The following is a 69,634-nucleotide window of genomic DNA, read 5'->3' on the forward strand; positions in this document are numbered from 1 at the left end:
TGACCAAGAGTGGTCTTGAGAGGCAGGGAGTTGCCCCCCCACTTGTGATCATCACTGGTATTTTCGGAATTTTCTACACCCTCCCTGCCCATTTCGGATCACTGGGCTGTGGTTTCTTTCCTTAAAAACTCCTCCCAGCCCCTCGGGGTCGAACTCTTCCCCTGCATGGGTTATGAGTCTCGGCCCCAGTTTACTGGTTCCAGTCATATCTCATCATTAAAACCTCGTGTGATTGCAGCAAGGACGGTCTCTCGTGAGTTACTGGGGGGGGGGGGAACGGTCGTGTTATTCTGAGACTTGAGTGAGAGTCTCCCCACACTGAGGGTCTTTCACCTAGATTTCTTTTCTCTCTCTCTCTCTCTCTCTCTCTCTCTCTCTCTCTCTCTCTCTCTCTCTCTCTCTCTCTCTCTGCTTTGCAGCACAGCACTTACTTGATAACTGGGTTTCTACAGAACCTGTTTGGTTGACCCTAGCTTATTCCTTTATTAATTTGCCCACTTACAACATTATCATGTTGCAATTAACATCTCTTCTTGGGAGCAAAAGGCTACATACAATAAGGCAGCCATATTTGATAACTAGCTTTGGCCTGGATTATTCATTTAACACATATTTATTGCTAACCTACTATGTTTCAGGTCCTGGTCAACTATGAAAGACAAAATAAACAAGACAGTGTCCATTTTTTTCCATGACGATTATGATGACATCAAACAAAAGAATTTCATGAGCATTCAGCTCCATTTTGAGAACACAAAAGGAGAGAGAACTCCTGACATGTCTGGCAAACAGTTAAAGCTAAGTACTAAACCAAATTTAATGGAATAAAGTATAAAGTTTAAGTGTCAGTACCTTAGTAGATAGGAAATTGCCTAGAAGGCTGCTCAGTTAAGAATTCCTGAAAGAGGCGCTGCATCTAAGGATGGATATGATAGGGAAAAGGGACTTTGGGGACTGTGAAACTTTCCCCCAGCACACATACAAGAATGGGAGGGGTAATTATGTATAGTTTCATTTTCTCTGTCAAGCTGTCCTGCTCAGTTACTGCCCTAGTTCCGTCCTCGAGTGAACTATGCAAGAATACAGCTTTTACACTTGTATACACAGAATCAGGGTTCAGCTACTATGAACAACTTCACTTATAAAAATTACAATTTATTTATTATTTATTTATTTTGTGTGTGTGCATATATGCCAGTGGGAACATGTGGTCAGAGGACAGGCTTGTGGAGTCAGGTCTATCCTTCCATCCTTCCACCATGTTTGGAGGAGGCCCTGGGGTTTGGGGGCAAGTGCCTTTACCTGCTGAGCCACCTCATTGTCTCATTGGTCCCTCAACTTCACAGTTTCATAGGTTTTTTTTTCCCCTTTTTTCTGGTTATTGTTTTCCTTAGTTTTGGAATTAATTTCCTGAGTCCAAACAGTACTTTCTGATTTTAGCTAATTCTAACTTCTGTGCAAACACAATTCAATTTGATCGAGTAGAAGTTTCTCAATCATCGTAAACAGTTTCTCTATGAAAGTTCAATGGAAATTCCCCTCCCCAAACTGATTCTATGAATGACTGTGATATAAACCCCATTGTTGCATGTTCACGGTGTGCCAGAATCCCTACTTAATCACTCCTGGTAAGAACTCAAACTTTTGGAGCCCTAGTGCGCCACCACAAGGTAGGTTCCCTGGGTGAAAAGAGCAAAAAAACACAGGAGGCCGACTACTCAGGAGGACTGCATCTTCATTGGAAGGACCGCAGGGAGCCTGTCCACGTAGGAACCGGTACCCCTTGAGGTGGGGAGTGGTTCGTCCCAGAATAACCAACAGGCTTCACAAATATCCCAGCAAAGTGCGAGAACCACCGGGCTGCTGACTGCTTTCGAAACCCCACACCGTGTTTTCCTACCTCAGTTGGTAGGATTTTGTCTGACAGGAAATTAGATCCCCTGCACGCCTAGAATTTCAAACTGCTCGAAGTCCCGCCTCCCGGAACCAGAAGCACTGCGACTAGCTACTGGACGGCCATTTATAAGAGACGGGGCCTCAGCGAAAACTATAACCCCCAGAATGCAGCGCGGAGCTTCCGGTTTCCGGCAAGAGGGCCAGAGTGAGTGTTTACACCGGCGGCTCTCTGCGGCCGGGTTCCTTCCGCGGGACGGGTGAGGGCGCTGGGCCCCCCTGGGCGCGCGGGGCTCTCGAGGGTCTGGAGTAGCTAACTGGCCCCACGGGAGAGGTGGGGTTGCCAACAGTGTCCCTACTCACGACTAGGTATCTGTGACCTTGGGCCACGTGACTTGAGCTGACTCTTGATTGCTGATCTGTAAAATGTGGATGACAATACCTGCCCCAGGGGACAGCTATGAGGACCGAGATCGCTAAACAAAAAACCCCCCTCGACTCCTTCCTCGCTTTAAATCGAAAGTAGACAGTATCTTGAGGTCTGCTGGGTAGAATCACAGCTTTTTCCTAGCTTTGTCTATACCTCAGTAGGCGTCTTTGGAACTAGTGTCTATAACAAGGATTTGTCTTGCGTTTCAAGGCTTTTGCACTCGTTGAGTTTTTCGATTTAATTCGTGGATATTCATATATGTCAGGCTTGGGGACAGTGAATTAGAAAAGCTCTAGTCTTGGCTTCCCAGGTATTCAAGATGGGGGGGGCGCACAGATCTAGGGGAGGGGTGAGAAATTGAGAAGTAAGTCTTACAAGTAAAAAAGCAAAGAGAAAATACTTTTTTAGGCTGGCATCTGATAATGAAGCTGGCTGACTAGCCGCTTATCCTCAAATCTATTGATTTGTGTTGCTCTTTTGCCTTGAGGGAACAGGGAATGTGTGATCAAGAGAAGAAAAAAAGAGGGCATGGAAATGATGTATTTGTGTGGGTCTTGGTAGGAGTTTGCTAAGAGGCCAAAAAGGGAAGAGAACTTACTTGCAAAGACAGGAGGTGAGCAGAGGTATACGTGGGGACAATTTTGTTATGGAGGAGACTTACTGTTGTTATACTGGGGCAGGGCTGGGGCTGTTGAAGAAAGCAAGTAGGAGTCAGAATTAATGGGTCCTTACTGCAGGCTGTGGCCTTCACACCTGTTCACAAAGGTGCTTTGTGGTTAAGGAAGGCTTTCAAAGCAGTTATTTGCCAGACCTGTGTTTTAAATAAGATGGTGGGAGGTGCCATGGATCTTTGATGGGGAAGCAAGAAAGGCAAGGACTTGTTAAAGATGTTATAATAGCAAAATCAAAAATTGAAGAAGAAAACCAGAAATCAATGTGTAAAAGGGATGCTGGGTGATGATGCTTGAACCTCACAACATTCTTGTCAGAATGGCCTTTTAAGTCCATTTTAAAGGTGAAGAAACTGAGACACACTCTGTAGGAGGAATAAAAGGGGGACACGAGGTGCTAGTTCTAACTTCCTAATGCTATGCCTAGTGCTCTATAGCACTATTGCACAGAAATTATCTTTCATTTATCCTGGCTGCAGGTAGGAGAGGAGTAGGGTGGTTGTTTGGCCGTTAGCTTTTAATGCCTTATTCTTTTCCAGGGAGAAAGAGAGCACGCGAAAGAGAGAGGATGTCTCTCTCAGACTTTCATCTGGCAGTGAAGCTGGCTGACCAGCCGCTCGCCCCCAAATCAATTCTTCAGTTGCCAGAGACAGAACTGGGAGAATATTCGCTAGGGGGCTACAGCATTTCGTTTCTAAAGCAGCTAATTGCTGGCAAGCTCCAGGAATCTGTTCCAGACCCGGAGCTGATTGGTGAGTCTTGGAGCTGGGTTGCTGCTCTGGCCTCCTAGGGAGAAGCGTTTAAAGAGTAAATTAAGGAGCCAGGTGGTGGTGGTGCACGCCTTTAACCCCAGCACTTGGGAGGCAGAGGCAGGTGTATCTTTGTGAGTTCGAGGCCAGCCTGGTCTACAAGAGTTAGTTCTAGGACAGGCTCCAAATGCTAAAGAGAAACAACAACAACAACAAAAAAAGAGTAAATTAAGGGCTTGTGATTTGTTGCCTCCTAATGGTGACACTCCAGACTAAGTTTTCTATGAGCAGAAACGCAAAACCTATGACAAAACTATTGTTTGTCACTTAGTCAGGTGTTACACTGAACTCCTTTGTTCTGACTCTTAACTATGATATTGTCGAGGTCTTTTCTCTGAGAAAACAAAATTAGGGGTAGGTTGAGCACAGAGTTGCTGATGAGACAAGACTCCTCAATCTGTCACTTAAGACTTAAGGGATAACTAGAAGGATTTTTGTCTGTCTTAATGGAAGATTGAAGGGAAGGCAGCCAATTAGGAATGATGTTGGCAAGGCATTTCTAGTGGAGGAAGGAGGGATTTAAGTATAGTTTAGTCAAATTAGATTATAAGTGTGATTTATGATAGTCAAGGGTTCCAACTGGTGAAAAACATATTTCTTATCACAGGTAAATTAGATTCATCCCTTTTGGTTACTAATTTTTTTCCCATTTATGTAGATTAAGTACTTTCTACAGTACTGAGTCCTAGAGCTTTTTTCTGTGTATCTAGTTCCTAAGTAAGCATTTGTACTTAATAACAGTTGTTAAAAATGTTGGGTTTTACTTGTTTGTTTGTTTTTGAGATAGGGTCTTACTTTGTACTCCTGAGGGGCCCGGAACTCACTATAGACCAGACTGGCCCAAACTCACTGCTTGCCTGTTTCCTCTGATGAGATAAAAGGCATGGCATGCAACAAATGTGTTTTCTTGATATCCCTGCAACACGCACAGGTGCTGACTTTTGCATCCCGGGCCTTGTATATGCTAGGGAAGCAGTCTGCCACTGAGCTGTATCCAAAGCCTGTTTCTATGATTTTTTTTTTTAATGTCTTAAAGCAAGATCTTGCTAAGTTGCCTAAGCTGGCCTCAAATTTGCTTCAGCTTCTCAAGTTACAGTGTGTGTCACGCACCTGAGAGAGTATCTTCTTTTGTATGTGTGTGGTGCATGTATCTGTGTGTAGAGCATGCACTCATGAATGTGTCTGAAGAGACCACAGCAGGACATCAGGTGTTCTCCTCTCGCTCCACTTACAGCCTTGAGACAAGATCTCACACCGACCCTGAGGCTTGTAGTGTGAGTTAGGCTAGATGACCAGCAGTTTCTTGGTTTCAGCCTGCCTCTACCCTCAGCTGCTGGGGTTACCGGCACATGCAGCCCTGCCTGGCTTTTTGTGTGGGTACTGGGGATTTGAACTGAGGTCCTCATGCTTGCAGAGCAAGTGCTCTTACCCACTGAACTATTTCCTTAGACCCTGAGAGCTGTCTAATTAAAATAAGATTCTCAGAGGACAGAAACCAAATTGCTTTGAGAAACAAAGTATAAAAGGGCAGTTTGGGTTTTGGGGTTTTGTTTGTTTGTTTGTTTTGTTTTTGTAGATCTGATCTATTGTGGCCGGAAACTAAAAGATGACCAGACCCTTGACTTCTATGGTATTCAGCCTGGGTCCACAGTCCATGTTCTCCGCAAATCTTGGCCTGAGCCTGATCAGAAACCTGGTAAGTGAGGGTTTGTCTTCTTAGATAAGCAGAGCTTCCTGATGTCACCAAGGGAAGAGCCTGTGTATTCTTTTTTGGGGGGATGAGGGGAGAGTGTAAGGGGTTGAGACAGGGTTTCTCTGTAGCTTTGGAGCCAGTCCTGGAACATAGCTCTTGTAGACCAGGCTGGCCTTGGACTCACAGACATCAGCCTGTCTCTTCCTCCCTAGTACTGGGATTAAAACGTGTGTGCCATTACCCAGAGATTTGCTTTGTTAAACTAGCAGTTTGACATACTTTTTATCTTGTTTGTGTCTGCTATGAGTAGTTATCAGTTTGAAAGTTATCTTTTTTAATTTTAAATGTTAAGGACAAAAGCATCTTTGTATCCATATGGGAAGTGAGAGAGAAGCAGCCCGACTTCCCAGGATAAGACTGACACAGCCCGGCTTTGAGGTCCCACTGTTACAGGGCTCACCATTATCAGACAAGGACATTCTGAGACCATCGTGGATCGAGTGGAAAATAAGATCCTTACCGTTTCTAGACACACAAGAAATTACATATCCCTTCACCCTGGCTGATGGGAGTGACTGCTGCCTCTGCCGTTACAGCTTTCACCTTGCTCTGGTTTCTTTCTTCTCAAATAAAGCTATTAAGAGCCTAATCATAAAATTGACCCCAGAGCAAAACTGTGTTTTCCTCAGAATCATCCATCAAAGCCCAGATTCTCTGACTTTTCTAATATCCTCAGATTGAAATGCCCTGCAGTTCTTGGGGTATGTATTCTCCTCTTATGTTCTGAGTGAGCATTGAACCCAGCTTGTTCATTTACAGGTCTGTCCCTCTGCTCTTCAGCTAGAGGGCATTGACTGAAGAAAATGAGTGGTTATGGTTCTGCAAGCTAGTTTTTGTTTTTGTTCAGTATCTTACTTAATCACATTCTAGCATTTTGTATGTGGGGGGGGGGAAGATGGGAAGGATAGTTATTCAAGGTCACCTAATTAAAACGAGTTAGATTATTCTGGTTTAGAAGCCTTTGTGTTTTCTTCTGGCCTGGCTGCCTCTTTCCCAAAGGATATTACAGAGACACCCATTACCCTTAGGAGATAGTGCTTAGGATATTTAGAACCTTTTCTTCCCTATGTTATCTGCAGGTTTATTTTTGAAACAAATGGAGTTTTTATTGGGAGGTGAATTTAAATTTGGTTCTGAAAAGAAGTTTTTAAAATAAGTATTTTAGATATTTTCTCCTGCAGCATTCTTCTTCCAAAAGTGGGTCGATTTGATGATCTGATTCTGTGGTCACAGAATAACAGGCTGAGGGAGAAGGGTTGCTCACTGAAGGCCAGCCTGGTCTAAATAGTAAGACTCTGTGTCAGGCAATAGAAATAAAATAGCAGCACCCTACCCCAGAGTTGGCACTGTAGGAGGAAAACCCGCCAGCCTCTTTCTTCTGGCTGAATCACTTTGGGGTCTCCATTGCAGGCTGCTGTTTCCTAAGGCTCTCACTTTATTTTATTTGTATGTGTTGAACCAGTGCTTTGATTTTCTCGTCTAGAACTTGTAGTCTCTCCTTTGCTCCCAAAGGCCGGGATTAGAAGTATATGCCACCATACTGAGCTTTATTTTTTATTTCTTGGTAGTGCTGGAGATCAAGAACCACTTCTTATTCTCCCATACATTTCTGTATATTTTCACTTAGACGTCAAAGCCGTCTTTCCAGTAAACATGTACTCTGCCTTAAGTTCCCCTCTTGGATGGTTTCCCAGGAGGCAAATTGGGCCCTAGTCTTACTTGTAGTGATGGCTAGCGCCTTTACTGGCATTCTGTATCTCTCCCAGGACCTTAAAATGACATTTTATAATTGTATGTTTGTGTGTTGAATTTAGTTTCATAGTTTCATTCTCCTACTGCCCCAAGAATTCCTAATGGGAGGGACTCATTTTTTTTTCTTTTTTGCCTTCTTGTGACTTGCCCAAAGCTAGATACAAGATAAATGCTTGTTTTGTTCAGTTTATTGAATAAGTTAGATAATTTATGTGTGATATCTATTTTCCAAAGGAGACAGCCCTCATGCTCACAATATAGTGGCTATGCTAAACTCCAGGCACACAGAGTAGTTTATATAAAGTCTGATTATGTAGCCTAGATTATCCTAAGGATACCATATTACAGTGTGACCCAAGATGAACTTCCTACCTGCTCCTGTCCCTCAGATTCCTCCCCTGTAAAATGGTTATGATAGTCAGGTGACCAAATGCAGCATGACTACTGCTAGACTTTGCTGGATGTGTAGATCACAGCGTCCAGAAATCAAAAAAGTTGCTATTTGAAGCATGATAAAAGTTTGTTCGGTGCTTTCAAGTGTCTTGTGCTTCCTTAGTCTTTACTGAAATTCTTTTAATTGTGGCTTCTTTTTATTTATTTGTCTTATTTGTGGTGCTTAGGTTCACAAAAGGACTTAACACAAGTTGTCAGGTACATGCTTTACGTAGCCCAATTTCTCTGTCTTTTTATGAATTAAAATAGTCTTATGGGGCTGGAGAGATGGCCCAAAGGTTAATAGTACTTTCTGCTCTTCTGGAGGACCCTGGTTCAATTTCTAACATCTGCATGTAGTTCACAATCAAATGTAACTCCAGTTTCAGGGAATCTGGTGGCTGTGCACTCAGATGGTACACAGACATACATGTAGGCAAAACACTCATACACATAATAATCAAAAGATAAGTAAATAAAAAATAATAAAGACCCCTAAAAAGAAATAGAGAAGGGCTGGAGAAGATGGCTCAGAGGTTAAGAGCATTGCCTGCTCTTCCGAAGGTCCTGAGTTCAATTCCCAGCAACCACATGGTGGCTCACAACCATTTGTAATGGGGTCTGGTGCCCTCTTCTGGCCTTCAGGCATATACACAGACAGAATATTGTGTACATGAGAGAGAGAGAGAGAGAGAGAGAGAGAGAGAGAGAGAGAGAGAGAGAGAGAGAGAGAGAGAGAGAAATTTGAAAAAAAAAATAACAAAGGAGAAAGAATTACCCATGGGCTTATCCCTCTTAGAAAATGTTATTCTTTATCCTGCTCCTTCCAGCCTTGGACCATATGCAGACTGACATATTTTGCATAGTTTTACCAGAGAATGCACATCCAACTTTGTGTTCTATTTCTTCCTCTTAACATATTGTGTCAGCCTAGTGCTATCTCGTTAAGATGGCTTGGAGTGAACTTATTTTAAGTCCCTACGTAAGAGTCCACTGAGTTGATTATACATTCTTCCTTGTCAAATGTAAGAAGTCTAGAATCCTTGGCCTCTTTCATGTGGTAAGATCCCCCTCTGCTGGAACTTTGTTTTATGTACCAAAGATAATTTATTGACTATACAAACTTCATACTTGTGGCACAAATGGGTTTTTCTGAGGTGGTGCTCACAATTTTGGAGGATGATGAGGGAAGGGACTCTGTAGAGCAAGTGTCTCCACGTCTGTAGTAATTACAGTGTCCGGGCGATTGGATAACTACATCTTCTCCTCTAGAACCTGTGGACAAAGCGACTGCCCTGAGGGAGTTCCGGGTGCTGCACTCCGCCCTGCACAGCAGCTCCTCCTACAGGGAGGCGGTGAGTTCCAGCCAAAACTGCGGGAGCTGGTGCTGTCACTGGTCAGTGTTCAGCTTGGGAGCTGACAGCACATCGCCACGACAGCCAAGAGTTCCTTTGAGAGTTCTTGCCATGTCTGTGAGCCTCAGTAGAATCCTGTCTTCCTTAAAGAGCCTGTCTCAGTCAGGCATTGGTTGTTGATTCCTTATGCTGCTTAGACAACCTCTCCTCAGGCTAGTCTTATGGACTGAGTATGGTACTGCTACAGAATCCCTATCCCTTTACTGATGGGTCTTGATCTTTGACTTTTGGTGAATTGCCTATCACCTCTTAAGTATGGATTTACCAATGGAGAAATGAGCTGTTGACAGGCAGAATTAATGCAGCTGTGAACATCCTTCCTAATATTTACCAGTGTAAAATAGTCATTGTATGGAGCATGGATCTGGAGAAATTGTTATTGGTCTTGTCTTAGAAGTATAGGGATGGTGGTGGGGAACTGTAGAGACTGTTCTCTTGTGGTGATATGTATACAAGCATTCTATACAAACATTCAGAGGGAGGAAGTCAAGAAGAGTGTGGGTACTTGGTGACTGTATGGCACTAGGTAGAATTCTAAGCCATCCCTGTTTCTTCTGCAGGTCTTTAAGATGCTCAGCAATAAAGAATCTCTAGATCAGATCATTGTGGCCACCCCAGGCCTCAGCAGTGACCCCATTGCCCTAGGTAAGTACAAGAAAAGATTTGAAGAAATGTAAGGAAAAGGAGAAAACTAGGAACAAAAGAGGGCTCTGACCATCTTTTGAAGAAGCACTGCTGTTGAGGGACGAGGGAACATGATCAAAGTTCATTCCACAAACCTAGCCCCTAAGGACTCTCAGACCTCCACTGTCGCAGCTCTGTGTGCTAATTGCAGGAGAATGTGAGGACAGGGAGCATTCCCACTGGAATAAGATGCCCTCGACTTCATTTCTTCCTTTCTCAGGAGGGTTGGTTTGGGGTCCCATTGAGTTGCTTGCTTTGAGACTTAATGCTGCCTCTTCCTTCTAGATATGGCCAGATTTCCACCGTCTAAGAGAAATCTTGCTCTTTTCCAGGGGTTCTCCAGGACAAGGACCTCTTCTCTGTCTTTGCTGATCCCAACATGCTGGATACGTAAGCATAACCATCGTTTTGTAAAGTACCATTCCTCGTGCGGTCAGTTAGAAACCTGGTTGTTGCCCTGGGATCTCTTCTTAGAGCCAGTTAAATCTGTCACCAGGTCTGCTTTCTAAATGTGTCGAGATGGAAGGAGCAGCAAGGACTGCTTAAGAAATAGAAAAGCCCAAGGGTAGGGGCATGTGAAGTGTGTCCTGATGAAGTAGTGTAGGGAGGGAGGCAGGGAGGGAGGGAGAGGGAGAGAGGGGTGAGGAAGTTGTGTGCCAGGTGAATATCATGAGTAATGTCAGGGATGGTAAGCTGGGAAAGTCGACTTAGGTATAGGACAATGAAATGTTAGAGCTAGAAGGACAGGAATGGCCGTGTGTCCTTATTTTGCAAGTGAAGAAGTAAACCCTGCTCTAGGAAGAGAAAGGAGTCATCAGTGATTGCCATTGTATAGGAGGTGGTATCTGCACCCAGTTTGGAACCCTGAGCCTATTAAACTGTTGGTTTCTATTTCCCATCATGCCTTGCCTTTTGATCCTTTCTGACACTGCTAAGAGCAGATCAGCAGAAGATGCTGAAGAGTGAGCTAAATGTGGGGCATGGACTTGTAATCACAGAACTCTGGAGGCAGAGGCACTAACCATAAATTTGAGGCTAGCTTGGCCTAGCGAGGAAGTTCTAGGCCAGTCATAGGTATAGAGTGAGGTCCTATCTGAAAGCCAAAACCCAAACTAAAACAAAACAAAATCATGCTGAAGACTAGGGATTAAGGGCAGGCTCTGCTTTAGCAGTCACCCATGCTTCATGGGAAAGAATGTTCTTTCCTTAATCGTTCTTTTTCTACCACTCCTAGATTGGTGCCTGCTCACCCAGCCCTAGTCAATGCCATCATCCTGGTTCTGCACTCAGTAGCAGGCAGCACCCCAATGCCAGGAGCTGACTCCTCTTCCCGAAGCATGCCCTCCAGCTCGTACCGAGATATGCCAGGTGAGGCCCTTCAGGAGCTGGTAGTGGCCCAGGGATTTGCTTTACTCAGCAGCTATGTATAGTGTTGGCATAGGGCATGAGTCAGGAAGTGCATCTGTCCTGTAATTTTCCAAGGGGAGAGATGAAATATGAATTTGGAGCGTAGCTTGAGCTGAGATCTGGAGCTGCGCCGGTGCCTTTCTGTTCTTCCTCCTGGAATCTGTGCTCTCTCCTCCAGGTGGCTTCCTGTTTGACGGGCTCTCGGATGATGAGGACGACTTTCACCCAGTGAGTGGCATGGCGGTCTGCCCCTTGGGGGAGATGGTCCTGGGATCCAGCTTCTCCTTAGGATCTGTTATTCCCAAGGCTAGGAAGTGGTCACAGGGACCTCTGGGGGCCAAGACCATGTGATATTCTTTCTGAAAGATGGGACCTTAGGAAGTCTTCCTGGGACCTGGGGATGGGTGTGCTTCCTTTATCCTGATTCTGGATGCCTCTTTTCCAGAGCACCACCACCCGGTCTACGCCCTCTAGCAGTACACCCAGCTCCCGCCCGGCCTCTCTGGGGTACAGTGGAGCTGCTGGGCCCCGCCCCATCACCCAGAGTGAGCTGGCCACTGCCCTGGCCCTGGCCAGTACTCCAGAGAGCAGCTCTCACACACCAACTCCTGGCACCCAGGTATGGAGAAGAGAGTTGGGAACGTTAAGGCCAGGCTGCCCTCCGCAAACTCCCTGCGGTTGACTAGGTTTGCCTTTGCTACCCTGGTGCTAGGTCTCCTTGCACTGAGTCCTGGGGCCCTGTAGGGATTTCTCAACTGTGGTTCAGGTGACTCCCCTTTTCATTTATTTGCCTTTAGAAGTCCAGTTTTAGCACAGGCCTTGGTGTTTTCTCTTTCTTAGCCCTAACAGGGACTACATATCGCTGGAGTAAGGTTCCTGATGGTGATTTGCTGTCTTCAAAGCTACCTCTCAATACTGGGATTCTAGATTGGGCCTGGGGTCTCCAAGTCCTTTTCCTTGGAGTCAAAGAGCATGGAACCTTTTATGTCCACATAGATTGCTTTTAGGTACCCTATAATATAGTGTGGTTGTCTCATAACAGACTCCTGTTGGGAGGCAGGAGTTAGGTACCCCAGTTAGGTACCCCAAGAGTAGTATGGGGTCATGTGGCAACACTGATTCTCTGCTGTGAGACCGAGATGGCTCTGGAGCAATGCTGACTATTTACTTGAATCTAGGGTCATTCTTCAGGCACCTCGCCAATGTCTTCTGGTGTCCAGTCAGGGACACCCATCACCAATGATCTTTTCAGCCAAGCCCTCCAGCATGCCCTGCAGGCCTCTGGGCAGCCCAGCCTTCAGGTGAGTCTCCCCACTTTGAGGTTTCGTGTAGTCTCCTACTTTGGCACACTGAGCCTTTTTTCTGCACACTGGAGGTCTTTCCCTCTAGGAACACCACGGGCAAATGATTGGCAGTGTGACAGGTGAGCCTTCCCAGAAAAGGCAGTTAGTTGTTCTTGTAGCTTCTCCTTGCCTGATTCCTGTGATCATGAGGAAGTTTTAGTTAATCATTGATTTAGTGGGCATTGACTGAGCAGTGAGCACACTTTTATCAGGACTAGGCTGAGCTGGTGAGCTCAAAGTGAGCCCATCCTTGTCCCTGCCTTGGAAGGGCACCGTGTAGAAACACATTTGAGAAACATCTTGGTGAGAAGTTCAGCTGCTTAGAGTGAGGGCCTGGGTCCAGCAGAAGTGAGAGAGGTTTAAGCTGATTGATTGACAGAGCTAAGTTTTGTAAGCTAGGTAGGGGAAGGGTTGTTTGTGATGGGAAGGAAATGATTTCTAGACAGAGGCAACTGCTTGAGAGAACAGATGCATATAGGTGTTTGTAATGTACTCAAAACTATATAGTTAGAAATCCGTGTTGGCATAGAACATCCTGAGGTGGGATCAAAGAAAGAGGGTAGAAGTCTGGGTGTAAGAGGCCACGGAGGTTAGGTTTAATCTGGTAGTTATTGGAGTCTTAGAAGCTTTAAAGAAAAGAAGGTTGCCCTAGCAACTGAGTGGAACATTGAAGTGTCAGCATTGTATTTTTCACCTTCAAGTGTGAGCTGTTTGCTTAACGCCTGATTCGCATGGACTCTGTGCGGGAAGCGTCATTCTGAAAACAGAGCACAAACCTGTGTGATTTTCATGACTGCGTGTGGTGCTCATGGGCAGTGCAAGTGAATTGGACAGCCCGTGTTTGCTTCAATGTCATCTCTAGCCAGATGCCTGTTCGTTCACTGGGCTCCAAAGCTCCCAGCTCTCACTGACTGCCTGGCGTAAAGCAAAGCTGAGTGGCACGTTGCGTTTCTCTGCCTTCCATAGCCTTACCTTTATTTGCCTCTGCGCTCCTTCCCCACTGCCTTCTCCTGACATGGGAAGTTTTCCATAAGTTGTACATTTCCTTTCTGGGAAGAGGTGGGCAGTAATGAAACTATGAAAGGAAAATCTTTTTCAGTCCTTATAGCAAGGAAAACTCATGGGTGAAATTCAGAATCCAGGAGCCATTATATACAGTCATTCTAAATTTTGAGTTGTCAAAGTGAAAATTCATTCCTGGAAAACCAAAGCCGAAAAATCAACAGCAAAACCAAGCAAAGTCTTAAGGCTGACAGTTGTAATCCTATCAGACAAGTGGCACATCCTCCTAAAATAGAGCAACTTAAGACCCACCACTTCCTAGAAAACTGGGAAAGGCTATGAATAGACTAGTCACTGAGAAGGAAGTGTGGCTGTATGCACACAGGGTTCCCAGCAGTTCTGTTTCTCAGAAGCTGTCCTGGAGATGTTTGTGTATATGGAAAATGACAGTCTGACAATGCTGAAAGAGTCACATTGTTTGTAATGGCAGAAAATTGTAAACAGCCAACCGGGAACTAGAATATTATTTGCTTACTAAATAGTTTTTATTAAGGCGTGGTGGTACACTGTGATCTCAACATTTAAAAGGTTGAGGTAGGAATACTATGAGTTGGTGACTAGCCTGTGTTATATATACACAGGGAAGCTCTTTAAAACAAAAACAAATTTGTGTGTGTGTGTATGTGCTGGCTAGTTTTTATGTCAACTTGACACAGGCTGGAGTCATCTGAAAGGAGGGGACCTCAATTGAGAAATTCCTTCCATAAGATCTGGCTATACACAAGCCTGTGGGGTATTTTCTTAATTAGTGATTGATGGGGAGTGGCAGCCTACTGTGAGTAGTGCCACCCCTGGGCTGGTGGTCCTAAGTTTATAAGAAAGCAGGCAGAGCAAGGCATGGGGAGCAAGCCAGTAAATAGCATATCTCCATGGCCACCTGCCTCCAGGTTCCTGGTCTTGTTGAGTTCCTGCCCTGGGTTTCCTCAGTGATGGACTTAAAAGCTGTTAAGATGAAATATACCCTCTTCTCCCCAAGTTACTTTTGGTCATAATATTGTATCTCAGCAGCAGAAACCCTGACTAATACAGTGTGCCAACATAGAAGGATCACTTTCCACTACTCTCATAGTAAACAAAACTCTTAACCAGGGTGTGATGAGATGTACTTGTAATCTCAGCACTCAGAAGGTGAAAGCAAAGAGTTGGGGAGTTTAAGGGCATCCTTGACTTATATAATGAGTTTGAGACTAGCCTGGGCTAGATGAGACCCTTGATCAAATATCCAAAAGAAAAGAAAAACTTTAAAAAACCAGCTTATTTTTGTTGATTTGTTCTTTGACAGATTCACGCACGTCTTGTATATAACATACTCTGATTGCTCTCCTCGCACCCTCCTATGTCCCACTCTCACCCCATCAAGTCCCAACACCACTACTAGTCTTTCCCAGACTCAGGACTTTGGGTTTTGTTTGTGTCTCATTAGTTTGACTAGGTCTTCTCTGTAAGCATTGCTTTGGAACTGTCCACTGGAGCCTGGGGTCACCAGTGGACACACAACTGAAGGCAATCACTCCCCCTCTCCTTGACTCTATCAATAGTAAATAGTTCAGCCTTGAGAGATGCCCCCCAGTCCTCCCTCCACCTCTGCCTGACTATTGGTAGGCCCATTGTTTTGCTTTTGTTTTTATATTATTTAACTTAATATTCATTCATTTGTGTGTGTGTCTGTGTGCGTGTCTTGCACCATTATGTGGGCTCCAGGGATTGGACTCAGATCATGTGGTTCGCAAGGCCAGCACTTTTATCCACCGAGCCATCTTACCAGTCTTCATGAGCCTTTCTGTGCAGGCTCAGTCAGTGCAGGCACCAAAGCTGCTTTGAGTTCATTACTGCAATGGTTATGTCTTGAGCCTAGAGGATGATATTTTGTAGTCTTTCCAGTGCTTTCATTTCTTTCCACCCCCTTCTGAAGTGTTCTCTGAGCCTTAGAGGGATGCTGCAAGTGTCTAGTTTTAGGGATGAGCACTAGAGCACCTTGCACAGCCGTGACTCTTCATGTACCACCATGCCCTCAAAGGAGAGGCTTCTCTAGTTGAACGTTTGTCTGTGTGTAGAAGCATAAATGTGTAGGAGGCAGTTAGTGCATTGTCAGTCTGTCTGGACAGCATTCATTCCCCTTCCCTTGGGGCTTATGATTTTCCAAGCGTGCAGTTTTTGGTCAGGTTTTACCATACCAGACATAGACTCTCTCCTATAAAGCAGGCCTAAGAGCCAGTCATAGAGCAGTTGTTTTACCCCGTTACAGCAATGCCACTGTTGTTCAGGTGGGGCATATCTTACCTGACAAATGGTCTCCTAGTTTGTAGGGTTGACAGACGGGTAAAACCATTGATGCCTTTTACCTTCAGCAGCCTGCATAGTGCCTTCTGGAACTTTGAAAGCTATCCGGTAGGAAGGGAGCTTCCGGCTCAGTCCCAGCATTATTTCTCTGTATCGTGCTACCAAAGTGTGTGACGTTCGCAGCAATAGGGTCTTACTATCTAGTTCTGGTTGGTAACCAAGAGGGATGGCAAGAACCTGAGTTATTTTGGGGAGCTCTGGGGCCTCCCTGACCAATAATTCCCTAGTCAGTATCCCACCTTTGGCATTGGTATTTTGTTTAATAACCAATAGCTTCTAGGAGCAGCTTTTCCCAGCCTTGAAAAGTATGCTTACTAGGTCTCCATGTGACTTTTCATACCCTCTTTGTTCTGGTTAATCAGCTTCCTCCTCTGTCTCAGCACCTCTTCCTTGTTTAAACTTTTCCATCCCAGCGTGTCCCATCTCTGGTTTCATAGTACCTGCCTTCTGCTTTACTCCTGTCTTAGGACAGCCTCCTCTCTATAGTTTCATGACTTCTACAGCTACTTTTTTTTTAAAGGCTCACTGGGCTTGAATTAGGGATGCCCTACCTTTACCTCACCTCTGACTTGAAGCTAATTTCAAAACTTATTCCTCATTTTGTGTGTGTGTGTAGATAATAAGTTTTTGGAATTTAGATATGAGTAGTCTGTGCTTTTTTTGTTTTGTTTTTTCAAGACAGGGTTTCTCTGTGGCTTTGGAGCCTGTCCTGGAACTAGCTCCTGTAGATCAGGCTGGCCTTGAACTCACAGAGATCCACCTGCCTCTGCCTCCCAAGTGCTGGGATTAAAGGTGTGCGCCACCACCGCGCTTTTTCTTCATTTGTTCTCTTTACCTTTCAGTATGTCTTCAGTCTTCCTGAAGCACCTATGGTACCGTCCTGAGTGTCAGTAGTTTCTCCGTGGGTCTCTTCTCTTCTTTCTATCCTGAAAACAACCTAAGTTTAACTGTTCCATTGGGAGCCCAGTTAACGCCTCTACCTTCCCTCTCTTTCCACAGAGCCAGTGGCAGCCTCAGCTGCAGCAGTTGCGTGACATGGGCATCCAGGATGACGAGTTGAGCCTCCGCGCCCTTCAGGCCACTGGAGGGGATATCCAAGCAGCCCTGGAGCTGATCTTTGCTGGAGGAGCCCCATGAACTTTTTGTACTCAAGTGCCTAGCAAGTTGCAGAGGCGATTCCTAGAAAGAGGCAGTTGTGAAGTTGCCTCCAGCTCCCTCACCCTCCAATATACCTGATGGTCTACTCACCTTCTGTGTCCAGTGCTTGACCTTCCTATTGATCTCAACTGGTGGGAGCAGCTGGGCAAGCAAGATGTATGGTTTGGGTGCTGTGACATCAGGGATCAGGTTGACCCCCCACATTTGGTTTGGGCCCTGGTTAGGAAGTTTCAGACCAGTGTCATGGGGGTAGTGTATACCCATGTATACCTTAGAGACAAGTCCCTAGTAGTAGCACCCATGTGCTTTGGTGTTTAGAGTCTAAGGCTGGAGCTAGGCTACAACCCAGTTTCGTAGTAGCTGCTGAGTTTCAGATAAGGCCAGAAGAGACTACCACCTGTGGCTAAAGTCTAGGGAGTGACCAGGTGGATTCTGGGTGTGGCAGCAGAGAATATTTGTCAAATGATTCCATGTCCCTACACTGGTAGTGTTTTAGCAATCCTCTGATATATGCGCTGTAATTCAGGATTCAGCCTGCCACAAGGTGTGTCCCTTTCCTGTGTCCTAAAGGCATAAAGATGAGCAGTTAAAAGCAATACTACCAACAGCAGTACAAACAGCTGAGCCTTAATACTGAAGTGGGCACCAGCTCCCAGCTGCTGCTCATCTGTCTGTACCCTCCTTCCCCGTGACTGTTCCCTGGGGCATTTCCTGCAGCATCATAGACATGTCCAAGTTGACAAGTGGGCTTCGTGTGCTTCACAACTGTTTGGGGAAAATGTCTTTACTGTTCGTGCTTGGGCTCATTCGGAACTGATGTGGGTGGGCTGGAGCTCAGAGGTCTGGCCCTGCCTTGGCCTCGGCACACATTCCCTTCACACCATCTCCACTCAGCCATTTGGCTCCTGCTTGTCTCCTCTTGGGGCAGAAAGTCCTCCATGAATGTATCTCTAATCTTTTCTACCACAAGGAGCCACATGGAACTGGTCTTGGCCATTTTCTCCGCCAGTACAGTCTTAGTGCTTGCTCATCCCATGTGTCCCTTTGAACTACCCTCCCGATTTTGGTCCCCAGCACATCCTGTTCCATATGACCTTTATATTAGTGATAGTCATAAGGGGAGGTGCTCAAAAGGGCACACTACTGGAGAGACGCCCTCAGCAGCCCGTTGTTCTTTACCTACTCTGAAAATGTTGGATGTTTCCACATTGCCTTCACGGTCCCGGATTGATGTTGAGAGGTATTTGCATTGGCAGAAAAGACTCAGAACTCTGCAGGCTTCTGGGTGCCAAGAAGCCTTTTGAGCCTCATAATCTGCCTGGAGCCCTGCCTTGTGAGTGGCAATGAAGACCTAGAAGCTCTGTTTGAACCCAATATCTCTTGCTCTGTGGTAGAAAAAAGGGCCTAGGTCCAGTGGTGGTCCAGTGTGGCTAAGACAGCCGCTCTGGTCGGTCCACTTGCTGAAGCTTGCCTAGAGCTGTGTCTGTTCTGTGAAAGCCGCCTCTGCCTGTGGCTCACTCGTCCCATTCTGCTGGATATCATTTGGATGTCCTTGCTCTCTCTGGAACAACTCTTGCTACCTGTTACCCAGCTTCCCAGAATTGAGCCGAACAGTTTCCCCTGTTTGTCAGGTCTTTCCTCCAAGGGCTTGGCACATGAACTTTGCTTCCTGTGGTCATATTTTAAACAGTGCATGTTGAGCCTGATAAGTGCCCCTCTGTGCCTGGGGCTTTCCGTGGACTGAGGATGCCTTCCTCGCCCTTGTGCTTTTCACTCTTCCAACAAACAGTAGCTTGTGTTGGGTAAACATGGTGGCCTCCTTGCTCGTGAAGAACTGTGCTATATTGGTAAGACAGGCAGACCTTGCCCATTGAACCCTGATGAGAGCTGGGCCAGGAAAGTCCAAGGTTGGGGTGGACAGCTCATGGGGAAGGAAGCTCACTTAGATTAGGAGTGTGTGTGTCAAGCGAAACTGCCTGGAGAAGGTGGTGTTGGAGCTAGATTGGAAAGGTAAGGAAGAAGGGGCAGCAGGCAAGGAAACTTACATGCTGAGTGGTTAGGAGTGGTGAGGATGTCACCCAGGTGGGCCTTTGGATGTGGAGAGAAAGTTGGGGACCACAGGAAATGAAAAGTTTAACAGGGGAAGCAGATTTGCATTTTAGAAAGGTCATTCTGGCATCTGGGTTGGTGACTCAATTGATGATAGACAAGGTTGAGGTAGTAGGTTACTTTGATTGACCTGGGGTCTGGCCTGGCAGTAAAAAAGAGAGACTGGGGGATAGTTGCCATGATTAAAACTGACTCCCGTCTTTGGGAGAGTGTATTGTTAGCATTGTCATTAAGCAGACAGAGACAATGAGGTTCAGAGGGGAAATCCTGTCAACGATCCCACGGTTAGGAAATAGACAGCTAGAACTATGTCTGTGTCCCTCCACAGCTGTGTTCTTTCTTCGCTGTGGTCTCTGAGATGGGTGGAGTAGGCGGTGAGTGCCGCAGCGGGCTGAGGAGCATTGGTTTTCTCCTCGGGGTAAAGGGTGCTCAGAGGAACCCACTATTCAGAAGACCCACTCTGACAATGTTTGACCTTCCTACATTTCCTTGATGGTCCTGGGGTTGATGCTGAGAGAGGTATTTGCACTGACAGAAAAGACTCAGGACTCTGCAGGCTTCTGGGTGCCTCATAATCTGCCTGGAGCCCTGCCTTGTGGAATATCTTTATGCAGGACAGTGGGGTGGGGGCGGGGGACCAGATTTGTATGTGAGATAATCTGACAGCTGTGTGGAGGTTGGATTTGTGGGAAGTGAGACTTCGGATAGGCAGCCACTGAGAAGGTTCGTTATCTCCAGATGGGACGTTGTAGGGCCTGCAACCAAAGTTGCGGCAGAGGAGCTCAGTGGAGGGAGGGAGGGATGGGAGGTGTGAAGGACAGACCAGATCTGGGGGTGGGGAAGGGGAAGAGGCAGGATGTGAGTAGGCAGATGTTGCTGCTGCCAAGACTAAAGAACTGGGGTTACGATGGGGAATGCAAGACCAGTTTGGACATGGTGAGCTTGAGGCGCTCCAAGGCTCCAAGACAGCTAGGCAGCGGTGGTCCTTGGGCTGAGATAGTCATCAGGAAATTTAAAGTTCAAGGTTGTGTTGACATCACAGGAGGAGGTAAATCATCGCTCCAGGAAAATGTGGAGGAAAATAGATACCCATAAAGGAGCTAGGCTGTATGGGAAGTGGTGACTGGGAGCTGTGGGAAGGAGGTCTGCTTCTGGGAAGGGGATCACAGGGGTCACCAAAGGGGAGTAGAAGGAAATGGACTGAGGACACCATCATTGGTGTCACATGCTAGGCAAGCCTGGTCACAGAAGGGCTTAAGGACTTGTGCTTTGGTGACCTTGGGGAGATGTTACTACGGAGCTAGAGCTGAGTTGCAAGAACTGGCCCTGAATAAGTAGTGGGCAGTGGAGGCAAGAAGGTCAGGTCTCCCTGGCCACCCTTGCTAGTGACGGGGAGGTGAGTGGAATAACTGGAGAGGCGATGGGATGATTGAATGAGCATTTGCAGTTCAACAGAGGTGAAGTTGGAATTGATGACGAGAACTTTTCTAGGAAGCTAAGGGGGAAAAAAAAGGAAGAGAGACCCCAAAATAGAATATGCAAATATGCAGAGATGGGTGAGCTTTCTGAACAGATCCTTTCTCCTGATATAACTCAAATTTGGCTGGGCTGACATGGACTGGGCTGGCACAGCTTGCTGGGCACATGGGCCCGGGTTCTGCTCCTCGCCTCAGCCCCATCTGGCCTGGGCCCCAGACCAAGTTCAGATCCCTCCCCTGAGGTGGCTTCTTGTTTCCTCTGCCACAGCCTTTGGCAGTGACTGTTTGGTGAGGATGTTGGGGGAGTATTCTCTGTTTGCCTCCCCTGACTCCCACAGTTAGGGCCTTCTCTGGCTCCGGGCCATGACCATGCCAGTATAGCTCCACTCTTGGTTCCCCTAGGCTTAGCCCTGCCTTGGTCCCATACACCCTGCAGTTGCTAGTTACAGAACTGAGTCTCCTCCAGACCAGAAGTGCCTTTCACGATGACCTAGGCACTAGCTGCCTCTGCCTTGGCGAAACTAGGTGCCTGCAGTCCAGTGCAGTAGCACTCACTGATCAGACATTCTTTCTTTGCTGGGACTGAGTTGGGGACTCACTGTACCATCTCTGTACCTTCTTATAACAACATTGAAAAGCAGGTTTGCATTGCCCTGTGCCCACGAATGCTGCCGTTTAGGAGACGTGACTTCCTGATGGGAAATTAGCCTTTTTAGGACTTGGGTGAAAGTGTATCCGACATAATCCCATCATTGCTCTCACCTGGGCCTTGTCCCCATTCCAGTTGGGAAGCTACCTGGGCTGAAGGTTTTTTTAAACACTCATCCCGAAAGTGTTTAGGTGTGGGGAACAGGTTTCTCAGACTCACTTTTTCACAAACGACCCGTGTTCTGGGAGCCTCAGTTGTGTCCTGTTAGACAATTTACTCTATGTCCATAGGTTGTGACAGTGTGGGTTAGGAGTTGGAAGCCTACCAAAGAAGACAGCACAGGGAAAGTCTAAAGTGCTGGAGAGATGGCTCAATGATTAAGAACACTGGCTGAGCCAGGAGGTGGTGGTGCTCACCTTTAATCCCAGCACTCGGGAGGCAGAGGCAGGCAGATCTCTGTGAGTTCGAGGCCAGCCTGGTCTACAAGAGGTAGTTCCAGGACAGGCTCCAAAGCTACAGAGAAACCCTGTCTCAAAACAAACAAAAACACTGGCTGCTTTTGCAGTCCAGAGGACATGATGCCTTATTTTGGCCTCTGTAGGTACCAGGCACACACACACAGTGCACTTATAGACATTTAGACAAAAATTCTCATACATATAAGCCTGAAACCCTGTCTCGAAAAACCAAAAAAAATGAATAAATCTTATAGAAAGAAAACATTTATTTTGTGTAAGATGTGTTCTCACTTCTCCTCTTGGGCCCCAATTCCACCTGAGTCCTTAATTACAAAGACTGTTCATAGTGAGATACTGGGCCATGATGACCTCTGAGTAAAGCTGATAGGGTTCAGACACGTGGCTTCTCCACTTGTAGAAGACAGTGCCTCCAGTGTTGCTTAAATCAGAAGTAAGGAGGCCAGTCTTCACTGCCAGCCTCTACTACGGTTGCGTTTTGATCTAAGGGGCTAAGTAGAAGTTTTTGTTTTTGTTTTTTTTCCATGTTAAATATTTATTTAGGGGGGTTATGGAGGGGAAAGGGAAAAGGGCAGAGAGAGAGAGAGAGAGAGAGAGAGAGAGAGAGAGAGAGAGAGAGAGAGAGACAGACTAAGAAGTTTTTTAAATGACTGACTGACCCTGTCCAACTATTAGACTCCGAGGGAATCCCCATGAAGGGCCTTTTTTAGAATTGGGATAATTTACCCTGATTGAAAAAACAAAACAAAACAAAACTTGGGGGGTTAAAGTCCAGCTGTTATGTATTAAGTATTCAGCTCACAGCTGCCTCTAACTAGCTCCAGGGGATCCAACACCTCTGGCCTCTGAGCGGACCTGTACAAACAGACATGCGTATACACAACACTCACACATACAAATAAATCTTTAAAAAATACTTCAAAGGATGTGACCTAAATTTGTAAAGGGCTGTATTTTAGAAAGAGTGAATAGACACACTCTGTATGGCTTTAGAGGGTGAATTTCAGACTGCTGTTTGGTATTCTTCCACTGAGAAAGAAGCCTTTGTGGAGCGCTCCAGAAAATAGGCAGGGTTGCTCCATGGTAGAATGCATTGTCCCCGGAAACATGCACGTAGAGACTGTGAGGCCAGGAGGGCTGTGGTAAGGGGCCTCCAAGCGAGACTGCATGTGTGCCTTTTGAGTAGTACGCCAAGCCCCAGGGAGTGTGGTTCATGGATTCTTGCATTCATGAGCAAAGGTGAATGCTTTTGGGGAAGCACAAGTCTACATGTGATCTCACTGATAGGGCCCTAGCTAGCCCAAGGATCTTATCCAACCTGGGGGGTGGGTGGGGCGGGAGTTTCAGGGACCCATCCTTTGGAAAGCATAGTAAAAGTACATGCAATCTGTTGTCCAAGCAAGAAGGAAGAGCAGAAGGAGGACTGAGGATGCTTTGTCCCAATCCGGAGAGGAGCAAGGACAGGGAAGCAGCTGCTTTAGTTCTTCTGTTTCATTTTTGTAAAGAAAGCATGGTGGTTCACACCTGTAATCCCAGCACTAAAGAGGCTGGGACAGGAGGATTGCTGTAAGTTTGAGGCCAGCCTGGACTACAAGAGAGTAATACCCAGACAAGAGGAAAAGGAAGAGGAAGAAGAGGAGAAAGGGGAGGAGAAAGAAGAAGGAATAAGAAGAAAAAGAAGAGGAGGAGGAGGAGGAAAAAGGAGGAGGAGGAGGAGAATCGGAGGGTTGGCCTGGGACAGGGCATTGCCTAATAACTTAGCAGCTGGGTCGAGACAGGGACCTTCCATCCCCATCTAGCCAGGGGATGTTAGATTTGATAGGTTCCATGTGACTTCATGTGACTGTGTCGGCTCCAGGCCCTGGAGAACAAGAATGAAGGCTCAGAGATGGGTTTGTGGCATAGAGATCGGCTGGAGGGAGGAGAAAACTCAGGGAAGGTTTGGGAGTTTCTGTCCTCAATCCCCAAGACTCGGCTCTTCTAGAGTAGACACCAGGTGGCGCTCCCACCACAACTCGGTGTCATCTGAGGATGCTGAGCTGTCTTACCCAGTTATACTTGAGGTGAGTTGACTTGAGGGAAGGTGAGAGAGACTAGCTCTTCTCTGTCAGTTCCCTGTCCTCACTAAATATTCCTCTGTGGGTTTTTACATTATAATTGCATTTAACGTGGCTAGCCAGACTTGGGTAAATTTAACAATTTAGGGTCAAGTAAAAATGCGCCTAGGATGACAGAGACAGGTTTAGGGTGACATTGGGCAGTGCAGACCAGAGGGGCTAAGTAGTGCGTGGTGATTTTGAAGTCTGGCTTAGGTAGAGGAAGCAGGAGCTTGAGAACAACCCCGTGGGGGTTTGGAGTGGAGGAAGTGAGATATGGCCCTGGGATCTGTAGAGCCTAAAGAGGGATTCTCTGTACTCCTTTTCAGGCACACCAAGACTCTCAGTCTCCTAGGCATGTGGACAATGATAATGAAAGCTATTGTGCCATGCTTGTGAGACATACAGACAAAGTGTGGGGAGGTCCAGACATGGCCCAAACCTGTTTTTTTTCCTTCAAACTTTACATTTCATTCATTCATTCACTCATTCATTCATTTATTCATTTATTTATTATTCTGCATATATGGATGGTTTGCCTGTTTACATGTCTGCTCAGCATGCAGTGCCATTAGATCCCCAGGAACTGGAGTTACAGCCAGTTGTGAGCCAGTTGTGGATACCGAGAATACCATGTGGGTCCTTTGGAAGAGCAGCCAGTGCTCTTAACCATTGAGCCATCTCTTTTGCTCCTAAAACTTGTTTTTATTTGGCCTTATGCATCCTTGTTAACTTTTTTGAATTATTTGGTGGTACTTTGATTTGATGATACCTTTAAACCAGAGAGTATGAGCAAAGGCTTAAGTTTCAACTCCACATGAAAAACCAGCCCACCGCCTATGTGCTGACTTTTCTGTGGCCCCATGATTTGCAGCTGTGTAGTAGCTGCCCTGTAAACATCACTCCACAGGCCCAGCCCACTCAGTTCATGAGTGACCTGCCTGGTCTGGTCTGTTTGCCTCTGACAATAAGGGGTCATGAAGCTGAGTAAATAGTTCCTGTGTTAATAGCAGGCTTGGATGGATACCTAATAGCAGGGATAGGTTCCTGCATGAGGAGGCTACACAGAGGACTGGAGTTCCTAATACTCTCAAGAATTTAGATTCTTAGATTATTGTATCCATGAAAACGAGCAGTTTATGATGGTCAATGTGTGTGCCTGTCATAGCTCCTCACCAAACCCTTACACTTTCCATAGGCCTCTTGCTGGGGTGGGTCATTCCTGCAAGGCTGTCTAGCCATGGAATTGGGGCTGATGAAAGCCTGGGAACAGAGAAGCAGACTGAGTTTGGCCCTGAAAGGTGAGATCTCTGTTGGAATATTACCATCTCCCAGGATCTCTACTGTTTCTGGGTCACAAAGTTCCAGTCTGCATGTGTCCTGATCCTTTAATTCCCTGAGGGCCCTTCTTGGATTCTTGCACCTCCTCTGCCCACAAGGTGCAGCCCTGTATCATCTCTTCTATCAGCCTTGTCTCCCACTCCTCCAATTCTGGAGTCACGGGAGGGGAATTACAGGGATGTCACCCCTTCAGACCTGTCATTTCCCATCACTGGTCATGAGTAGGGCTATGCCTTGGTCCAGGTGCAAGAGTCAGCGCTGGACTCTGACCAGGCAGGCAGGCAGGCAGGCAGACAAATAGACAGACAGGCAGACAGACAGACGGCAGGCAGGCAGGCAGGCCCATCACTACTGTTCTGATTTCATTTCCCACTGCTGCTTGACTCAGGAACCCCGAAACTGTGGCTGGTACCTGTTCTCTCCAGTTGCTTTTCCCTCCATAAAACTTGTTTCTGATTAGGGGCCCACAAGTGGGCTGCCACCTGGCATGGCCCTTTGTCCCCAGGGCCTGTCTTGGAGAGGTGGTCTTTAGTACCGCTACGTCTCACTACAGCATGCAGCCCAGGAAAAAAATTCTTTGGCTTATACCCCTACTTTCCATCTGTTGCCTATTCTGGCCCCTGTCCTGCCCTTCTGCGCAGCATGTGGTAACCTAGCCTTGTCTGGGTTCTTCTGAGGTTGTTTGGACCCAGACTGCAGCCATGAACCACAGGCAGCTATGCAAGGGCACATTATGGAAGCTAAGGTGTTGACCCTAGAGAGACCACCTGAGTTAAAGTCGCAGCTCTGTCTCTATCCTCCTGAGAAAGCTTAGGTATGCTGCTTCTCCTTTCTGTGCCTTAATTTTCTTCTGGGGGGAGAGAGAGAGAGAGAGAGAGAGAGAGACAGAGACAGAGACAGAGAGACAGACAGAGACACAGACAGACAGAGAGACAGACAGACAGAGAGAGACAGACAGAGACAGACAGACGGGGGGAGACTAATAGTGCCTAGCGCCTAGGATCATGAACACTGAGTTAGAACGAGGCAGAGAAATGTGCATAGCATGTAATAGTAACCACACTATTAGCAATTGTTACTAGAGTCAGAAAACTTGACTTCCTGTCTTGACTCACTCATTTCCAGTTGACCTCAGACAGATCCCTGTTGTCCTGTATGCCTCAGTTTCCTCCCTAAGATGGAGTTATGCAGGTTTGATGGGAATGATCTAGGTGGAAGCAGTTTTTTTTTTTTTGCATTTTATGAGTTTCTGTGCACATGGGTACTGTTTTCATTTCAGATATGCTCTAGTTCTTGGTTCTTAAAGACAGGGATAGGTGATTTCTTAACTTACCTCAGTCGTTTACAGAAATGACACTGGAGGCCACACTTGCCCAGCAAGTGAGTACTTGGGCTAGAAAGCAAGTGTCATTCTTAGAAGCTACCTCGGGCTGATCAGGTTCAGTTAGGTTCCCAGCGTTAGGACCACAGGGATTCAGTGCAGGTCTGGGAAGGAGCTCATGGGCTGTCTACAGCTGTCTTCGATCTGGATGTATGATCCTGGGTATCATGGAGCTAGTGGCTCCAGGTATAGTGTAAGGAACTTACACTTAACCTTCAGTGTCTCTAGACCCCTCCATACACACCAATGCTGGAGATCACCTTATTGGCTCGGGTACTTTAGGACTTTTAGGAACGGAGAGAACGGCTAGAAGCAGAATGTGCAGCTGGCAGGGCTAAGATTCATGTTATCAAAACCTTCCTGGCTGACTCTGAGGTCAGGGTATCCTGCCCAGTGTCTTTGCCTGTGTCTGCAGCATGCTCAGTACGTCTAGGTCTGTGGGTTCTGAAGGTCAAGCCTTTGTTTACTCCGTTCCCTCTCCCTCACTCTGTCCACCTTATACAGTAAGCACTAGGTAAGAGCCTGCTGAGCTGCATGGATTTCACTCATGGCTCCTTGGGGTACAAGCAGAGGTGAGCCATCTCTGGCCCAAGGCAGACAGCAGACCCTTTTACAAAGGGCAAATGGCTCCAAGTCCGTAAGCTAATGACAGAGTTCCCTGGGCTGTTCAAGTGACTGTAAAAGGACTGTGGCCTGGACCCTCTGAGGGCGCCACTACCACCACCACCATCGAGTCATCAGGTTGCCCTTGGTAGGTAGCTGAGCCTTAAGCAGAGAAAGCAATGCCTTCAAATGGTCTGACCTTGCCTCCCTGACTGTGAGTCTTGGGCATGCAGGATGTGCCCCTCGCGCTCTTCTTGGGGAAGGGGCCTTCCTAATTATATCCCCCTCAGCTCACATGGAAATGAGTTTGGATTTTCTGAGCATACACCAGCTGGCTGGGGGGAGGCAGCCCAGAAGGCTGCTGGCTGGGGAAGGGAGGAGAAAGGAGAGGGAGAGGAGGGAGCCAGGCCAAGATGAAAAATTCCCAGTGTTCCTTCAGGCAGAGCAATAGTGGGGCGTTGTGGGCACCCCACACAGCATCCACCTCCTCTGTCTCCTCCACAGAGGAAAACCTCTTTCTCCGAGCTGATAGGATCTGCAGAGAGCTGGGACCCACTCCGGCAAGCCCATTCTCTGAGAATGGCTCTCTGACTCCAAACCAGTTAGCTGGCTGCAGTCGGGTTGTCCGGTGTTAGACTCATCCGTGCGCTGAGAGGTCCTTATAGATTTCCAAGGCCTCTCCTTCCACTGGGGCGAGGGAAGTGGAACAGAAGCCCAGAGGAGGGATGGGGCCTGCTCCTCATGACAGATCACAAGTCTGTCTTCTTTGCAGCTGGGTTCTCCCAGTGGAGTTGCCTGAGAGCGGGTGGCGAAGATTCTCCTATAGCAGCGAGCACCGCACAAGCTAGGGGCCACCGGCAAAGCTAGAAAAGGCTGCGAGGGGCGGGGGGGGGAGGGGTGGGGTGGGGTCAGGCGCATGACTCCGCCTCCTGGCGCTAGGTTCTGCCTGCGGCCGGGCGCTGGCTCAGTCTCGGCTGCTTGCCGCTGTCGCTCCGGGGCTGCGGGATGACGCCTCCTCCTCCCGGACGTGCCGCCCCCAGCGCACCGCGCGCCCGCGTCCTCAGCCCGCCGACTCGGTTCGGGCTCCCGCTGCGGCAGCCACTGCTGCTGCTGTTCTGGGTGGCCGCCGCCTCCGCCCAAGGCCACTCGAGGAGCGGACCCCGCATCTCCGCCGTCTGGAAAGGTAGGCGGCGCCGCGCGGCCGGCGGGGCGCGGGATCGGACGCTGTGCAGGGAGGGTGCGGAGTGTGCGGCACCCAGAGAGAGTGCGTGTGCGCAGCTCTGCAGGTCTTGGGCTGGCCCCGGAGGGAGCGTGTGGGTCCGGGTGAGTGTATGTGAGTGTGCGTCCTGTCACGCCGGAGCGGGCTGGAGCGCTGCAGCGTGCGAGCGAGCGTCTGGGGCCGGGGCCCGGCTAAGTGGCGCTCCAAGTCCAACGGCAGCTCCGAGCCCGAGCCGCAGCGCCTGAGCGCGGGGGGGAGGTTGCGGGCCCCTGCCTCGCCAAGGTTCGCTTTGGCTCTCCGCCGTGGGGTCCACTATGCAGGACCCTTCCTTCCCCGGGCCAGCTTCCTCACCCCAACCCCCTCCTTGCGAGCTGCGGGCTCTGCTGGCACGCGGGGCTCAGGCTGGGCTGGTGAAGGGGGCGCGGACCCATTGCCGCCGTTGCTGCGCTCCGGCTGCGGGAACAAAGACCCCGCCGCCTGCCCCCGCCCCCGCCCCGGCCCGGAGCGCGGGCCAGGCAAGGGGGTGGGCACCCTGCGGCTATCCGGGACAAGGTGCAGTGCCGGGGCTCGGGGCACCTGGGCGCTGTCTCCCTAATGCTGGGACCAGCCGCTCCCCCCCTTGCCCGCACGTGGCAGTTGTCACCAGAAATTGGCGCTAGCACGAGGAGGGGGATAGTGCCCATTGGGTGGGGCGAGGCCATTGGGACCCCCAAGCGGCATATATAAGGAGGGGGGTGTGCAGCCTTAGGGCTGTGGTGAATATGAGAACCTGACAGACTGGAGTCTTCCCCTGGGGCATCTCAGTTCAGATCTCTGTACAGTGGGACAGAAAGCTGGCTAGGTTGGGTTTGGAGGCTTTCTGCCGCTAGGGACGGAGCTCCCCTCCCCTGCATTGCACACAAACGCCTCCCCGCCCCCAGGCAAACTCAGCTCTGTACCCAAATTTGGCGTCTCTGCAGCCCCTCCCCTAGTGGTGAAGGGAGACTCACACGGGGACTGGGGTGGGGGGTACTAGTCCTATCTGTCCCTACTGGGAACCCTTTGATGCCTTGGCAGTTTTCAGGGATTGCGGAAGTCTGAACATTATCTGGGGCAGGTATTCTTAGCAGGGTATGGGGGGAATCCACATAAAATGAGTGACCCGAACTGCCGCAGCAGCTGAGAGAGTGTGACTTGCCCAAGGTCACTGGGCAGTGTGGGCGCTCATTGTGCAGGTGGGGGCTCTGATCTGACCCTGAACCTGTCTTAGTCCAGACTTAGGGAGAAGAGAAGGATTTAGATGCTTCTCCAACCATGAATGAGGTAGTCTGGTCTCCAACTCGCCATCCAGCCAGAGATGCACTCAGTGGAAGAACAGCTTAGCTGGAACTCTGGACACCTGCACACCCCGCGTTTGTACCCACTTAGTCTCTTTTCCTCTGTCCTGCCAGCATTTTACCTTGCCCCTGTCCCCTTGTGTCTCGGACAGCATAGTACATGAGTACTCCGGAGGAGACAAATGGCTGTCTGAGTGTTCTGGAATCTCCCTCTATACCAAACTCCTTTCATTTGATTGCGCTTGTCCCCCCAATTCCTTGCTTGATCTCCCCACCGCATATTTAATGCACAGCCACTTGTTAGCACTTAATGCATACCTTTCTATCCCCGGCACTTAGTCCTTACTTACCCTGAGGCTATTTAAAGCTGCTTTCAGCCCTCTTACCCGCTTTTCAAGCTGCCAGCCCATCCTATGCCTCGCTTCCCTTGCTTGCTCTTCACGGCTGTGACCACACTGGTAATGCACTATTGACCCCCTCTGGCTGGGATCCACCAGACACTCACCAATCTTGTCCAAGGACAGTCTGCAATCTCCTTCACAAGTGCCAGGTGCCCCACTGACCAGACAGGCCCTGCCATTCACCTGCCCCCCACCCCCTAGGGCCACCAGCTGGTGATAGTGTGCCCGACTGACAGCTGCCTCCTGCCTCCTATGGGGTAACACATGGCAGTCGGATAGTAGGGAGATTGGATAGGACCAACCCAGGCGTGGAATGAGAGGGAGACCTTCCCAAGCTCTACAGTACGCCTAGGTCTCTGTCTACCAGTGGATGGGACAGGAATCTTTAGGGATGACTAGACCTAGGGATGGTGATAGCCCTGTAGCCATTTCTCTACAAGACATATATTTAGATTTTAGGTCAAAACAGAATAGGGATTGGATAGGTATAGAAATGTCTTTATTTTCTTTGCTTGGCCCCCCACCCTCACGGCCAAGCCTTAGGGAAAGATTAAAATAGGGGATTCTGAAAGGGTCCCAGACTGCAGTTGTTAAGCAACCAGATGAACGCCTGGTGCAGAAGAGCGTGGACCCGGGGGAAGGGTATCCCATCGCAGGCTGCTGGGTATCCTTGAGCTCTGCACCTGTCTTTGACCCCCAGGGGTTGCTGGAGCAGGAAGAGCTCCGAGGATGTCCCCATAGCACATCACTAGCACATGAGTTACATTTAGCAACATGAGTTAGAGTTGGCGATGTAAATGTGTGACTCTGATCTTCCTTCAGGTGGGGGTGGAGGGGTGTAGGGGATGAGTGAGTGGCAGGTGATGGGGGGGTGAGGGGTGGGGGTGGGGGTGGGGAGGTGTAGGGGATGAGTGAGTGACAGGTGATGGGGGTAAGGGTGGGGAGGTGGAGGGTGTAGGGGATGAGTGAGTGGCAGGTGATGGGGGATGGAAGGTTGGGGAGTGGGGGGTGTAGGGCATGAGTGAGTGGCAGGTGATGGGGGGGTGGGGGTGGGGTTGAGGGGGATATGAGTGAGTGGTGGGTGGCAGGAGGCCTGCATGCTTGTGTATGCCATGTACTCTTCCCTTGCTCCACCAATAATTGGAGGAGAAGCCCATGGAGGTGGTGACTCCCCCAGCAGAGCGAGCCTGTCCACAGCAGGCAAACAGTCCAGTCTCCAGTCTACCTGCCCAGCTGGTTCTTCCCGCCCTGGCCCAATTAAACAACAGGATGTTATTGTTGACTTGGGAGCTGTTGTGTAGCCATTAAGGGGCGGCTCCCCAGGGTAAGGGGGGTTGTTATCACCTCCTCCAGGGGATGAGGTCACAGCTGGGGCTCCCCAAGCATCAGCATTTCCAATGGAAATCCCTGTCCTCTTGGGGACTTAGATGAATTCATCACCTTCAAGGTGAACCCCCCTTGCAGAACTGGGGGGGCAATCCCCAAGAGGAAAAGGAGTTTCCTAAGCTGGAGGAGATGCTTGGTGGTGTCCCCAGAAGCTCCCTGCTAAGTTTTGTGATGGGTCTGTGCTGAACACTGAAGATTCTGAGAGCAGGTGTTGGGGGTGGGGCCGCAGATAGTTGATGGAACATATCCAAGTTGATTCTGGCACCTTGGGTAGAAATGGGTGGAAAGTCAGAAGCCTGGTTCTGGCCTAATTGTTCTGGCTTCATTTGCTCTGTGTCTTTGGGGGAGTCCTTGCCTTTTTCTGAACTTCAGTTTCCTCAGATGTCCAAAACAGAGGTAATGTCTGTAATGTCTCATTCACTCCTGGACCATAATACTTCCAGATTCCTTTTGCTCTGGGACAAGGAGGGCGGAGCAGAGACCGAGGTGGCCCATTCAGATCTTAGTGTTAAGTGACTAAAACTCTGGGTGGATGGTCAGGGGAAATCCTGGAGTCTTGCGTCCTTCTTCTCTTTCCTATCATGGGCCAGAAGTCAAGGGTCAGTTGCAGGGAATGGCATTTTGGCTTATGGCCTCAAGGGTGGACACACACTCAACAGTGTGTGCAGAAGTCTGGCTTTTTCTGAGTCCGGCTTTGTGCTGGTTCTGGGATTGGGCGTGAGGGTCCAGCAGAGAAATTCAATGAGTTGGTGTCCTTGTAGATAGGCAGAGTGGGCGGATAAACCAGTACAGACACTGAAGAGATGTGACAGGACCTAGAGCACAGGGTAGCCATGGGGGCTGAGGAAGTCTGCTAGTTAGCCAGCTTTCTAGATGAAGTGGCAAAGCTGAGATGGCCGAGACAGGAGTTGGCTGGATGAGGAAGGGCAAAAGAAGTACTTGTTTGACAGTGTTGAGTCAGCTTTGGCCAGGGGTCCAGCAAGCTTTCTCCCTCTCTCTCCTTCTCCCCTTCTCTCCCCCTCTCTCTTTCTCTCTCTCTCTGCAGACTCTCACAGTGTAGCCCTGGATGGCCTAGAACTTCCTATGTAGTCCAGGCTGACCTTAAACTCCCAGAAATCCATCTGTCTTCGCCTCCACTAAAGGCATGTACATCATATGCTGGCTTCAGCAAGGTTTCTTGAAGGGGATGATATCTGAGCTTGGCCACTTGTCCTGCTTGGGCAGTCTTCTGGAGAAAGACAGTGGCAGGCAAGCCTGTCCCAGGTCCCTGAGGGAAGTTGTGGTGGGGGTCCAGGGACACTAGGACCTTCCCCATCCACTCCTGACTATGAGGAGGGTTCTTCAGGTAGGAGGCCTGCCATGCCCTTTCTTTGTGTGTCCTCTGAGGCAGAAAAAATCCCCTTGTATCCAAGCCCTGTATTGAGGACAGGGCAGACACGATTCCTCTGACCAGCTTCCCCTTCCAGGGGAAGCCTTTGAGAACAGATCATCTTCTGGGTTGAAGATGAGGTTCTCTACACGTGGGAGAAACAGAATAAGCTGCGCACTTCTCTTTGAGGCGTACCAGACCAGGTGGGCTGAGAGGCCCATCCTGCAGGGGGCAGTCATGAGGAATGGATGACCCCAGAGTTTCCTGCTGGAGTCTCAGCTGACATCGTCATTCTACACCCCCTCATTTAGGGCTGCTGTGTCATAAGAGACTGACCATACTTCCCTTACCTCTTGCTAGTTGCTCCAAAAGGCTTCTGCTTTTCTTAGTTTCCTTTTTTGGTTATCCCAGAGGCCTGCCTCCTCTTATGGGATAGGAGACATGGCTCTTGACCTGCCCTGGCCTTGCAGGGAGGCCTGGCTGCCAGGTGTATGACGATTTGGCTCTCAGTGAACCAGACAGAGGGGGAGAAAGGAGAAAGTAAAGGGCCACAGTCCCAGCTCCATAGAGATTGGAGACTTCTACCTTCCCTAGTCAGCCAAGGTCCCAAGTTGCTGCCCTCCTACAAGGGAAGGTTCTTCAGGACCTTTTCTCCCTCCAGCAGGCCTTGGCCCCACTGTCCCATGTGTAGATTGTACTCTGCCTTCTTCAAGGTCCCTCCGCTCCTCTGTGACATTCTACTGAGCCTGATAGGCACCTTGTGGCCCTTCTTTCCTTTCCTTCCCAGCAGCCACTGCTGCCCCAGAGCTGCTTCTCTGCACCATTCCTACCCTCCTCCTCAGTCCCCCTTCTCCCTGTCAGTTCTTTCTCAGTTTCATTGAGGAACCTTTCGAGTTGTCCTCAGCTTACCCAGCTTAACAACACAGAGCTCAGGGTGTGAGAAAAAAAAAATGTCAGAGAGAAGAGGCTAACCACCTCAGCCCCAGATGGGGAAACTAAGGCCCAGACATGGCAGAACTTGCTCTAGGTCACTGGCAAAATAGGGAGAGCTGGAGTTTGGGCTGCGTTTTCTGCTCCGAGCTGACTGGTGGCCCAGCTGTCTGCCCCTTCCCAATGTCCCATCTGCTCGCATGCTTTTCTAGGTGGAGAGCTTCGAAAGCCTATTATTACCTCCTTGGCCAGTGTAACTGAGCCCAGAGACTTTTTGTCCACATCCACCAAGACCACACACTCCCTTTAGACCCTCAGATTTCGACCCGGCTCCGTGTACCTCATGTCTGGCCTTTGCTGAGCAGAGTTTAGGTCTCAGGGGGCGGGTTGCTCTGTGTCATGGTTTAGGCTAATCTGGGTTTAACCGCCACAGCAGCCTGGGGATTAGGCTGATCCTGTACCCCTGCTTCTAATCAAGACCCCGGGCTTTGGGCCAGCATCCTGGGGACCCTCACTGAAGAGGGCAGCCAGCCCTTGACCCCTGCCTGCACCTGGATTCAGCTCCTGGGAAATTGAAAGCAAAAGAAACCCTGTGCTTGCCCCCAGGGAGCAGTTAGTGACTAAGGGGTAGGGCTCTTGCCTGTGATGGAAAAGGGGCCCCTGGGAAGTCAGGAGTGCACAGCCAAGACTGCAGCTGAAAGCTGGTGTGGGTGAGACAGTCAAGGAGAGGAGAAGGAAAGAACCAGGCTAGAGCAAGGGGGTGGGACACAGGGCCTGGTATAGCTGCTGCACTCCCTCTGGCTCAGCCTATCAAGTAAGGTCACCATGATAAACACTGCACCCCATAGATGGCCCACGAACCTCTTCTGAGATGTCTGCTCCTCTGAAGAGTAGCAGGAGGCTGCTCCTTCCTACCTTCTGAACCACCCTACCTTGTCCAGCCCTGGCAATGGGCGATGGACCCTTCTTCACAGTACCCCACACCTCGGGCGAAATCCCACCAGACACAGTGTCATCTAAGAGAAGAGCAGATGGTGGCTGGAGCACGGTCAGGGAGTATAGGGCAGTGTAGTGAGGGCTGCATCGGCCTGGAACACTTCCCGGAGCTAGGGGATTTGGGCTAGGTGTTCAAGGACAGATGAGATGCACGCGCAGCAGAGAAAGGACAAGGGCAGTCAGTGATCGCAGGCTCTATGGAGATGGGAATCAGCCATAGCGGAGATGCTCAGAGATAGAGAGCCTTGACGGCCCTGCTTTGGGGAACTGGGCCCTGCTGGGATGGGCAATCAGGAGCTGTGGTGAGTTCCCTGTTAGAGCCAGGGTGGAGAAGATGAGTGTTTTAGTGAGCGCTGGCTGGCCGGGAACCTGTGTGGGTATGTGGTAGAGAAGGGCTGGTGTGCATACCCAGCCCCAACGTTTCCTTCCTCCAGAGAACCCGGGAGACTTAACCTTCCAGTTAGTCATACTGGCTAGCATTTAGGGTGAAGGTGACACACTGCACCCTATATTCCTGCCCCACCTGCACCTGCATATATTCATGCTCACTCATACACACTCACCAAGCTGTCACAGTAAAGAGGTCAGGCGTCTGATGACAAGTAGCTTTTGCCGGGCTCTAGCCTCCCTCGGCTTCAGTCTCCTTGGCTGTATAGAAAAGACTGCCCCTGGAAGTCCAGCCTTGGAGTGCAGCAGGATAAGCTCAGGTTCCAGGGTTAGTCTGGAACGAGTATCAACAACCTCTGCTCTACTGCACATTCCGCTGTGTGACTCTGGATATGTCGCTTAGCTTCTCTGCGCCTCATACTCCTTATCTGTGAAACAGAGATAATAAGAGACTAGGCAGCATACGACTTGCTGAGTTAATAGGCCTGAAAATCACTTAGGGTAGTACCTGGCAGATAGACGGTGTTTCTGATGCGCTGGGCTTAGGGCTAGCCTCACGCATCATTGCCGCCCTTTTCCCTCTCCTCCTCCTCCTGCAGCATCTCTGGCTTCTCCTGGAATGCATTTCTGGCACCCCAGCCCCTGCCAGTTCTCCTTAACGGGCTGTGCTGGCTGGCTGCCCTCATACTGTGTCCCCTGCTGGTCCAGGCTAAAGCTGAGGCTGAGAACCTTCTGTCTCACCACAGTCTTCCACCTGTCTCCCTCCCTGCTGGCCTGAGGTAGCCATCCTCTGCCCTCCTGCCCCCCCAGCCCGGGCTCTGGGCCCAAGAACAGACTCTCTACTTTTGCCCATTCTGTGCTTTGAAGCAGCCATTAGCTGACCTTTAGGGCTTTGGGAATCTGCTGGGCCAAAGAATGGATAGGAGTTAGATACGGTGTGGCATTGGCTCTGGGCTTCCTGCCTTTCCTGGGGTTGAGCTTAGAGCCCCTCTTTACTCTGATTGGGCTCTGCGAATGCCTTCCATGTCCACCTGAGCCCTTGACTCCTGCTCAGTTCAGCTCCCCTCCCTCCGCCTCAATGTACTTCTCATCAGTTCCTTTGTCCAGCAGCAAAACCCTCTGATCTTCTGGTCACAGTGATGTATGCAAGCGATTCCAACCCTTGGTGGTTTGGGAAGGGCTTTAGTTTTCCTCTCTGTAGAATGGGGATGCAGACCTTTGCCTTGGCTTCTTGGCAGGGTGGTAGGGATTTGTTGGGCTAGCCCAGTGGAAGCAGATGAGGATGCTGTTCTTACTGTCTCTCTACTTTCAGAAGGCTGCACCTGACTCCTTCAGCATGCATAGACTCATATTTCCCCCAAAACGACGTGAGCTTATTCTTGACCATTTTGTGTTTGTTCCTGGAATTATGATGGGTCATAAAACCCAGGCCACAACAAACCAGTAACCCCCATCCCCACCAGCCGCAGAAGGTGACACTGAACTCAGGAAGGCCCTGCCCCAGCTCACAACCACAACCAGCTGCCTGGATGCCAAAGACGGTGGGAGGTGTCTTAGAGCCAAGCCCGAATCAACACCTGAGACACCCTCAGACATACTCATGGCTGACCTTGGCAGTGGGTGTAGGCCGTGACTTACAGCTTGCAGATAATAAGGGTGGGTGTCTCATTCCTCTACGAGGGTGACTGCCACCTGTGTTGGCACAGCACTTGTCTGGCAGCTGTCAGAGCCCAGCCCTGCGCAGGTGTTGCCAGGAGCCTGATAGTAGCCATAATCTGCTCTTAGCACCAGGTCGGTGCCATCTGGAAATGGCCTTTCTTTCCTGGCCATTATCAAGAGGCAGAGCCAATGAAACATTTGTCCCTGGGAACAAATCTGCCACCAGTGGAAGGGTTTCTCTTCACCGCCCTGCTCAGCACCCACAGTTCCATTCACTAGTCATGCCTTTGGGTCACCAAAGCCTGTTGGGAGATCAGGGAGGTGAGTGGATGATTCCCTTCATTCATTCATCAAGTTAGTGATTCTGCGCCTGGTGAGCGGGGAGAGGGATGGCAGAGAAATGCCAGGGGGCAGTTTTTCTTTCTCTTCACATTGTTCTCTCGAAGCCCTGAGTGTGGTACTCGAGAGATGCAGTGGCATCACGGGCACCCAGGTCTGTGAGCCTCCCTTGGGTATTAGCCCTTGGGCCAGTGGCATAGCCTCCCTGGCCTCTGCATCTCCCAGCTTGGTGTGCAGAGTGATATTCCAAAGGGCAGAGAGTCTGCAGGCTGACTCCTGAGCACCACACGGCTCTTTGTTCTTTTCTCTGCCCATGTGTGATCAGGTGAGGTTGTGAGTGGGCCCGTAAATGCAAAATGGGACACAAGTGTGGGAGGAGGTCCCTGCCAGCTATGGCTGGGTCCCCAGTCTGTGATTGGCCAGGCTTCTGCTCCTTGGCAACTTGACTCAGGCATTCCCTACTAGGATGCCCACATTCTTGCCATTCTCTGCCCACTTTCCAAGGGCTTTTGGAGGTCAGCATTCAAGGCTGATGGGTTCAGTGGGTCAAGGACCAGCCCTTGTTGTTCCTTTTGTGGATGGTACCCCTCACTCCACCCTTCCCACCCTCCCTCCCTCTTTCACAAGCATCCAGGCTATGGGGAATGACAGAACCAGATGGCAACAGCATCCCGAGTGAATGAGAGCAGGGCAGATCCTTCATTAGGCAGACATGCTATGAGAAAACCCACTGCTTCCCCAAAGGAAACACCCGTACTTCCTATAGCTGTCAGCTGTTGGGACAGTGATGGCGGAGTGGCTCCCAGAAGGAATTCAAGCCTGATTCCCCCCTCAAAAGAATCAAGGCCTCATTGGCACCCTGGCGGGGGTGCTGTGTCTGCATGGGGTCACTTCCCAGCACTTATATTTGGCTAGAACTGGGGCTAGGCCTTATGAACCCTATACCGTGAGGAGGCGGGGTATTACGAACCATGGAGTCCAGCTAGGTACGGGACAGCCTAGGGATGTTCTTGCTCTGCTCAGGAGAGCCAGGATTGGCTCTGAATCACATGAGGTGGAGGTGGCCTTTCTTGTGCCCAGCCTGCCTTGAGGCCATGTCCTCTCTGTGTGCCCCTAGCCCCCTCCCCTGCCTGAACCCCTGGTTATTCTGGGAGCTTTTAGCTACCACTTAGTCAGCCACTAATGCGTCAGGCCGGGGAGTGAGGGGGGAGACACGGTGCCAGACGGTGCTCCTTTTAGACACACAGGATGGAAAGGAAGCAGGGGGAGCCAGGAGGTGGGAGGTGGGGGGACTGCCAGAGGATGGGAGGCTTTTCCACTCTTGGCCCTGCTCCTTGGTAGCAGGCAGTAGGGGAGGCTGATGGGCAGTGGGTCAGTATGTCCTTGGGTTAGCTGGAGCCATTGCCCCACCACTGAGGCCTAACCTTCTGGATTCTTCTTTCATTAGTTCTCTCTCAGGTGGCAGCATGTGGCCTCTGTCCTCTGTACCTGCCACACAGTCAGCTTCCCCATCTTTGCTCACACTCTTTCCTCTGCCTGCATAGCCCTTCCCCATTCCTGGCCAATCCAGCTTTTATCTGTCTCCCCATATCGTCGGATTCACAAGGCAGCCAAAAGAAAGTGTTTAGGGATGGAAACACTGAGCCTGAACCTTTTAAAGGTAGACTCCAACGTTCTCAGCCCCACCTAGGCAGCGCCTGGCCCAGCTCTCTCTGAGGTGATCCTTGCCATGAGGCCTTGTTGCTGCCTTCACTTCCAGGCAGCCCTCCTGCCCGGAGCCCCCAGCCCCCGCTCCTGCCGACCTGAACAAAGCTTTCTTTCATGTATTCATGGAACTGCTGCCCTGACACTTCCCGGGCACAATCAGGCCCTTTGAGGGCCTCGGGCAGTGCGGGAGCCTGGGCTGGGGCCGGGGTGGAGAATCGCCAAGGTCTTGTCCTTGGGCTGAGCTGGTGCCATCCCCTTCCTCCCCTAGTCCGTAACACATCAGCAGACACAGATCTGGGAGGGACAGGAACCTGAGAGTCATTGGAGGGCTGATGAGAGTGTGGCAGAGCTTAGGAGCTCCCGTTTGTAAAAATGGGACCAGCAGTCCCTGCCTTCCCCCACGCTGACTTTGCCAGGGTTTGAGTGGATCGGGCTCACAGATCAATGGAGTGCTGCCCTTACTCAGCTGCTGACACTGTCCCATCCCCTGACCTTCATAGTCTCTGTGGGTCTTTTGGGGAGCAACCCGAGCTCCTTCCTGGGACCATCTGCTTAGTGAGCTTTCTGTGGTATGGGTGCCTCGTACCTACACTTCTGAGGAAAGCCAAGTATCCCCTTATACTTTGTCCTTGGTTCCTCTGACTCTTGCAGGACTGCTTCCCACAGCCCTGCTACCTCCAAGACAAAGGCTCCCTCCATGGTCCCCACTGCTGCCTTTACCCTGCTTGAGTTGACTTGTACATTCACCTAACCTGGCTTTTTTCTGAGGCCTGGGGAGTGTGACCTTGATCCAGATGCTCAGGAGCTAAGGAGTCTTTTGGAAGCGACCAACCCGGGCCTGCGAGTGTTTCTTTGCCTTGACGTTGGGGCTGTGGGTCTCAATAGCCCAATAACCATTTCCCCCGGCTCCTGGACTGCATGTCCGGGAAGTGGAAGGGGATCTGTGCCGCCTGGGACTTGCTGCTCAGGTTGCTGCTTAGGCTGTGGGTGGAAGGAAAGCTGTGAGTCGGAGAGACTGAGCGTCTGCCAGCTGCTGACCCCAGCTTTACGCTTTTATCCCAGCTGGAAGAGAGCTAGAGGACAGTGCCCAGGATCTGCCACTATTAAGCACCTCTATCTGGACAGCAGCACAGAGCTGGACTCTCAGTCCCTGCCCTGCGCATCAGGGGCTAATGAGAGGCAGCTTTGGGGTCCAGAGTATAAGAGGTAGGGTGTCTGACCGGCCCTCCCCACCCGCATTGCTGGATCAGGCTGTTGGTAGCATGGCCCCAGGAGAGTCAGGCCAGTCAGAGGGCAGCGGACTCAGCACTTCACTCAGTAGCCAGCCTGGCTCACATCTCCAGGAATGTTCTTGAGAGCTGATACTGTCTGGGTGAACCAATCTGTCCTGCTTGCTGATGTGACCTTGGGCCAGCCAGCCTTGTCCCTCAGGGGGCCTCCTTTTCCTCTCTTCTATGCAGTGAGCCAGGCCACAGCAGAGTTGCAGAATTTGAATGACTCCTACTGTCTGTCTGGGATCACTTGGCTGTGAAGAAGCGTGTGTTCAGGACAGGGAACGAGGGAACGAGTTGTACGCTGTATGTTTTTTCCATTCCTTGCTCCGGATGGATGCAGGATCAGTAGGAATGGCTTAAGTGGCAGCAAGGAGGATGTAAGGTAGACCTTGAGGAACCGGCAGGTTTGTTTCTGCTTGGACTGGGTCATGTCCTGCCTGGGTGTTACTGCCAAGCTGGCTGTCTCAGAGTTTGCAGCAGCTGAAAAAACAGTGGTTAGACGATTCCGGGGTGAGGCCCAGGCTAATCAGGAGTCAGGGGACAGAGGCTATGGTTGAGTGCCCAGGGCATAGCCAGAGGCCATCCCATCCCTGTAATTTAGTCCTGCAACCAGGACAACCTCAACAATGTCCTTAAAGATGAGACAGCTTCTCTCTGGAGGTGGCGGCTGTAGACAGTTTCTTTTTTGGGGCAAAACTGCCCTGGTCAGCCCTCTTCTGAAAGGCATAGGCTGTACTTTTTGAAGGTCCCCTGTCCCAGAGTTGCTGGGAAAGAGAGCCCCAGAAGGAGCTGGCATCTGGGTGGATGAAATCAGGCTAAAGGTTAGCTCAGGAGACAGAAGCAGGAGTGTTGGTTTAGGGGTGCTAGCCATCCGCTTTCATGTATTCTTGGGCCGTCTATTCCTTGGTTTGTTTTCCGGACTGTATAATACTGTATAATGGGGAGGAATGGATATTGAGATTTGCTTCAGGGCTGTAATGGTGCCCACTAAGGGCTGGAGGGTAAGCCAGGAGTGGTTAGAGACAACTTCTCAAAGGAAGGTTTGGAGTTGTGAATGAAATGGTTGCCTGGGAATTGGGACTCCAAGTGGGGTGCTGTTGGCTTCTGGAAAGGCTGAGAGTGAGATGGACCAGCCTGCAGATTCCTTCACAGGACGGAGCTGATGGTCTTCCCGTACCTGCCCAGCCTCTCAGGAATGTGTGTGTGTGTTTGGGAAAGGCGTCTGCTCTCCCCGGGGTCCCTAAAATGCCCCTCACTGTGAGAAAGCACACACTGTGGGGAAAGGACTGTGACTTTGGGTGTGGACGCATGGTTTCTGGAGCCCACCGTGGCCTTCTTTCTATCAGGCTCACCTCAGAGGCCTTGTCTCTGAGCCTCAGTGTCCTGAGCTTGGAGCATCAGTTAACCGGCAGAGTCTGATATGCCCATGGAAGCTCAAGGGTTCTCTTGCTCAGGGTGTTTTTCTCTTTCATGCACAGGGCAGGACCATGTGGACTTTGGCCAGCCTGAGCCCCACACCGTGCTTTTCCATGAGCCGGGCAGCTTCTCTGTATGGGTGGGTGGACGTGGCAAAGTCTACCTCTTCAACTTCCCCGAGGGCAAGAACGCCTCCGTGCGCACGGTGAGCTTGGGTCTCCTCTGCCCTCCCCTTCCCTTTCCTCATCCCGGACTTCTGGTCCTGGTAAGGGCCCTTAGGAAGTGTGAAGGAGCTGGCACATCTTTCTACACAGGTCCTTCTATCTCCATAACTTCACACACAGTTCCTGGGGGAAGCTACTGTAGGAAGTCCACTTGGAGTGGAGTCAGGGTATGAGGAGAAAAGCTGGGAGCTAACACATGGCCAGGCAGGTAGTGCTGATGGGGGAAGCAGGCTGGGAAGCTGGATTCGGGAACCCATAGCCTGCCTTTTGCGATTGCTAGGTTCTGCTCCCTGGTATCACACAAAGAGCCTGTGTGACCTTGGGAAATCTGCTTACCCTCGCCAAGTCTCAATTTCTTTCCTGGAAGATGAGAATAACGGTCTCATCCAGGGCTTGTCCTGTGGCTGCATGGACAGCATTTCAGGGACCGTCTCATCCCTCGAAAAGGGACTAACACTTCTCCCCTCCTCCAGGTGAACATCGGCTCTCCAAAGGGGTCCTGCCAGGACAAGCAGGTGAGTGGGAGGCACAGACCATGGGAAAGGCGGGCCCCCTGGAAAGAAAGAGATCCTGAGAGTTGGAGGAAGGGAGGGAACATTGCTTGGCCTTGTATTCTCCAGATTTGTGGGGTTGGGGGAGTTTGGCCCAGTTTTAGGGCCCCTATTTAGAGGGGGAGACATTGGCCTTGTTCATAGCGGGGAGAGAGTCAGCTGGCCTAGGTGGCTGATCAACCCTTTTGGATGTCTTCTTTCCTAAGACTGAGGGTCCTAGTGTCTGCTGGGCCTGCCAGCGATTCCCACTCACCTAACAGTCTCCTAACCCCACACAGGACTGCGAGAACTATATCACTCTCTTAGAGAGGCGGGGAAATGGGCTGCTGGTCTGTGGCACCAATGCCCGGAAGCCCAGCTGCTGGAACTTGGTGAGAACCCTTCCCATGTGCCTGAGCAGCCCTCATTTCCTGGGTTGGTGTCAGCCATTCACGGCCAGACAGAGATGGGGGATTCTGAGACTGGCATTACCCTGAGCAGAGTCTCTGGGAGAATAGGGTCCTGGCTGGGGAGCTGGCCCTTGGGTGCAGTGGCTGGTGGTCACGTGGTCATCTGTACCTCTGATCTTCTCCAGGTGAATGACAGTGTGGTGGTGCCACTTGGTGAGATGAAAGGCTATGCCCCCTTCAGCCCGGATGAGAACTCCCTGGTTCTGTTTGAAGGTAAAACAGCATTGCCACAGGGGCCCCGGGAGGGGGCTAATACACCAGGCTCGGGGTAGGAGGGTCAGCCCCTTGTTCAGTGGCCCAAGCCTGGGAGAAGGACTTACAGAAGTTATTGCCGTTACCCACATGTCCTCCTACTATTCCAGGGGATGAAGTGTACTCCACCATCCGGAAGCAGGAATACAATGGGAAGATCCCTCGGTTCCGCCGCATCCGGGGCGAGAGTGAGCTGTATACAAGTGATACAGTCATGCAGAGTGAGTCAGATTGGGTTCAGGGTGGACTAAGGGGTGCGCATGTCCAGGACGGCAGATTCTATCCTGATGTATTCCAAGAGGACTCCCTGAAAGGCACAGACCTGGACAACCAGGACTGAGGAGTTTGAGTTGCCGGGGAGGAGGAATCGTAGAGAAGAGGCTGTGGGGCCAGAGAGGTCTGAATTATTCTGGGAACAAACACAGGGGAAGCTCAGACCTAGCACGAGGCTCAAGAGCCAAAGTTCATCTTTCTCATGAGCCCGTGTTGGGCAGAGGGCCCCATCTTCCTCATTAAGGCTCTGTTGATTAGGCAGAAGTGACATGGGCACCCCAGGGGCTTTCCTGCAGTCCCCAGGCATGAAGTCATTGCTCCTGGGCCCATGACATCTTTGTAGAGGAGGACATAACAGGTGTGGGGTATTGCTTTAGAATCGAGGGCCCCATGGGGCCTTAAGTGCTGTTCTCAGTTCATACATATCTGGGAGAGGTGTGCAAGGTTAATGGGTATCCCATACAAGTTTCTGGCCTCATACCCTATCACCCATGTCCTTGGCAGACCCACAGTTCATCAAGGCCACCATTGTGCACCAAGACCAAGCCTATGATGACAAGATCTACTACTTCTTCCGGGAGGACAATCCTGACAAGAACCCAGAGGCTCCTCTCAATGTGTCCCGAGTGGCCCAGTTGTGCAGGGTGAGCCAGCTGTGTGAGGGGTGGCTGGGTGAGTGAGAAATGTGTCTGCATATCTACAATAGGGGTGAGTGTGCATATATGTGTGTGTTGCATGCATGACACTGTGGGAATTTGTGTGCACAGGGTATCATGTACCTGTGAATGAATGTGGTTTAGCGTCTGTGCATATTGGATGTACGAATATGTGAGTACATAAGTACCTGTGTGTTTACCTATGTGTGTGTTTGTGTGGATTTGCTGCATTGTGTTATTGTACAAGTGTGCATAGGTGAAAGTATCAGATGTGTCTGATCATGTTTGCTATGGGGGACCGAGAATGTTCTCCCACAAGACCCCAACTGGGTCCTGGCACACCAGGCTGGAGCCCACCTGAAAGCTTGTCTAAGTCTTCACAGGTATCAGCCCCTGGTAACCTGCCTTGCTCCTCAGTAGCCTGGGTACAGCAGGTGTCTTTGGTGTGCCAAGCAGCCCAGGCAAGTACTGAGGAGCATCTTCTGTCTTCTGCCCTTCCAGGGGGACCAGGGTGGTGAGAGTTCTTTGTCTGCCTCCAAGTGGAACACCTTCTTGAAAGCCATGCTGGTGTGCAGTGACCCAGCCACCAACAGGAACTTCAATCGACTGCAGGATGTCTTCTTGCTCCCTGACCCCAATGGCCAGTGGAGGGACACCAGGGTCTATGGTGTTTTCTCCAACCCCTGGTGAGGAGTAGTTAATGACATTAGCAGAGACAGCGGGCATAAGGCTTGAGCTGTTACTAGGTGTGGTGGTCGTAGGCAATGTGATGCGTGTCCTGTTGTATTTTTGCCTCTGTGCACATGGTGTGTGGCCCTAGGCCCTGATTCATTCCTGCCTATGTGTCCTGGCATGTGTGTGCTCAAAGCTGATACTAGGCCTGGAAAAGGCTGAGAGCCCTCTCCTGGGGTGCTGGGTGAGATCGCACCTGCTCACACTGCCTGATAATTCACACTCTTTAATCAGTTTCATTGATTGAAAACAAAGCAGACAAGTGTTGGGGGTGGAGAAGAACCCTGCTCAGGCTAATGTGTGGATGGAGCCATGTACTGCTTAGGGCATGGAGGTCGGGGCTTTGAGGCTTCAGCACCCTGCAGCCTGTGACTGGAGGGCCCAGAGAATGACTTAGCCTGTGGTGGGGTTCCTCTTTCTTCAGGTGGACTAGAAAAGGTGACCTTTGAACTCTGTGATGCTGTAACAGAACCCAAGGTTGTGGTTTTAGATTGCAGTGGGGAGAACTTAGTTGAACTTTCCTCCCTCCCTCCTTCTGTTCCTCCCCTGTTTCGACTTTGTGTGATATGCTAGGCACTGGGCTCTGCTTCAGTAACAGTCCTGGCTCACAGAGCTTGCAGGCCGAGGGCTATGATTATGTTCTGTCTGGCATGGGGCTGACCAGGGTAAGTGGAGGTGGGTGTATCCTGGGCCCCCTACTAAGGTGGCTTGTATATCCTTGCAGGAACTACTCGGCTGTTTGTGTGTATTCTCTTGGTGACATCGACAAAGTCTTCCGTACCTCTTCACTCAAGGGCTATCACATGGGCCTTCCCAACCCTCGACCTGGCATGGTGAGCTGTCGACCAACCACGACCCAGACCACAGCTCTTCCTGGACTTGCCTCCCAGTCCCCTACTAACCTACTTCTTTTTTCTTTTCCAGTGCCTCCCCAAAAAGCAACCCATACCAACAGAAACCTTTCAGGTTGCTGATAGTCACCCAGAGGTGGCACAGAGGGTGGAGCCCATGGGGCCACTGAAGACACCATTGTTTCACTCTAAGTACCATTACCAGAAGGTGGTCGTCCACCGCATGCAGGCCAGCAATAGAGAGACCTTCCATGTCCTTTATCTAACCACAGGTGATGGACTGTTCCAGAACTCTCTGATTTACTTTGTAAAAATAGATAAGAACCATTCTTTGTTATGGTACATACCTTTAATCTTACTACTCAGGAGGCAAAGGTACGCAGATCTCTGTGAGTTCAAGGCTAGCTTGGTCTACAGAGTGAGTTCCAGACCAACCCACACTATGCAGTGAGAACCCTGTTTAAAAACAACAAAACAAAAAGAAAAACAAAAGTTATGGACGGTGTAAAGAACCCTGTAGGTAACAGTTGCTTGGGCCTTTAGGTGTTAACAGAGAATTGAGTGGACAGAGCTACCAGGGTTTAGTGTACTGAGCTGTGGATGCTCAGGCTGAGAGGGAGGGCTTCCTGGAGGAGGTGAGGCAAAGGGGAAGCTTCCTGAGTTGAGAGAAAAGCATGCACTAAAGAGCTTGAGGCAGAAGAGTGGTGCATGAGCAAAGCCAGGTTCAGCACTGGCCCAGGTGTCTCTCTCAACAGAGAAGGAACCAGAAGAGACACGGGAAGCTAGCTGGGGGGTGGGAAGGGGGATGGGCTTGAGCGCTGGGCCTCCTGGGAGCCTCTGTCCTGCAGAATAAGGAACATGGGCCTTCCATTAGACTTTGGGGCTATGCAGGCGAGAGGAAGCATTTAAAAAGTTGGTAGGACTGCAAGAAGTTGCAGAAGGCAAAGCTTCATAGAGGCCTGAGATAGCATCTCCCTTTTCCTTCCTGGAGAGGCCTCCCTGAGGGAGGCTGAGTGAATGCCCTGGAGGTGCTCCTTTGTTCCAGAAAGCCTCTGTATACCCTGAGTTTAGTTTGTTTCTACCTCCTCATCCCAGGTCTTGGTCAAAACAGGGGTGGTGTCCTGAAAATAGCCTTGGAGATCTTGTGGGCCTGGCCACAGGCCTTCCTGGAGACTAGAAAGGACCCCACACATCTGGGACCATTCTTCAGGGCCCAGGCCCCGTCCCTCAATTGTTCATACTCTTTGAAGTGGCTTCCTGTTGCTGCTTCACTTTGGGGCTTCCTTGGCCAAGTTGGCCTGGTTGGAGGCTAAAGTCTTGGGTCATTGTTTGGCTCCTGGAAATCTCAAGGAGAGGAATTTCCCACAGGACATTGGGGACAAGGGAAGGGAGGTCACACAGTGCAGTATGGGGAAGGCTGGACTTGAGCCCAAGGAGCCCTGCTACTCCCTTCCTACGTGCATGGGCTGGAAGTATACTCAGGGAACAGAGAGGGAATCTCTTATCTTCCTGGTGGCCCATGGGAGAGACACCAGTTTAGAGCCTGCAGCGTTTAGAAATATTGGGGCCAGATAAAAATAAAAAATTCTATAGGTCCTCACCAGAGATTGGAAACTCTTATAATGGGGACTAGCTGTGTGTCTGCTTGTCTGTATGTATCTGTGTCTGTGTGTCTGGGGTGAGAGCAGGGGCTGTGTCTAGAGCTTTGTCCGGTCCAACTAGTGTTTGGCCACATCTCAAAGCCTGCCGGTTCAAACACTAAGCCTAGAGGAACTGTCTCAGATAGACATCATCTGACTGCTTTTTTGGGGCAGATAATGCCCTGGGAAATGGGATGGAAAGAGAAAAGGAAGCGGCTATTCTAGAAACTGGGACAGCAGTTGAGGTGGGATTAGGAGGACCAGGGTGAGAATACCCATTAGTCCCCAACAGGTGCCAACGGAGACAGACGGTCTGGTTATGTGACCTTGGGAGCCCTCATATGGAATTCAAGGTTCTTTTCAGATCTAAGATTTTTACAGAAATTAAAATATCCCTTAAGACTAAGAGCAACGTGGAATCCTGGATTGACTTCGGGAACAAAAGAAGGACATCAGTGGAAAAACCCAAGAATCCCAAATGAAGTCTGTAGTTGAGCGAATAGGAACTCACTGGTGTCAATTGCTTAGTTGTGACAAATTCCCTCTGGTTATGTAAGATCTTCAGCTGGGGAAACTGGGAGAAGGCTAGGCAAGGACTCTGTACTATCACTGCAACTTTTCTGAAAATCTAAAATTACTCCTAAAATAAACAATTAAAGCCAGTGTATCCCCTAAGTACCTTAGAGGCAGGCAAGTTTAAAAAAAGCCAGAGGTAGGGTTCTGACCCATCTGGGTTCCAATTTGCTCCCCGCTGTTCACCATCTGTGTGACCTTGAGCAAACATCACAGCTTTTCTACTCCTCCCTTCCCTTATCTGCAGAATAGGGGAGATAACAACGCCTACCTCAAAGGGCAGAGGAGGGAAGGGGTAACCAAGGTAATGTGACGCGCCCATCCCAGTGCGCTTGTTAATTGTGCAGCCTCCAATTGGCATATTGGGGGCACTCATGGAGGGGATGGCCTTTTGGGATCAGCCTTGGAAACTTCCGGCTGCCCTTGGGCTCTGTGTTCCTTCTTACTCAGCTGTCCTCATCCCAACTTACCCCAGTCCTGTGACACTCACCTGACCCGTGACTCCTAAACCCTCCCCGCCAGTGTCTTCCTCGCAGCCCAGCCTTGAAGAAGGTTGTCTGGCTGATATGGGCTTCCATCTGTTGACCCTCTCCTCTGCTCATTACCCATAGACAGGGGCACTGTTCACAAGGTGGTGGAATCAGGGGACCAGGGACACAGCTTCGTCTTCAACATCATGGAGATCCAGCCCTTCCACCGTGCAGCTGCCATCCAGGCCATATCATTGGATGCTGACAGGGTGAGCTGTCCCACCCTTCCTCGCACCCTTGGGACCACCCAGACAGCTGGGGGGAGGGGGGAGAGGGCTACTCTGTTTGCAGTTTGCATGTCCTTTCAAGGACCTCCAAGGTGGCAGGACCCCTCGTCAAGGGTCAAGAACCCAGTGGAGGGCTCTGGCCTGACCCTGGCTTGCTCTCTTTGCAGCGGAAGCTATACGTGAGCTCCCAGTGGGAAGTGAGCCAGGTGCCCCTGGACATGTGTGAGGTCTACAGCGGGGGCTGCCATGGCTGCCTCATGTCCCGAGATCCCTACTGCGGCTGGGACCAGGACCGCTGCGTGTCTATCTACAGTTCCCAACGGTACACTGGACTAATCCCTTTGCCCCAAGGAAAAGTGGACCTGAGAATGGGGAGGCACTGATTCTGGGGTCACATAAGGACAAGTGGGGTGCTGCGCTGCAGCGTCCCATCTGCTGATATCTGCTCCTCCTCCTTCTAGGTCAGTGCTGCAGTCTGTTAACCCAGCTGAGCCACACAAAGACTGTCCCAACCCCAAACCAGGTATCTCATTTAATCCTACCCTTGGGCCCCAGCAGAGCTAAGTCTCAGTTACCTTGATCCCTTGATCTGCAGGAGGCATGGCCTTGGCCTGAGGCCCTGTACCCTGTCTTGCTGAGGGAACTCGCATGATATAGGGTGCTTATGAGAGGGGTGGGGGTGGGGGAGAATGCAAGGAAAAAACCCTAAAAGTCAGGATCCACCCCTCTCTACCCTGTTCCTTTAGAAGCCTTGCTCTAGAAGCCTCATCTGCAGAAATCAGAGGCTCCCAAGGTGCTCTTGACCCCTCCTCATGCCTGTTTCCCCTTCTTCCACAGACGATGCCCCACTGCAAAAGGTTTCCCTGGCCCGAAACTCTCGATACTACCTGACCTGCCCCATGGAGTCCCGCCACGCCACCTACTTATGGCGCCATGAGGAGAATGTGGAACAGAGCTGTGAGCCAGGCCACCAAAGCCCTAGCTGCATTCTTTTCATCGAGAACCTCACGGCCCGTCAGTATGGTCACTATCGCTGTGAGGCCCAAGAGGGTTCCTACCTCCGTGAGGCTCAGCACTGGGAGCTGCTGCCTGAGGACAGAGCTCTTGCTGAACAGCTAATGGGCCACGCTCGGGCCCTGGCCGCCTCCTTCTGGCTGGGAATCCTGCCCACACTCATACTTGGCCTGCTGGTTCACTAGGGCTTCTAGGAGCATGGTGCACCCCAGGCTTCTGTAGCCCAGGAGTACTAGAAATAAGTCACACTCACAGCCGGCCGGCCCGGGAGCTCGTTGTCCACCGATTCTTCCAGGGGTACTAAATGATCCAGTGGGGGACAAAGGGCCTGGAGATGTCCAGCCGCAGGCGGCTGCTGGGGCCCAGGTGGGTAGGGACAGTGAGGGACTGCAAAATGAAGGCACCGACTGTGAAGCTGGGCCATCAGCGACCCCAGACTTTATCTTCCCGAGACTATTTTTCAAAATCTCCTCACACTTGACTTCATGCAGCGATGCACTTGGCCTGAGAGCCCAGCAGCCTGGCAGTGGGCTTTGGGAAGGAAGCTGGGACCCCCATCTCTGGACCTTGGGGCCCAGGCCTGGGTCCTTTGGGACCACTGTGCCCAACTGCTTCCTTCCCTGCCCCACTGCTGGGTGGCCAGTGTTCCTGCAGACCCAGGCTGTTCCTCTGCACCTCCCTTACAGCCTGGGTCCCACCGGACAGCGCCTTGCATGTTTATTGAAGGATGTTTGCTTTCCGGACGGAAGGACGGAAAAAGCTCTATTTTTATGTTAGGCTTATTTCATGTATAGCTACTTCTGACTGCATCTGTATGAAATACCAAAACTACATGCTGGGGGGCGGGTAGAGGGAGGGCTTGGGAAGGGAGGGTGGGGGCTCATCCCAGGCTGGGGCTCCCTGGGATGGAATTGGAGTCCAGAGACAGGCATGGGTTTGAAGAGAGTGGCATGAGCTGGCTCTGCCCCGAGAGCCCAGTCTGAGGGCATGAGCCTCCAGTGTGGGTGGTTATGGGAGGGGTGGGTGAGGGAGACAGGGGAGAGCGAAGAAGAAAACTGAGCCCTAGGTAGATTTGCCGTGGTCATTTCGAAGGAGGAGCCGGGTCCACAGGGGGAGGTTCCAGGACTCTGCCCTTGGCGTTGGGGGTTGGGGGGCAGGGGGAGACTCCTCCCTTCCCTTCAGCCCCCTTCCCCAGGGGCTGTGCTTCCATGCTCCTAGCCTCCCACCTTCAGCTCAGGACATGTCCTAACTTAGGCTAAACTGTGAAAATCCCCGTGGAGATGGCCCTGGCCTAGCTCTCCAAGTGGGCCTCCCTGCCCCCAGTCCATGGATTTCAGCAGAGAGCTGACCCTTCTCCAGCTGTGTCTGGGGTGGGGCCTGGGGCCGGGGGCCTTCCAGCTTCCGTCCCTTATCTCTTCTCAATGCACTTTAATAATGTAACATATTACTAATAAACAAGCTATTTATTTACCTCTGCCTGCTCCCTGTCTTCCATGCCGGTGGCGCTGAGTGGGGTGAGCCTCCTGTTTGTCACTTGGTGCCTCTTGTCTGTGAGCATTACTGTCTTGGTTCTCCCAAGTGATTCTGCTGGCAGGCAGACACAGAGGATCTCAGTCAATGAGGGGCAGAATTGGAGGATGTGAACTTGCAGCCACTCAGAAAACCTCAAGCCTGCAGCCCTTTCCTCCCGTAGCTTGAACTGCTTACCTTCCAAGTCCCTGCTTCCCCTGGGAGACCTGGCCAGGATGGCTCTCTTAGAGGCAGCTACCAGGCCACCCTATCTTCAAGGGACCCATCTGAGAGGGGAAACTGACCAGTGAGGACCTTTAGGATACGCTTGAAGACTATGTGCAAGAGGCTGGTGGGGCGAGGATAGGACCAAAGAATGGTTGTTTGCTCTCGGCCAGGCTGCTAGGAAAAGAGGGGGCTGCATGCCATTCTGCTCTATCTCGAGCATCCCGTTAGTGAAAGGACCGGAGCAGAGGCAGGCAAGAAAGGGGAGGGGATGAGGAGGCTGCTCAGTGGATGGAGGTCAGGACTAAGGATAGATGTGGGGATAATACCTGACAGCTCAGAAAGGAGCCCAGATATTCCCCCTAATGACCTACCTTAAGCTTGGTTTTCTCTACCCCATGTAAAATTTATTATTTTAGCTGGGTGGTGGTGGCACATGCCTTTAATCCTAGCACTGGGGAGGCAGAGGCAGGAGGATCTCTGAGTTTGAGGCCAGACTTGTCTGCTGAGTGAGTTCCAGGACAGGTTCCAAAGCTACACACACACACACACACACACACACACACACACACACACAAACTCTGGAGAGGAAAAAGAAAGAAAAGAAAAACAACACCCCCCCCCCGCCCAAGATTTATGTGTATGGATGCTTTACTACATACATGTTTGTGCACCAACTGCATATATATTTGTGCATCATATGCATGCCTGGTGCTTGCAGAGACCAGAAGAGGGTGTTGGATCCGCGGAAGTGGAGTTACATTGGATAGTGGGTAGTAATAAGTCACCATATGAGTGCTGGGAATTGAACCTGGGTCCTTGAAGATCAGTCATTGCTTTTGACCACTGAGCCATCTCTCCAGCCCTCTCTGCCCCGTTTTGTTTCTGTGTCTTTGTCCATATGGGACAGGGACCAAGGTCTTTGGAGCATCTTAGGAGCTTTCCTACTGGAGTAGTAACTGCTGGAGAGGAGTGGTTAGCTAATCTGGGACAGTTTCTGTGAGCTATGGAAGACTGGGATGGCCCTGAAGCATTTTCTGTCCGCTTGGGCCAGCCCAGGGCTGATCATTATCCCACTTTTTTTTTCTCCCCCAACTCTGTCTTCCCAGGGTGGCCAAAGTGGTGCAAGTGGGTGGGACTGTGGGTTTCCAGGTCTCCCAGGAATCCAGATCTGTGGCTGGGGCAGAGTCCTCAGCTGCTGGCGCCTGCTGTGGTCTGGGACGTTTTCTGCCCTTCAGAGCCTCAGAGGCTCTAGCCCCAGTCTATTTGTTCTCCGGCTTATGGTAACAGCAGCGGCAGCGACAGCGGCAGCGGCAGTGGCAGCGGCCTGCCGCGACAGCAGCAATAGCACTTGGCAGCCTTTCCTGGAAGATGTCAGATGAAGGGAAGGAATGGGCTTCAGCCCCCCAGTGAACAGAGCAACTAGTGAGGAATATGGTTTTAATCCTGATGGCTCCTGGGCCATGGCTGACCTCTGGGAGGTCCCTGCCTTCTCTGTACCCCAACAGCCTTCCTCTTCCTTCGGGAATGCTCAGGGTATCCTGGTGTGCCCGTAGAAGGGACCTGAGTGACTGAGCACACTCCTTTGTCTCTACAAAGGAGACACTCAGCAAGGCAAGAAGCCTTGTGCATCCAGGCATGAAATGAGCCCATGTAGATCCCATGTAAATGAGCCATCCGGGAGCAGGCAGCTGGGGACAAGGTTCTTGTCTGTTTGCCCTGATGGGTGGTCAGCATCCGGGGCCTCAGGCTGGCAGTGGGTAGACAGGGCTGTTTAGCCAGGTTCTGCGGCAAGCAGACCTGCTGCAAGGATGGCCACAGGATATCCACAGTGTCAGGATTGGCTGTGGATGAAAATGAGCCTCATCCTTCTGACTCTGTCTTACGCATTCTCTCTCGGAAGCAAAGAAAGGGCAAAGTCTGTGAGGGACCAAAGGCTAGCTACCCGGGAGCTCAACTGGAGACTTTCTTGCTCCCTGCACCCGGCCCCTTTCATATATCTGAAGAGCCATACAGACAGATGTGCCTATACACCCTACCATTCCTGATCTCCTGTCAGGGAATAGAGGCCTGTTTTCTTCAAAATCCCTTTAACTACCCCATCTCTCTGCAGGCCCATGCACACTGATCTACCATCACATCTCTGATCCTACCTTTCCATCCTCCGTCTACTGTTCCTGGAACCCCCATGCCTTGGCACCCGTGGTCTGTTTCCTTGGGATGCCAGAAGGATGCTTCAAGATGGAGGTTTCCTGGCGACCTGAGATTCCCCAGAGGGGCCCTGATCTCATCACTCCTCAGCTTGCTTGCCCCCAGAGCAAGCAAAAGGCAAGAAGAAGTATTTGGAAGAATGTATATAGATGCAGACCCCAAGGTATCCCAGGAGAAAAGGCGCCTACCTTGGAGCCCCTCAAAGACTCGTAGGGAAGAGAAACCAGGGGCTAGATGGTGACCATTGGTGAGATGCTCCTAGGTCAGAGGTAGGAGCCTACAGGTCACCCAATCTACCTGGCTTCTCAGAGAAAGCTTCGAGAGATGCTTTAGAGGATGTATAACCCCCCCACCCCCACTCCCTCCAGATAGAGAGTGGCAATGGAAGAAGAGTGAACTGTTTTTGCCAAGGTAGGGGTCAGGGTGTATGGACTTGTGGGCCTGGCTGGAGTACAGTGAACTCCGCAAAGGCAGGAAGCCTTCCCAGAGCTGCCCACAGCAGTAGCCCCATCCCGTGGACCAGTCAGTGCCTTTCCCGGTAGGTGCTGCATACGCTTTGGTGAATACATAACTGAGATGAAAGGAAGGAATGCTCGGAAGTGAGACTGGATAGCTTCATCATGTGCCAGACCCCAGGAGCTAAGCCCCAGATCTTTAACTTACAGGAACTAAGGAGTCACGGAAGGACCCTGAGCAGGGGCAGGGAAGGCAGTAATGAGAACGACGCTAGGGATGGGTAAGGCCTGAGGATCTCACATCCGATCCTTACCTGCTTCAACCAAAACACCACACTCCTCCTCTGGAGTTCAGAGCTTCCAAAGCCTAATTTTAGTCTGTCTGTTATTATCTAGCTGAAGAAGGATATGGAGCCATCCCAGCTAGGGTGGGTGATCCCAGTGAGGGTGCCAGACAGGAGGTCTGTGGGTGTGGGCTGGTAGAAAGGGATTGACAGCTAAATCAGCCTCAGGAAGCTCTTTCATGTTGGTGCTGGTTAGCTAGGGGTGGAAGAAACTTTGGAGGAAAAAAAAACCAAGTATATTTTCAGGGTCACCAGTGGCAGCAAGCCAGTCCCACAAAGGGAATGACACAGGACCACATCCTGGAGGCACGTTGTGCCAGAACTGCTGGCCTTGACCGTGACAAGGATTCTGCACTCAGACCGCTGTTGCTCCAGGTTAAGCACAGTGAATGGGCTTAGAGGGTTAGAAGTGAACACACCCCTACGGTTGGGCCCCCATCACCTTGGACAGACGCAGGCTTCTTACTTGACCAAGCTATTACTCCTGCAGCCACAGATGACACGGGTCGAGTGTGGCCTTTCTTTCTCCATATTCAGATGAGTGCTTTTCTCCACACTGGTACCCTTCCAGGGTCACTGTGCCCTTTAAATGTGACTTATCTGATATAAGATGTCCAGCAAGGATAAAGACACAACAGACTTCAAAAATCTAAATATAGAAAAAACATTTATCTTAAATTGCTACGTGGACAACACATTGCAATGATAGTTTTTAGGGTTTTTTTTTTTAACTGCTGTTGTGGGTTTCTTTTGTTGTTGTTGTTGTTATTTTGTTTATTGTTTTGTTTTTGAGGTAGTGCCTCACAGTGTAGCCCTGGCCTGGAACTCACTATATGTACCAGGCTGGCCTCAAACAGAAACTGCCTGCATCTGTCTCCTAGGTGCTAGATGAAAAGCATGTGCCCCCATACCTGACTATCTATTTTTAAAATGTATTTATTACTTTTGTTTACATATAATATACACACCTCTGTGACTTTACATGCACATGTGTGTATAGATGTCCCAGAAGCCAGAGGGTACTGGATCCCCGGGAGCTGCCTGCTGTGGGTACTGAGAGAGGATCCAGGTCCTATGAGAGAGCAGTATGTGCTCTTAAAACCGAGCCACCTCTCCAGCCCCTTCCCATCTATTTATTTCATTTTATTTTTTTGAGACAGGGTTACGCTATGTAACTCTGGTAGGCCCGAAATTCACTGTATAGACCGTGAACTCACGCGGGATTCTTCTGCTTCTGCCAGATTACAGATAAGCGTCAGCACACCCAGATCATTTTACCTACTTTTTAAAAAAACCCTTACTTGATGTGACTTACTAGGAATCTTATAATGACCTGGGTGACGCAACATGACATTTCTCCTGGACAGTGCCAGGCAGTGTGAAAACTTGTCTTGTTCACAACTCAGTCTCCTGCATCCAGAACAGTGTGGGGCATATAGTAGGTGTTCACTAAAATATTCACAGATGGAATGAGCGAGCCCACACTCCACAGGGAGAGACCAGTTCACCCACTGGAACATATCTGTTGCCCTGAGCCTACATGGTACTTCCCACCACTGGGTGACCGCTCCTATCTGTGCTTTTTTGCTACTCAGGAAGGCAGTTCAAGGGAGACTTGGGTGAGTGGGTGAATTCCCTGCTCCCTTGAGAGCTTTCTAAGAGGGGACTTTCAATTCCTTCTGCTCAGGAAGCAGGGCAGCTTGCAAATAGTATGGAAATCATCTCTCCAGATAGTGTTTGCATATGCGGTTGATGGTGATGCTTCCATTCCATTTTCTGCCCCCAACTCTGGTCCCTGGGGGCAAAAGAGGAAGCTCTGAAGGGCTTAAGCTGCTGGTGGGGTTATGTTAACCTGTAGGGGCCACTTCAGTCTTTCCCTAGTGAACAACGGCTTGTAGCCTGGAGCATCCTCGTCTCTCAAATCGAACAGGAGCCTAAAAATAGTTTGCAGTTCTAGCCTCCCCCACAACCACCCGCGCCAAGCCGGGCCCTGCGCCCGCCAGCTCCTCCACAATCCAGACTGTCTGCACAATCTGCCCGAGCCACTGGCCAGCTCCTCCATGTCCTGGCCCTGGGGACCCTGAGTCAGCACTCCACTCTCAGGCACGCTGAGGTCTGCCTCTTGCTCTACCCACCCAAACAAACTGAACCCACTGGTTCCTGGGCTTCCAGAAGGTGGTGACCAAGCCACTTGGTTCTTCAAGGGTGCAGGTCTTGGGTAATGGAACCTGCAGGACAGAGCATGTGAGAGAGCCTGCAGCGTGTGGCAGAGAGTAGGAGCCACTGGGCTCAAGTGGAGATGGTTAAGCAGGATTCGGGGAGGGGTCAGGCCAGCAATGGCTGTGGGCTCCGTCCCATGTACAGATTCCCCTGGGTGGAGTGGCATCTCCGTCCAGCCATCTGTATCTCATGCAACACTCAGGAGAAGTTTCTCCCTATTTAGGGGTTTCCACAATTACTATCTGCAAGCAGTCCTATGTCTTCCTGCCTTGAAATTCTGGGCTTCCCACCTTCTGGGCACTGCAGGGAACATGGACGCCTGTTCCCACAGGCCCAGTGAGAACAAGTCCTCAAGGCAACTGTTGCCTTTGTGGCAAATGTGGGACCAGACTTGCCACATCCTGGTTCCCAGCCTGGAGCCCTCTGGCTCTGGCATGGATGCTGGGCACTGTGAGGGGGCATCAGGCTGGACACGTGGGGCTCAGAGACTCACTCTGTGGAGAGCTTTCCTGTGGCTGTAATGGATGCATGCACAGGTGACACAGCAGAGCAGTGAGTTCTGCTCGGAGCTGAGCAGGGGCCCTGCTGCAGGAAGTGGGCCAGCAGAAGCCACAGTCACTTCCCTCTCCCCGGGATGACTTTAGGGGAAGCCAAAGGGAAGAGACTGGGCTCCTGGCGTGGTTCTTCCCACGGTGGATGCCGGAATTCTATTAACAAAACCCCTCGTGCCATGTCATTTCCCAGTAGTCGTTAGAGGCGGAGTGACAGTGTAGATTCTATGGTTCCTTATTAGACAGACTGGGAGAACCGACCTCGTGCCCCAAATGACCTGACCATTAGAGCCAGACTTAGAAGCCAGGGCTCCTGACCTCCTGGTCCCTCCGCCCCCACAGCTCTCTCTCCCAGCAGGGCTGGGCAGAATCTAAAGGCTTCTCCTCGAGGTGAAGGTGTGGGGGGAGGGTTTCAGACTCTGAGGTTTTCTCGCCTGCACGCCACCTTTGTTTCTCAGCAGATGTGAGACTTTTTCGCTGTATGCGCTGGCTGCTTCCGACGGGTCAGACAGTTTTAGGACCTTTGGGTGCTGAAGCGGCTGGGTGCTTTCCTCTCGCAGCTGCTTCAAGAGCCCCGGATCATGCTGCACCATCCTGTGTGTGCACCGTGTGTGCCTGGTGACCTCTATGTTTTAGTTCCTTTTTCTGCTGCTCCGAGGAAACAGTCCGACAAAAGCAAGTCGCGGAAAGCTTGCTCCAAGTTCAAGAGTGACGTCGACTGTGACCAGGAAGTCAAAGGGTTAGCGGGGGCCTGGATCCACTGGTCACATGGAACATGCACTCACGAGGCCGATTGGTGATGGCGTACCGTCCCTCAGCTCTCTGTCCTCACTGACCCTCTGGGACCCCCTCCCAGGGAATGGTCTTCCTACAGTAGCTAATCCCATCTCCATCCTCTGAAGGCGTCACTAGAGGGCCATCTCCCCTGGTCATCCTAGACTGTGTCATGTTGACAATCTACACCAACACCACTGGAACCCAGACTTCTTTCTCAGCTGGAACACACGGATGCCCTTGAAGAGCTTGCAGACTGGGCCTGGGAGAGAGGATGTGTAGGGCCTGTGGGAGTCCTAGCCCTGTACAGCCCATCCTGAGCTGTAGCCTGGGCTCCACCTGTTAACTCTTCACCTTCTCTGAAGACACCTATCCCCATCACAGGCCTACGCACAGGCAGAGTGTGAAGAAAATGTCCCGAGAGTCTGCTCCAGCAGTCAGCACCAGGGAGGACGCAGTCGGGGCTCATTCTCTTCTTCTGTCTTAGTCTCGTTCTCCCTGTCTCCCATTCTCTCTTGAGCCTCTCCTCTTGTTCTCATTTACGCGAAGCATACACACACGGGGCAGGGCATGCATGCGTGTAAGTGCACAGGCACACAACATCTGGGCTGCTCACTTGAGTAAACACACAGACATCTGTGCACACGTTTGCTCTAGTCCTCCTTCCCAGGGTCCTTGGCGAAAGGGTGTGTGTGCGGCTTCTTTTATGTGTTCACTTCTGGGAACTAGAGGACCCAGCTGAGTATGCCACCAATAGCTAGGGCTTTAATGGGAATCACTGGGCCATGTCAGCCTGCCAGCACAGAGTCAGGGACTTCCTGGAGGCAAGCAGAGAAGTAACAGGCCTTTGTCGGGAACTTGCTGACTTCCGCTGTGACCCACCTGAGGCTGGAGCCAGGGGGATCACTGGACAAATCTGCCTCAGGGTGAGGTGGCTACAGGAAGGAAGCCTGACTATATGTCCCACCCATGGAAAGCTTGGAACTAGATGTCCCTAGGGTGGACGGTCATGGTGACTCGGACTCTCTGCAGGACAATGGGCCAGATGAGGCCCCATCAGGTGTTCAGATTTTCTGGGTGGGCTGGGACTTTCCTGGAATACCCAACCTTCTTGATGTCCCAGGATAAAAGGTATTTCATGGGGGTGGGGTGAGGTGGGGCAGGGGAGGAAGTTTTAGAGACACCAAAGGATACATCCTGTCCTGGTGTCTGGGCTCAGGCACACAGAGCCTGTGTCCCCCATGCCCCTTGGCACACAGCCGTTACCTACCATAACACCTGTTTTTTATGGGCTTTGCTGGAAGAGGCTCAGGTGGAGCCAAGGCTGACACCAGGCAAGGGCCACTTCTCCCTGCCGGACAGGAGCTGAAACGCTTCAGGCCTATGCCAAGGGCCAGACTGGCCCAGCAGACCCCAGTGAGCATTCTGAAACTTGTCACTTACCTCTACCTCCTGCCAAAGAGGGACACTAATCAGTCAACCAGTCTGGCTTAAAGTATTCAGATTAACAGCCATTAAATATAACAGTAGTGAACATATATCAAGTAGCACACACCTACCTACCTGCTAGGACTGTGAAAACATAACAAGGATGACTCAGTGGGTAAAGGCGCTTGCTGCCAACCTGCCAAGTAACCAGTTCGATTCTCTACACCCCACATGATGAATGGAAAGAACTAGATGCTAAGAGTTGTCCTCTGACCTCCACAGGCATGCTGAGGTAAGCACCCCTTCATGCATATACAATCAACCAGCACATATAAAAATCATTTTAAGAAGAAAATATGGCTAATCTTAGAGATTTTTCATAAACTCTTGGAAACTGGGATTGCCCCTTCACCCCATCTGTGTGTGTGTGTGTGTATTACTGAACATGGAACCTATGGCTTCACACCCGCTATATGCTCCACTACTGAGCTGTATCCTCAACTCTTCCTCCTCTTCCTATTCTTCTTAAATGTTGGAATAGGGTTTTGTTAACTTTCTTAGGCTGGTGGTGAGCTGCTTTGCAGCCCAGACTGGCCTGGTGCTTGCATTCACCTCTCTCAGCCTCCTGAAATTCCAGGCTGCAACCAGGCCCACTGTGTCCAAGTTCAGGTAAAGGAACTCAGGTTCAGGAAGAGTAAGTTGTTCATCAGAGTCTCATGGCTCAGATGTGCTCAGGGGTTTAGCCTTGATCACCAGCATTCATTTACCGCATAGCTATCCCCTGAGCACCCCTCTTTGCTGAGACTCATGATTAACACAGGGTGAATATAGCAGAGCCAGGGAAGGGTGACTCACTGGCAAGGTCAGGCCTGGGGCGAAACCAACTGCAGGGTCAAGGATTCCCAGGCACAGTCCGTTTTAGGACTTAAGGCTCGGTCATCAGAGGAAGGTAGCAGGATCATCGGTCCCAAGACACAGAGAGCTCCGAAAGGGGAGGTGCTTAGCCATTCTGACCTCTGTGGGACCAGAGATGATTGATGGGTGGGATCCAGCTTCTCTGCTTAGCTGGAAAGTCTGAAGGGGCGGGGTGAGGATGACAGCTTTGTCATCAGAACCATCTCAGGGAGGGCTGAGGTGTAGCTCAGTGGTGAAGTACTTTCCTAGCACGCATGGGGTGGGGGGAGGTTCTCTCACAGAGCAGCTGCTCCAGGGGGCGGAGGACACCCACATCCTGTCCCATTACCACTACATAAACATCCACGGTTAGGACCCCCCTCCATGGGGGCCTGAGGTTGAATAAGGCTGAGTTAGAACTGACTCAGTGGAAACCTCTGCCCACCGCTTTCTCCGGTGGGATGTTGTGGTCAAACCAAGGAAGAACTTCCCAACTGCTGCTCCACACATGGCCAGCATGCGTGCCAAAGAGGCATTGTTGGGAGGGAACACTCATCCTGGGGCTCTCTCAGGCCACATCCTGCCCCAGAAAGGCCCTATGAGGCAATGAGTGAGGGGAAACTTCAGGACACAATAGGACCTGGACAGAGCTGCTTTCAGAATCCTTTTATCTATCGTGTGACACTTGTTTGAAGATGTGGACAAAAGGGGAGCACTCCACTGGAGAGCACCAGGCCTCCCTGCGGCTGGCTTCCCCACCTCTTCATGGGGACATCAGGTACAGGGGGCTTCTCTGAACAAAGACTAACTTATGTGACAACATCACAGGCAGACATAAATAGACAAACCAGCCTGTCAGCCAGGTTTGGCCACTCACACTTGTCCCTGGTGAGACGGTTGGCCTTCACACATTCTTTATTGAGAGAAAAATCCACATTCAAAAAGTCACCATTGTCGAGTGATCAATCATGTGGTTTTCATATATTCACACGACCGTGTGATCCTTCCATTCATCAATTCCGGAACATTCCCTCGCTTCTAAGAAACTCCCTCCCTACTGACAGTCACTTTCCTTTCCCTCCTCCCCTTTACGCTAGCTACTTCCTGTCTCTGTGACTTCGTCTGGGTCACACATCAGGCTTTTGTGTCTGCTTTCTTTCATTTAGCTTAACGCTTTCAGTGTCATCTGCGCTGAAGGACAAGTCTAGCCTTCCCATCTGAGCGCGGATGACACCCCATTCGCAACTCTGTCTATTTGGTTTGCCTACTTCCACTTAGGGCTATTAGGAGTAATTCTGCATGAAGAGCTGGGTAAAGGTTGTGTGTGAGCATGTTTTTAATTTTTTGAGTGTCTAATTGGAGTGGGATTGTGCAATTGTTTGGTAACCCTGTTCGACTTTTGGGGGGCGGAATTCTAAATTGCTTTCCAGGGGAAATACTATTTCACATTCCCACCATCAGTGCAGCATTCAGTGACAACACAGCCTCACTAGTTCATTTGTGTATGTGTGATGTGTGTGTGAGTATCACACACGTGTCCCTGTGCACATTTGTGCTAGAGATAGCTATCCCCTGTTGGGAGGGAGCCAAGCTCTGAAAAAACATTCCCAGGCTCTTGCTTGGTGTGTGAGTGAGGGCTGAGTGACAGAGGCCCCCAGGGTCTGCACAAACTGGTTTCTCTTCTACCTCTTTCTGTTCCGCCTTTCTTGTTCTCTTGAGACCCCGATTCTTGGGTTTAGATGATGGTAGGGCTGACTCTCAGCCAACCTGTCTTGATTCCCAAGGCTGAGGGAGGGCTAGTCTGGAGTGGGAGGCCTGGTTGAGCAGGGTCAAGCCTGGCTGGCCCACAAGGTTCATGGTCTGTTCTGCTTTCCAAGCACAGAGCAGCCTGGGAAGGTTTACTCAATGAACTCATGCTTTAGAGAATCAAGTTGCAGCCAGTGGCTCTTTCTTGATTTACATCTGCCTTGACTCACAATGTCCCAGGTGAGTCACTGGTCAGAAATACTATGTTCACATAGACAGGTTTCCTTTCTTTCTTCTCTCTCTCTCTCTCTCTCTCTCTCTCTCTCTCCCTCACCCCCTCCCCCTCTCCCTCTCCCTTCCCCCCCTCCCTCCCTCCCTCCCTCCCTCCCTTCCTTTTTTTGTGACATCCTATTCTCCCAACATGCTCTTGCTTTAGTAAAGGCAAAGTTAGAACTTGGAAGGTTTTAAAGGTAGACCCAGCCTGATAGGGGGCTCACGCCTTGCCTAAGCCTAGAGTCTTTTCTTTACACAATGACCAGTGGGCTCAGAGGCCACACACATCTTTAGCCTCCACTTCAAGGCCTTCGGCAGCTTAAGGCTTGCCAGGGGCCTTGTGGCTCTGTGGGGAGGTGTCCAGACACCATTGTCTTTATGTTTGGCTTGCAAAGGGTAATATGTTGGGAATTCTGGGCTCTGACAGAGGGACCCACCTTGCTGGAGAGAGGCATCTTTTCTTTCCTGCCCCTGACTCCCACTCAAGACACTTAGGAGTGACTCTGGGTGCTGGGAGGCGGTCCCATGCCTCTTGCTTTTTTGAGACAGGGTTTCTGTGTAGCCCTGGATGTCCTGGAACTCACTCTGTAGACCAGGCTGGCATTGAACTCAGAGATCTGCCTGCCTCTGCCCACCAAGTGCTGGGATTAAAGGAGTGCGCCACCACCTCTCGACTCACACCTACTCTGGTGTCCACTGCTGGTCATTTTTCCTTGTCTCAGGACTGATCTGTCCCAAGGCAGAATTCAGAGGTCCGCCATGCAGAAACGCAAGTGGTTGGGGAAATTCCAGAAGGTGTTGTCTTTAAAGCACCTCCCAGCCCCAGTCTCAGGAAGGCTCACTTCCTCATCGTGTACTCCTGTGGGGCTTCAGGGACAGTTTCTGGGTTATTAGAAAGGAGCCTCTGAGGTCTGGCTTTTCCTGGGACCTGCCCTGGTGCTAAACACCGAGGAATTGGGGTTTTGACACTGCAAGATGCTATTCATGGCCAAAACCCCCTCAACCCTGGCAGTTAAATGGTCTCATGCGTAAGCCCCCATGTTGACCTAGCCAGGTCTTAGTGGCTGGAAGGATTTTCCTCAGGATGACGTCAGGATACACCCATGAGCTCTGAGATCTGTGCCTTTGGGACAAGCTCTTTAGTTAAGGTTGGGGTTCAGATCTCTGACAGGCAGACTGGAGGTTTCGGTGATTCATTTATGAGGGAAGAGGGACTCTGTTGGTACACAGGTGTTACCAATCTAGTCAGAGTGATTCTTTTTTAATATTTTTATGGTTTATTTAACTTTATTTTATGTGCATTAGTGTGAAGATGTCAGATCCCCTGCAACTGGATCTTCAGACAGTTGTGAGCTGCCATGTGGGTGCTGGGAATTGAACCTGGCTCCTCTGGAAGAACAGTCAGTGCTCTTAACCACAGAGCCATTTCTCCAGCCCCAGAGTGATTCTTGATTCTGTTAGCTGGGCAAGGAAATTGACAGGGAGAGGAAGGACCTTTGCTCTGAGTGTCTGGCTGCCGAAGAGGTAGGTGCAGCAGGAAGTCAGAGAGCAATAAGAGCTCCTGAGAGGACCCTAAGGGCTCAGTCAAACATCAGGAGCTTTCCTGAAACAAGCAGCTGGGCCTAGGAGGAGCCTCCAAAACACTTAGACATCTGTGCACGGACCCGTCTTGCACAAAACTGGCATGGACCTCTGAGGCATCCAGGACTTCCACAGCCCCCACCCCTATAGCAGATGGTAGCTGATTCAGCTTTTGCCTCTGTGTGGGTTCCCCGTGTTCCCCATGAGCCTGAGCCAGGGATGCCTCTCAGACTGGTTCAGCACTTAAGAGTCTCCTACTGAGGTCTGTCTGCCCTATGGCCTGTTTCTGTTGACATCTGGGGAATTGTCCCCCTCTTGCAGTCTCTGAATGAGCCATTGACGTGGGACCAGAGGCCGTGGCCAGGAAAGAAGGAAGCCAGGTGAAGAGAACATGAGTTAAAGTCCACACCTTCCCAGAACTATGGGCAGTCTGCCAGAGTTTGGGAACAGCCTGGGCTCCATTGTCTTTTCTCAGCTAATCTTGAAACTTCCCAGCTGAGCTGCTAACCTTCTCAAACTCAAGTTCAAAGAGGTGGACCTTGACTGAGTCAGAAAGTGGGGCTGGCACAGGTCCTCCATGGCTTCAATTCCTCTTCTGAAGGAGGCTGGGTAGTACAGAGAGAGAACATGAATTCTGAGCTGTTCGGCTCTGTTGAGGAGCAGGCTGAATTGATAAGATGGTGAAAAGTCACACATTGCGGCTTCTTTGTGACTTCTGGGCCAGGGTGTTTGACCCCCAGAGATCTGCACAAACACAGCATAAATGCCTGGTGATTCCTGTGACAGAAAGACACTGGAAACACCCTTCACACGCCAGCAGAGAGTGCCGGCCGCAACTGTGACGTGGCCCTGTGCTAGAATACCATGCAGCTGTAGAAAGGGTATACGAATGTTTCCTGTGCATGAATGTGCCAAACCACTCTGGGATTTTTGTTAAGTGAAAAAGCAAGTGCAACTCATTTTAGAACAGAGACAGTCATAGGTCACTAGGCCAGGAGCAGATCAGTGTGCCCAGTGTGCCTACAGCCAAGGGAGAAGGGGAACAGCTTGGGAGATGCTCTGGGTTCAGAGAAGAAACCGAAAATTGCTAGGAACCATCGGAAACTCTCTTGCTCCGTACCCACTGTCTTAGTTGAGCTTCTCAGCTACTTAAACAGCCCCATTTACAAGTGTGGGAATGGAGCCCGGAGAGTGAGGGAACCTGGTCAGAGTCACACAGCAGAAAAAGGGCCAGAGAAAGAACCCACAAAACTGGATACTGAGCTTATGCCACAGTCAGGTTGATCTTTTTTTTCTCTCTTTCTTCTTTTGACAGGCTCCCACTTTGTAGCTATGATTGGCTTGAAACTCACTTTGTAGACCAGGCTGGTCCTGAACTTATTGATAGCTATCAACCTCTGCCTCCTAAGCACTGGGATTAAAGGTCTATGCCACTACTATCCAGCCACTTGGTCTCTTCTATTTTCCCCTTTAGAGTGGCTGCTGACTGGAATGGGATGACTGGAGGGGAGGGTTGGTAGAGGCTGTAATGGAGAACCCAGGAGGCTTGTAAGATCTGGAGACTCAGATGAGGATAAATGAGGGTTGGGATGTAGTCAGTGGCAGCGTGCTTCTCAAGCATGTGCAGGCCTTGATCCTCAACATGGAAAAAAAAGCCCATGAGGTCTTGAGGAAGACGGTGATATGGGAATTTAGGTGTAGAATGGAGATATGTTTGGGCTGAAGAGATGAATCAGTTGTTTGTGCTCTTCCAGAGGACCAGAGTTCGGTTCCCAGCATCCCTGTCAGGTGCTCACAACTGTCTGTAACTCCAGCTCCAGGAGAGCCAATGCCTCAGGTACCAGCATGCACATGCACATATCCACAGGAAAGCAGACAACTAAAGATAACAAAAATAAACCTTTACAAATAGCTAAGAGATTTTAAGACATGGGAGTGAACTGGAGAGGTTGTTGTAGAAGAGGATGGAGCCCCAGGTCTTTGCGTCTACTCATTAATTTATTCATGTTCCACAGTATTGAGTTGGGCAACAGGTGCTGAATTTCCAGAGCTGAATTTGCATCTGTTACCAAATCAGAAGTCGCCCTGTCTTAAGGAGTTTCATCCCCGGTGGTGGAGATAGGCACTAAAGAGTAGGCATGGGGGGCTGGAGAGATGGCTCAGCGGTTAAGAGCATTGCCTGATCTTCCAAAGTTCCTGAGTTCAATTCCCAGCAACCACATGGTGGCTCACAACCATCTGTAATGGGGTCTGGTGCCCTCTTCTGGCCTTCAGGCATACACGCAGACAGAATATTGTATACATAATAAATAAATAAATATATTTAAAAAAAAGAGTAGGCATGGGGAGGGGCTGGAGAGATGGCTCAGTGGTTAAGAGCTCTGTCTGCTCTTTCGGAGGACTTCCAGCATCTTCAGTAACTCCAATTACAACCCTTTCTGATCTCCATGGGCACAGTATACACACATACACGCATACACAGGTATATATCCAGGCAAAATATCCATACATATACAATTTCAAAAAAGTATGATGAAGAAACACATGATTCCCTGGGCCCCTAAAGTTGTCCTCTAACTTCTGCACATACACTGTGGAATGCCCCCATCCATGCACACAAAATAAACACGTGAATAATTTTTTGCAAGAAGAAACATGTGATGATCATTAGTTAAAATCGTGGGAAACCAAGACAAGTGAGTATGACTGACAGTCTCTACCAGGGAGGGGTCTAAAGTGTTAAGTGGGGTAGTCAGGAAACATTTGGAGAGATGTTGGAACAACGATGTGGAGAGAGCAGGGAAGAGAAGAGGTCTGGAGGGGGAGGGAGCAGGTCTGATGTGTTTCAGAAGCAGAAGTGTGGCAGATGTCATTCTTAGCCAGCAATGTCCATCTTCTTTACTTCTGGGTCTAGAAAGGGCCACACCTTCTCCTGAGGCCTGGCCCAGTGTGAGATCCACTCTAGTGAGATAGGAGAGATAAGGAGAGGAGGAGGTCGGTAACCCTTCCAGGCTGACACATCTTTGAACAAGTGAGTGATTCTATATTCCTACACCGTCTGATAGGAGGTGATGCTCCAGATAACCTGGATTCAGGATGACGTCGACTCTGTGGATATGAGAGCATGAGTAAGAAATATGTCTGCTTTAAACTCTGGTCTGGGGCATCCTGAAGCAAAACCACGCCGACACTCGTGTGTACAACAGGACAGGTTTTTTTTTACAGGTTGCCGGGCAAAAATAAGAGTAAAAGATGTCAACGGGGATATAGCGATCAAATCATTGCCTTCTAACTTGAGAGGAATGGGAAGCCATGGGAAAAGTTTAGGCAGGAGGGAGATGGTACCCCATGGCATCTTACTGGCAGCAAGCCAAGACTGACTGGGGCAACAGCAGCCAAGGTCGAAGTAAGGATGCTGTCAAGAGCCTCTGAGATGAACCGGATGGGAAAGGACCATGGCATGGTCTCAAGTGGTGGCAGTGGCCAGACGCTGGTGTCCTTGAACACTTATCAGTGGATTAGAGAGGGAGAGGAGACCAGGGTGTTCCCACAGCTTTTGGTCAGAGCAAGAGAAAGGAGAGAATTGGGCTGGTGGGGAAGTAGGGATGAGGGAGAGGTGGGAGCACTGCAGCTGGAGCACTAGAGAGTCTCACTCGATGGCCGGCAGCCGATGGAGGGCAGGTGGTCAGGCGTGAGCTTTGGTAGCACATACATGTTAGAAGATACTGCACATGCCTTCTGCACCAAGGCCATGATGGGGGTAATGCAGGTAGGGCAGAAGGGGCGTGTAATAAGAACCTGGAGGTGATACCTAGCATGAACTAGCTTTATCTTGTCTGGAGCTACAGGCCTGCGGCCTCAAGTGTGCAGGAGCAGGAGTAGGCAGGGGAGGGGAAGGTCTGCCCCCATGGGAGGAGAAAACTAGAGAAGAAAGGCCAGGATAAAGTCCTGGGTGGGGCATCTCTGAGGGAGGCAATGGAGGAAGGAGAAGCAAGAAGGGCCTGGGAGGTGGAGTGGCCAGGGAGGCAGCGTTCTGACTGGGCCTCTCAGAATCCAGAAGGCCATGTGGGTGAACAATCTGGGAAGAGTGGCCTAGGGGTGGGATGATGCAGAAGATCTGTGCCTCATGTGGGCAGAACAGTGCCAGGCGATCAGTGGCACAGCTGTTTGGCCTTGGTGGGGTGCAGAGGGAGGCAGGGGATGGAGTGGTGATGAAGCTGAAGGTAGCGGTAGGGGCTAAACATTGCTGACAGTGGGCTTCTGCAGGATGGGATACTCAAGTGGGTGGGGGCTGGGACCGAGAGGAAGCAGAAGGAATTGGGGGTGGTTGAGCGTGTGGATTCAGGTGGGTTCCCTGGGGGGTCATACTAGGACACATTAGACCCAAGTGACCCCTCCTGTTTCCCTGGGCTTCTGAGAGCTGAGTGGGTTGGAAAGGGGAACAGACGCAGAGCTGGGGAGAGGGGTAAAAAGAAATGAGGGCCGGGCGGTAATGGCACACACCTTTAATCCCATACTCGGGAGGCAGAGGCAGGAAGATCACTGTGAGTTCGAGACCAGCCTGGTCTACAAGAGCTAGTTCCAGGACAGACTTCAAAGCTACAGAGAAACCCTGTCTCGAAAAATCAAAAAAGGAAAAAAGAAACTAGGAGCAGCAGGGGGCTTCTGGAGGAGGGAGGCTGGGACCAGCGTGTGGCTGGGTTGTTGGCCACACATTTCCTAGCCAGAGATGTCTACTGCCCTTGAGTTTACCTCCAGGGCTCACAGCCTCCCCTGGGCACACCCAAAGATGGCAGGGGGAATAGATGATGGGAGGCAAACTCAGGGGAGGGACCTGACTTTAAGAACCTTTCCTATGTAGCCAGGTCTTACCTATTAAATCGTCAGAATAAACAGCTGCCTGAGGGGGTGGCTCCACGATTTCCTAAGAACCTGTCTACTTCCTCTTTCCTGGAAGCCAGAAGAACCTTTCTTCTGTGAAGAAAATAGAAATAAAGCTAGCTGCTGTACTGTACACACAGTAGTGGTCACTAGGCACTTGGTGGACCCTCAGATGACCTCCTGGAGAGTGTACCACTGTTCTCCTCCCTTGATGGGAGAAGCTGATAGTAAGGGGACAGCGACCCGCCTTAGGGCATACTGGGTAGCTAGTCTCTTGAGGCTGTTGTCATGGCCTGCCACGTGAGATTTGCTGTGAGGTTCTTTTATCCCTGGCACAGGGCTGCACACATGCTGGTGTGGTTAGGTAAATCCCTGCTTTGCCTACCTATCTCTAGTGGTTTTTCTATCCCTGTTACAAAGGAATGAGAGTTTCCATCTCTGGTCACAAAACTTCAAGCAGGGTCCCACACCATAAGCTTGTGCTTCCTCCTTCTGGCTTTGAAGGTCTGGAACTTCTTCCTCTGAGGGACTGAGAAGAGACATGGACTCCGCTGTGAGCCGGATTGTAGGTCCTCTGAAGGCAGGGCTAAGCCCTGAGCTTGAGGCTCTGTCTAGTTCTGTGCTGAAGTGCTGGCAGTGGTTGTTGTCCCAGGAGGCCATTCGTGAGGGAAAAAAGTGTGGAAGAGAAAAAAAAATTCTTTCTCATCAGTCCTCCAAAGAGGCGCCTTGGGGCCTGTGTGAGCTCAAATCCTGGGGTGCCTATGAGGCCCCTTACCACACCTACTTCTTGCAGCAGTCAAGGACCCACAGTGGGAGATAATAGCAGGGCCAGGAAGATTTCCTCAAATTTACAAGGTACCTAGCCCAGGGACACAGTACTCTCAGTACA

At 50.6% G+C, this 69,634-nt stretch overlaps 2 protein-coding genes across 3 annotated transcripts; both read left to right on the top strand.

Annotated features, from left to right (window-relative positions):
• Positions 1-2,086: 2,086 nt before the first annotated feature.
• On the top strand, positions 2,087-17,239 carry Ubl7 (ubiquitin like 7). Of its 2 annotated transcripts, none has more exons than XM_038323619.2 (11): positions 2,087-2,153; positions 3,534-3,746; positions 5,380-5,499; positions 9,013-9,095; positions 9,716-9,800; positions 10,172-10,229; positions 11,074-11,207; positions 11,425-11,474; positions 11,692-11,865; positions 12,425-12,547; positions 16,991-17,239. In XM_038323619.2, exons 2-11 carry the CDS (start codon positions 3,563-3,565, stop codon positions 17,126-17,128), a joined length of 1,149 nt encoding a protein of 382 aa, XP_038179547.1. In that variant the 5' UTR covers positions 2,087-2,153; positions 3,534-3,562; the 3' UTR covers positions 17,129-17,239. The 2 variants fall into 2 exon arrangements, with proteins under 2 accessions (XP_038179547.1, XP_038179548.1); XM_038323620.2 differs by having other exon boundaries at positions 2,126-2,262.
• Positions 17,240-28,287: 11,048 nt separating this feature from the next.
• On the top strand, positions 28,288-50,472 carry Sema7a (semaphorin 7A (John Milton Hagen blood group)). The gene is made up of 14 exons (XM_038323508.1): positions 28,288-28,465; positions 41,744-41,886; positions 42,379-42,420; positions 42,735-42,827; positions 43,031-43,118; positions 43,268-43,378; positions 43,935-44,074; positions 44,588-44,772; positions 45,543-45,651; positions 45,743-45,941; positions 48,494-48,621; positions 48,807-48,961; positions 49,101-49,162; positions 49,477-50,472. The coding sequence occupies exons 1-14, from the start codon at positions 28,288-28,290 to the stop codon at positions 49,836-49,838; spliced, it is 1,995 nt and encodes a 664-aa protein (XP_038179436.1). The 3' UTR covers positions 49,839-50,472.
• Positions 50,473-69,634: the final 19,162 nt, after the last annotated feature.

Source organism: Arvicola amphibius, chromosome 3 (genome assembly GCF_903992535.2).
Source record: "Arvicola amphibius chromosome 3, mArvAmp1.2, whole genome shotgun sequence".
Lineage (NCBI taxonomy): Eukaryota > Metazoa > Chordata > Mammalia > Rodentia > Cricetidae > Arvicola > Arvicola amphibius.

Bases quoted from the DNA above. Each gene is read 5' to 3' on its own strand.
- Sema7a (XM_038323508.1), top strand. From the start codon at position 28,288: ATGACGCCTCCTCCTCCCGGACGTGCCGCCCCCAGCGCACCGCGCGCC. The intron at 28,466-41,743 runs GTAGGCGGCGCC...TTTCATGCACAG, and splicing joins CATCTCCGCCGTCTGGAAAG to GGCAGGACCATGTGGACTTT. The intron at 48,622-48,806 runs GTGAGCTGTCCC...CTCTCTTTGCAG, and splicing joins TATCATTGGATGCTGACAGG to CGGAAGCTATACGTGAGCTC.
- Ubl7 (XM_038323619.2), top strand. From the start codon at position 3,563: ATGTCTCTCTCAGACTTTCATCTGGCAGTGAAGCTGGCTGACCAGCCG. The intron at 9,801-10,171 runs GTAAGTACAAGA...GCTCTTTTCCAG, and splicing joins CAGTGACCCCATTGCCCTAG to GGGTTCTCCAGGACAAGGAC. The intron at 12,548-16,990 runs GTGAGTCTCCCC...CTCTTTCCACAG, and splicing joins CTGGGCAGCCCAGCCTTCAG to AGCCAGTGGCAGCCTCAGCT.